Source organism: Alnus glutinosa, chromosome 1 (assembly GCF_958979055.1).
Source record: "Alnus glutinosa chromosome 1, dhAlnGlut1.1, whole genome shotgun sequence".
NCBI classification, from domain to species: Eukaryota; Viridiplantae; Streptophyta; class Magnoliopsida; order Fagales; family Betulaceae; genus Alnus; species Alnus glutinosa.
This window is the reverse complement of record NC_084886.1, coordinates 31,300,103-31,372,191: the sequence shown is the minus strand read 5'-3', so window position 1 is coordinate 31,372,191 and position 72,089 is coordinate 31,300,103. Positions and strand designations below refer to the sequence as shown.

General features: G+C 36.8%; 1 protein-coding gene and 4 long non-coding RNA genes across 5 annotated transcripts; 3 read left to right on the top strand and 2 right to left on the bottom strand.

The window, feature by feature from the left end:
- Window positions 1–9,971: 9,971 nt before the first annotated feature.
- On the bottom strand, window positions 9,972–12,394 carry LOC133858840 (uncharacterized). Its single transcript, XR_009898613.1, has 3 exons — window positions 12,242–12,394; window positions 12,100–12,164; window positions 9,972–10,348 (listed from the first exon to the last, which is right to left on the bottom strand). It is a non-coding gene; the product is annotated as an uncharacterized LOC133858840 (long non-coding RNA).
- A 16,469-nt stretch (window positions 12,395–28,863) lies between these two features.
- Window positions 28,864–29,881, top strand: LOC133858773 (uncharacterized). Its single transcript, XR_009898587.1, has 2 exons — window positions 28,864–28,897; window positions 29,690–29,881. It is a non-coding gene; the product is annotated as an uncharacterized LOC133858773 (long non-coding RNA).
- Window positions 29,882–44,438: 14,557 nt separating this feature from the next.
- LOC133878494 (uncharacterized) lies at window positions 44,439–48,445 on the top strand. The gene is made up of 2 exons (XR_009901919.1): window positions 44,439–44,761; window positions 48,149–48,445. It is a non-coding gene; the product is annotated as an uncharacterized LOC133878494 (long non-coding RNA).
- A 9,113-nt stretch (window positions 48,446–57,558) lies between these two features.
- LOC133878487 (uncharacterized) lies at window positions 57,559–62,454 on the top strand. The gene is made up of 4 exons (XR_009901916.1): window positions 57,559–57,734; window positions 57,908–58,015; window positions 59,588–59,660; window positions 62,016–62,454. It is a non-coding gene; the product is annotated as an uncharacterized LOC133878487 (long non-coding RNA).
- A 468-nt stretch (window positions 62,455–62,922) lies between these two features.
- LOC133858881 (uncharacterized) lies at window positions 62,923–64,725 on the bottom strand. The gene is made up of 2 exons (XM_062294337.1): window positions 64,126–64,725; window positions 62,923–62,967 (listed from the first exon to the last, which is right to left on the bottom strand). The coding sequence occupies exons 1-2, from the start codon at window positions 64,723–64,725 to the stop codon at window positions 62,923–62,925; spliced, it is 645 nt and encodes a 214-aa protein (XP_062150321.1).
- Between the last annotated feature and the right edge of the window lie 7,364 nt (window positions 64,726–72,089).

Here is a 72,089-nt window from a genome sequence, read left to right as displayed (position 1 = left end):
TGATCTTTTAATTTTTTCGAAACAACTTTAGGTTTTCTTGTAAAAACATGTGGATATTGTTTCCTCAACAATATCAATGATTTCTTAAGTACTTGAAATTACTGGGCGTTACATTCAAGGACTCCTAGTCGGTATGTATGATAAGTCTTGAATTATTCGATTCAAGACCCCTTAATTTGCATTTTGTTAGACCTAGTTTGTGTTGTATATATAACATTTTGTTGTAGTTTTGTGTTTTGTCTTATTTTCAAGTCTTAGTTGAAATCTAGTTCAAAACACTTGAATTAGACCTGAAAATACATCAAGGGCAATTTGGTCATTTCTAGAGTTCGAGGCTGATCCTGAAAGGATGAAAAGTTGACCAAGGCAAATCGATCGATCGATTATTTCTTCAGTAAAGAAATCGATCGATCGCATCATCAGTCGAAGAAAATTGATCGATCCATAGTCAATCGATCGATTATTTATGCAGTCGCGAAGTCTATCGATCGAACCTGGATATTTTTTGAGAAAATCTTAGGATGTTGACATGCTTTGTGTGGATGAAATTAATCCAATTTGGGTGGTTCACAGAGGATGTCGACACTATTTTGTGCGGCCAAAAATTGATCTTTGATGTCACCCTTGTAAATTAAATCTCTATATATATGAGATTAGGGTTTTAGGTTAGTTTATGCATCTTTTGGGGGTTTCGGATTTTCTCAGGTGTATCACTTCATTTCTTAAGTAATTTCTAGTGCTTTTCATTTCCTTTAATGCACGTTTTCTGGGCTTAGTTCCAGAGAGCAACTGCTTCTTCTTTTCCCTCTTTGTTCTTCAAGTTTTAGTTTAGTTTTTATTTTCTTTTGTAATCCGAATTATATGATTTTAATATAGTTGTTTTTAGTTCATTTTCTTCTTGTTCCTTTACTGTTTTCCTTAGATTTCATGCATAATTTAGTTTATTTCTGTCTAGCTAAATTAGTTCTTAGGGTTTGATCAAAATCTCTCCAAAAACAAAATTAGCTAAATTAGTTTATTCCTTTACTGTTCTTGAAGTTCTTAGGATTTTCTTGAGATGTTTGATGATTGTTAAGGGCTAGAGGATATCAACACTCATGAAAGGTTTTGTTATCAATATTCCAATCTAATTATTCATGAAAAAGGGATTTGCTTGTCTATAAGTTTTCTTGGATTCTTGAGTAAAACCAACGTTCTTGGAAACAAGAACGATGTCTTTTGCAATGGTTCTAATTTGACATGATATATGTTTACCTATTAGAGTCACCTTATAGGGTATACTAGGGAATATCGGTCGTTTCACACCTTTGGTAGTTTAAACCGTTTTTTCAATTATAGTGTAACTTTTACGTGATGCGATCGGTGTGAAACTAGATACCTTATCATTGTGGCCTAATTAGGGTTTTCATATATTGTGTATGCTTATTAGGATGTGTTATAGAGTAGTAAGCTAGGGAGCATTAATCACTCCACACCTTTGGTAGAGTAAAAGTTTTTCAATTGTAGTTTAAATCTTTACGTGGAGTTGTTTAATGTAAAACTAGGTGCTTTATGATCACGTCTTAACTAAAGTATTTTCATGTCGAGGTCGTCGTAATGGTTGACGTCCATTATGCTCTCATATAATGCATGTTAGGAAGATCCATATAGACTTTAAGCATTTTATCAGTTGAGGAGTGGATAAGATCAATACCCTAAGTTTTCTTTTAAGTTTGTTTTCATTTCCTGCTTTTCTTATTTTACTCGTTGTAGCTTCAATTCTACAACTTTACTTTTGTGTTTATTCTTAAATTAAGTTAGATACGTTCCTTTAAATATTATGTTACGCAAAACAACCCCCAATCTCTGTGGTTCGATAACCCTTACTATAGTACAATTGATTCGTACTATTGCGAAGTGGTTCAATATATAAATTTAAAATCCACGTAGTCGAGTCGACTACCAATTTTTGGCGTTGTTGCCGGGGATTGTAACGGTTGTTTATGGGATATTTAGGATTGTATTTAGTTTGATTTAGTACATATTGTAGATTCTGTCCATAAGCTGTTTTTGATTCTGTATAAAAACTGTTTTTAGTGTTTTTAGTGTTTTAATTCGGTTCTGTCTATTTTCTGCAGAAAATTCGATCGATCTATTTTGTGAGCTAGAATTTTCGATCGATCGACATAAAATCCGATCGATCGACTTCTGTTTTGAGCAGCACTGCTTTTCTGCTGTCTCTAGACCGAACCTACATTTAATTTTTTACTGCCCTATGCATATTTAGACTTTGATTTTGTTTAGATTTATTTTTTCTGCATTTCTGTTACATTTTCCTTTCTGCAGAGAATCGATCGATCTAATTTTATTTCGATCGATCTAAAATTCGATCGATCTATTTTAAAGTCGATCGATCTACTTTTCCTGCAGCAGCACTTCAGTTGCTGCTGCACTGCCTCACTGCAGAACCGGTTAGTTTTTCTTCCTTTTTCATTTTATTTCTTTTCTGTAACTTGTATATATAGATTAATTTTTGTTGGTGCATGTTTGGTTGTCGTTCATTATCATTGCCTATTTTTCCATACGACCCAAACTTAGAGCGGATTTCTATACGAAGTAGATCCAAACGGAACTCACGTCTAAGAGCCCATTCTAAAGACCAAATGGCTGAAAAACCAAAGCCTGTACTGTTGAGGGATCACTATGTTCCCTCGACATACACACCTACTTCAAGCCTTCAGTTGCCGGACATTACGGTAGCTCATTTTGAAATTAAGTCCGGATTCATTCAAATGCTTCCATTGTTTTACGGACTTAGTATCGAGGACCCTTACAAGCATTTAGATGAATTTATTGAAATCTGCTCTACCATAAGGTTGCAGAATTTTTCAGAGGATGCTTTAAGGATGCGCCTATTCCCGTTCTCCTTAAAAGATAAAGCGAAGTATTGGTTAAATTCTCTAGCGACTAACTCTATTACTTCTTGGGCTCAGATGCAACACGAGTTCCTTAAGAAGTACTTTACCATATGGAAAACAAATCAAATACGAAAAGCCATAACTGGTTTTTCGCAAATATAGGGAGAACCTTTTCATGAGACTTTGGAGAGGATGAAAGACCTTTTACGAAGGTGTCCACATCATGCTGTTCCCAAGTGGCAGCTTGTACAGTGCTTCTATGATGGCTTGACTGAGCCTCATAGACAGATGGTAGATGCCTCATGTGGGGGTACGTTTATGTTAAAGAGTGAGGATGATGTGTGGACACTTTTTGAAAATCTGTCTGAAAACTCTTTACACCACTCATCATCCGATCGTAGGACAAACGCTAAGAGCCAAACTCTCTATGAGGTATCCTAACCTTTGGACTTGAATGCTAAAGTGGATGCTTTATCTAGAAAGTTAGATCAATTACTTGCATCTGGCTTTGTTCCTGCGACCGTATCTTATATACATACTCCACATGATGCATGTTCATTTTGCTCTGACTACTCACATCAGACTGAAAATTGTCCTATTGTTGGACAATCTTCTGAGCCTCCTATTGAGCATATGAACGCAGTTTTCTCTAGACCGGGTGGTGATCATTTTAATAATTCTTATAACCCAGGTTTGAGAAACAATAGTAACATAAGCAGTCCTGCTAGCAACCATCTACAGGAAGGCAGGCATGGGTTAAAGAAGGACAGTCACCCCATGAGGGGGAACAGACACACCTAGCAGGATCGGGTGTTCATGCCTAAGATTTGGTTCCTAATCCTACGACATCAGGTTTGATTGCTTATCTTACTTGTTATATCTTGTATGCAATCTAGGAACCAGTTGTGTTTTGCCCCTTATTTCTCTTAAGAAAATTTTGCAGGTACTTTGTGGGGAAGACAGAAAAAGCAGGTCAAGCGACTGCCTTTTTGTATTGGCATCATCAGGTTTGATCTTGCCTTGCATATGATGTTTTTCCATATTTCATTTTTTTTAATAAAAGAAAAAAAATTGGGGAGAATTTGCAGGATTTTTTTTTCTTTTCTCTTGGCATAACAGATAATTGCATGTATTTTCTCCTGATATCTCAATTCTTTGGGTATTAATTTACTTTGCTTAGATATAATTGAGAGTCTCTGACTATAATTTGCTAAGTGTTTTCCTGTATATGCAAAAGTAGGATAGCTTCTTTTCTTATGCGATGAAAAATGTGCATTATCCATGACTCCCCTAAAAGGTACATCCTTCCTTCTCTGACTTTGTGTTTCTAGAAATTTTGGATAAGAGAAGAGGTCTTTGATAAGATGGCCAAATTGACCACATGCTAGTTGAACCTAGAACCTAAAAACTCTGGCATTCCCTCTAGATTACAGCATCATAAGAATCAAGCAGTAAATCATATGAATTCTGTGCTTTAATTATTCACTGCTTATGTGCTGAATTTGATTTATGCCTTGCCCTCTACGTGCAAGTAAAACATTTACTTTGTCCTATTGTTTTTCTCTCATTTTCTTCTCTCTCTCTTTTCTTTTCGCTCTCTTTTTTCTTTTCACTCTTTTTTTTCCTTTCACTCTCTTTTTCATCATCTTTTTTTGAGCTCTTGGTCTCACAATTTTTTTTCAACTCATTCTCTCTTTTCAATTTCATTTGATCTTCATACACTTTGTCTTTGTGTCAACGGTACAAGATTAACAGTTTTATTGTCTTTTACAAAAGAATGCCCATTCTTAAACTCGTCATGAGTGACCTTCCTGTCAAATTGCCATGGCCTACCCAATAATATGTGACCCACTTGCATTGGAACAACTTCACAAAGTACTTCATCTTTGTACTTCCCAATTGAAAAAGAAATTAGCACTTGCTTTTTTAGCTTAACCTCCCCACAGTCATTCAACCACTACAACTTATACGGTCTAGGGTGTTTCAAGGTAGGTAAATTCAGTTTTTCAACTAAGTAGTGCTAGCCACATTAGTACAACTTCCCCCATCAATGATCATACTGCATACCTTGTTGTTGATGTGGCATCTAGTATGAAAAATGTTATCACTTTGTTGTTCCATATCATATTCTTTGTCTTGGGCACTTAAAGAACGCCTAGCCACAAGTGACTCACCCTCCAGTGGATACTCCACATCATCGTCATGTTGTGCAAATATCTACCTATATAAATAGATAAATATTTGTACGTTTTACTCGCAAGTGCACAAGATCAAAACGATAGCATAGTAGTCAAATACGAGATCATTCCCCACGAGGATTGATAAATTATGCTTAAAAAGATTTCCTAAATAATTGAGACGAGTGAAAAGAAATAAAAAAGATTAATAAGATCTAATAAGAGAAGAGACAAAATATTGAGGAAATATAATAGGAGATAAGATAGGACTTCGATATCCACCACTAATCATACTCAATTAAGATTCACAATGCCAATGCTGCAATTCATAATTTGATACTTAACGTTTACCGGCTACAAGGGCATGGTATCTACTCTTAAAGCCATTGATTTCCCTAAGCCACGAGTTAGGCATGGTATCTACTCTAACTATTTTCTTCCTTTTTAGCATGGTATTCACTAAGTTGTTCTTCAAGAAAGCATAAATCTATGGAAATCGGTAAACACACTTAGGTTGGAACATGGTATCTATTTCAGTTGTTTTCATGTTGATTAATCTAAGAACCTGTGATGGGGTTCTTTTGTTGCTTTATTATGCCCAGAACTCGGTCATCCAAATTGACATAAATAACAAATCCATACTATATGCATATGACGATCAAGTAAAAACATGAGAGGAATTCAAGAAAATAGGAAATAATCAAGTTAAGCATCAATATATGAATTGTAGGAAAGGCGCCAATTGAAAACCTTAATGAGACATAATTATGGCTTCAATCGAGCTCTAACTAAAGTATTAGTTACAATTAATATAGACTAAAATTATACACATACAGAAAATAAATAAAGGAAGAATGAAAAACCAAAATTCTTCTTGAAGTAGCCTCCAATTATTCTTCCCAAAGCTTGTGTGTTTTTTCTTCAAAGGTTAGAGGCCTATTTATAGAAATTAGAGCTCTAGAGGCCCTAGGAATCCTAGAAAAATTGTAAATAGGTCTCCTAGTCCAAATAGAATAAGTACAAGTCTTTTCCTTTTCTGAAATTTCAATCTAAGTAGGAAAATGATTTCAAATTCGTACAAATTTGCGGTCCTTTTCTATGGGGCAATTTTGCCATGGTAAACTTTCAAATTAGGAAAAACCTATTTCTGACATATTTTTTTTTTCAATTTTTTATTATCTTTCCAACGCCATCAATTTCGTCACAATCCGATACTTGAGCTGAAAGTTATGATTAAATTACAGAAACGTGCTCATTTTGGATTCTTTCCAAAAATAATAAATTTTTGTCGACTTCTCTTTTCTTAAATTCAAAATTAATTTGGAGTTGAATATTTCCAAAAGTGAGTTTGCCGACTTCGTTATAATCTTGAAATTTGATGGATTTTCTTTTAAAACCTGTAAAATACAAGAAACACAAAAGCAATACAAAACATCAAATTATAACAAAACTAAGAGCTTAACATATGTAAATTAAGGGGCTTGAATATGTAACATTCAGCCGTTATCACACCCCCAAACTTACATATTGCTAGTCCCTTAGCAATACAAAATTGACAATAAAAGGAAAACTAAAACAATAACTACTCTACCTCTTCTGTTGTGGGAAACACGATTGCATTTAGCGTATGCAATAAGCCTTTTAAACCCCTAGGACTCCCTAGTGGACGAGTGAAGTCTCGTGAGGGTTTGCCAGGAATAATACCCACAAACATTATGCAAAAATTCATATTTATTCCAAAGAGTTAAGTGTCACCAAAATTATGATTCTCATTCATTAGCAAGCTTAGAAAGATAAACTCCATCTTCAATATAAAATAGAATTCCAAAGTCTAACCACTTACAAACGACAAGCTGAGGCATTACAAGTTCAATTCAGTGTAAGGTGAACTAACACATAATCATGAGGCTTCAAGTTAATTCCAATGTGCAATGACTCAATATCTCAAAATTCATTGGGATCCCCATCAAATTGAATAACAAGGCATAATAGTAAGAGTTTTACTCTCTTATTTTATTTTATTCTTTTCTTTTTCTTTTTGATCAGCTGTGCAATACTTAGTTCTCTTAAGCTTTCTAATTGACCCATCACTACAAAAAAAAAAGGTATTTAGAGCCGTTTTTTTTTGAACCGTTTTGAGAACGGGTCAACACATCAAGTATTAAAGACCCGAATTGAGCCGTTTTTACCTAAAATGGCTCTAAATTGAGCCGCTTTTATAAAAACGGCTCAAACTGATTTAAGCCGCTTTTTAAAATGCCTCAAATCGGTTGGAGTCGTTTTGGCAAAAAGGGCTCAAACCGGTTTGAGTCGCTTTGGTAAAAACGGTTCAAACCGATTTGAGCTGTTTTTGACCAAAATAACTCTAACTAATTAGAGTTGTTTTAAGAACCATAAAACGGCTCTAAATTTTTTTTTTTTTTTAAAAAAAAACCATTTATTTTTTTAGAGCCGTTTTAGGGTCCTTAAAACGACTCTAAATAAAAAATTTTACAAAAAAAAAAAAAAAAAAAATTGGAGTCGTTTTAGGACTCTAAATTTACTCTAAATAAAAAGAAATTAAAAAAATATATATATATCAAAACCCCTTTTGACCTTTTCAGTACACCATATACATTCGATCAAAAATAAACCCAAATCAAAATACCCATCAACAAAAGTCACAAACCAAACCCAAAGAAGATCAACTCCAGCGTCTTCTTATTAGGCAATGGAACCCCAGACGGATCATTCGATGGCGTACCTGATCAAAACAAAAGCCAAATTCAACAGCCCCACATCAAATAAAAACCTTATTTCACAAAACAATCGAAACCCATAAACTAAATCCTCACATAATACAAGAAAATCAAACCACACCCATTACACAAAATCAAGAACTTGTAAAACCAAAACGAACCTGGAGCAAAATCGAGCCCCTTGGAGTCCACCTTTCTCCCCTTTTCTTGTTAAAACATCGTAGACCACAAAAACCACACAAGTACCGTAGACCCATATCAAACCCATGGCTAGGTCTCTTGAGCACCAAAGATCGGGCGGTGTCTGAGAGAGAGAGAGAGAGAGAGAGAGAGAGAGAGAGAGAGTAAAGAAAGAGAGAGAGATAGGATCGATTTTATGGGTAAGAAAAAAAAAATCAAAAATCAAAAACACATGAAATTTTTTTGGGGGGGTGGGGGGGGGGGGGGGGGGAGGGGCAGTTTAAAAACACATGAAATATTTTTTTCGTCTCCAGCGCCCCTCCCCTCAAAAGATGTTTGAGCCGTTTTATGGCAAAAATGATTCTAATTAGAGCTGTTTTGGCAAAAAATGGCTTCAATCACTAATTTTAATTTTTTGATAATTTATATATATATATATATATACACTAAATAAGCATATAGTATACTAGCTAATTAAATATAGTATATGGCTCAAATAGTTTTTTAATTTTTAATAAATTTATTAATACATTTTTTACTCAATTTATTAATATATGTTACATATGTTACTTAATATTTATAAGTATGTGTGTATTAGTTAACATATATACTAACTACTTAGTGCTGAATCAAAAAAAAAAAAAATTAAAACCAGCTTTTATTTATTTACTTTTTTTCTATAATTTTTTGTTATTTTATATATATATATATATATATATATATATATATATTTTAATTTTAATAATTTTATGAAATGTATTTTTGTCATTAGGAGGAATATAGATCTTACCACGATCGATCATATTGATCGTACCACGATCGATCACACTTAGACCGAACCACGATCGATCACATAGATTGTACCACATAGATCGATCGTGGGAGGATCTAAGTGTGATCGATCGTGGTACGATCTAAGTGTGATCGATCATGATACGATCATGTGATCAATCGTGGTATGATCTAAGTGATCGATCGTGGTATGATCTATGATCGATCTGGTACGATCTAAGTTTGATCGATCGTGGTACGATCTATGTGATTGGTCGTGGTACGATCTATGTGATCGGTCGTGGTAGGATCTATGTGATTGATCTTGGTAGGATCTAAGTGTGATGGATCGTGGTACGATTTATGTGATGGATCGTGATACGATCTAAGTGTGATTGATCATGGTATACGATCTATGATCGATCGTGGTACAATTTATGTGATCGATCGTGGTAGGATCTAAGTATGATCAATTGTGCTACGATCTATATGATCGATTGTGGTACGATCTATGATCGATCGTGATACGATCTATGTGATCGATCGTGGTAGGATCTAAGTGTGATCGATCGAGGTACGATCTATGTGATCAGTCGTGGTAGGATCTATGTGATCGATCGTGGTAGGATCTACGTGTGATCGATCGTGGTACGATCTAAGTACGTGTGATCGATCGTGGTACGATCTAAGTGTGATCGATCATGGTACGATCAATGTGATCGATTGTGGTACGATCAGTGTGAGACCTTTTTTTTTTTTTTTTTTTGTTTAAACGGCTCTAATTTGAGACCTTTTTTTGTTTAAACGGCTGCAATTAGAGCCGTTTTTATCAAAACGACTCCATTTCGAACCGTTTTGTTAAAATGACTCAAATTTGAGTCATTTTGTTAAAACGGTTCTAACAAAAATGGCTTAAAAAGCCGTTTTTTTTGTAGTGCATGTAATGAGTGTTAGGCTAATGCTCCCAAATCGGATGGCTTTAGGGCACTAGTTATGGAAATACCTCTAAGAGCTTACTAACTCGAGTAAAAAAGGCTACAGAACTAAACTAGTCATGACTTTAACTGTGACGACCCTTTTTTTTTTTTTTGAAAACATACATAAATGGATCCTCACAGTGGCACGACTACTTGTCGCTCAACCAACATGACGTACACGTTCCATAACATGTACCTGATATTCAGAGTTACATCTAACACAGTGGAATATAAATATCAATGTGCAGCGGAACACATATCAATAGTAGAAATACATTTAATACATAACTGTTAATTACAGCAAGGGCCATTTACAAGTCTATCTATTTAAGGCTTATAAAACACATTACACTAACTAGAAACTAAAATATAGGCTCAACAAATACATATGCCACGTAAGACGCGAGCAATAAATAAAATACCCAAAATACGGACTACCCATGAGTCCGTGACTTATGATTGTCGCGATGTGCTCCAATCATAGCGTCCCATACGCTAGGTGGACGAGTCAATATCTATACCCGCAAAATATGCAACCATAGCATCAATGTCTGCACGGTTGCAGGGGTTGCTGCATCTGCATAGGTGGAATTATGAGCCCACAATATCTGTATAAAACATACCGAGACCTCAGTGATATTAAACTAACTGAGTTTTCGCAAAGAACCAACTTTTTCTCTTTAGTCTCGCGTACACTATAACAACTACCAATTCATAAACTTTGTTTGAAAACCCCTTTAGCTAATATAACGAACACCGACTATCAGAAAACATTTAAAACAACATACTATGTAGTTGGACCCATATGTAGAAGTTCCAATGGCTTGGAAGCAACTACATACACACCCATCTACAATAATACTTTTATGTTGGTAGCTCAAATGCACAGAGATCTAACGTTATTAACTGTGATATCACCATGCCTCAGGGCATTACAACTTCATGTCTATGGCACATAGTTGTCCATGCGGTTACTAGAGTAAAACTCTGATATCCAAGCACTTTTTACTGATGTACCACGACAATCCATCTACCTACTCCCAAAACACACTGATATCCCAACCAATAGCGTTACATCCAAGTACACCAAGCTTAAAACAGCCATCTTGCTCTTTAGTACGAGCTTACTATCATTTCTTGAATATAGTTAACATCGAATCCTAGGGCATTAACACTGTATTACTCATACCGAACAATGACAATACCCTTGTACATCCAAGCTCAATGTTCGTAAATCATGCAACTAGACAATAGCAATATATATAAGCTCTTTGCAATTAAAACTCTTAGGCATATTACTACGTCTAGCATAAAAACTACAATATTCTATATCATGAAAACATCACACAATTTAAATCATGCTATATATGCTATGGATGCTACTGTGCTACTGTTAAACTGCTGAATTGGCTGTTACTGGGCTGCTGCTGGGTTACTGCATGCTTTATGCTCTATGTTATATGCTTTATGCTTTGTGCTGTTGTTAAATCATACTTTGCTAAACAATTCAATACTTCATCCAAATCATGCAACACACAATACTAGATTCTGAAACTTTCATTGATATATTTGAACATACTCTAAAGTACTCAAATCAAGCAAAACAGATATATTCAACATACAGTTGGTTCGGATTTATAAAACAACATATATATATTTGCAATTCTATAATATATAAAAATAACAGTTTCTCAGTGAGTAAAATATCACCTGGCTGCGCGGATATTAAGCACTAGGTCTCATAGACATCACCTTGCAATGTATCATTGTGGAATAACACATTGCACTATTTTGCACATTAAATAATTAACACCCTAATTAGCACTTGAATCGCTCAAGGCTAAACCGTTGGAAAACCCATAATATTTTAAGGGTTCCAAACGTCTACCCATAAATCCTAGACACTAACTAAAATTCAAACAACACTAACCTAAAGTATTTACTAAGGGTTAGATATTAAAATCATTATTAATTATTTACTAACCCGCAATTAATTTCACTAACCCATAAATTATTTTCACTAACACTTATAATAATATTAGCCCTAAAATTATATTCACTAATCTCTAGATTATTTCTCACTAACATTTTCTTAATAATATTAACCCTCAAATTATATTCATTAACCTTTTACATAAAACACTACCGTATTTAAAATAACATTAACCCATAAGAAAAATGTTAGGGTTAACTTCACAAATACTATTTAAACTAACTACCCATAATTATTTTACTAACCCATAACATAATATTGCTATTTAAACACTAATAACACTAACCCATAATGTTTACTTAGGGTTAGACTCAAGAAATCCCAATTAAAATATATAACCCAAAAGTTAGGGTTTAGGGAACTTACTAAAATTCACCCAAATAATATGTGAAGTTTGGGGAACCACAAGCAAGCTCCAAGTAGCACAATACCTAAAGAAAAGCTAAGATTAAACTCATATTTTACAAGATTTAACTAAAAATCCCAAAATATGATTTTAACAATTTACCTCAAAACGAATGGTAGAAATGTAGATCCGAGTGTTAAGATCATGTTTCCGAAGACGGATCGAAGATTGAACATTGGATCTTCGTAAATCTCAGCTTTTCTATGAAAAACCCTCCCCTCTTTTTTTCTTTTTGTCTTATGGGTCTGACCCTTTTTTTTTTTTTTCCTGAATGAATGAAAGAGGCACGATGCCTCTTTTATTCAATGAAGGGCCAGCTGAATGTGGGGCGCAGGTCGCCCCACGTTACTATTTTTTTTTTTATTTTTTTTTTTACTTCTTTCTTTCTTTGACTTTTCTTTTCTCTTTTTTTTTTTTTTTCTTTTTTTCTTTTTTATTCTTCTTTTCTTTTCTCTTTTTTTTTTATTCTTTTTTTTTTCTCTTTTTTTTTATTCCTTTTTTTTTTTTATTTTATTTTCTAATTCTTTTTTCTTTTATATTTTTTTTTTTTTGCATTTTAAATACACCTAATTAAGTTTAATCAATTATTTACTCAGTTTTCATATTTTAATTACTAAAATTGTCTTGGACATTACATCCCTCCCTCCTTATAAAAATTTCGTCCTCGAAATTTGGACACTAATAATTTTGTGTACATATGAGCATGCATTCTATATTAGTAACACCCATGCAAGTATGAGTTTTACACGAGGTATTTACGCGAAAATGGTAAGATACAACAATCATACCCGGATTTATTCGCTAAAATGGGGGATCATTCCCACATTTAACGATTGAACACTCATGTGGCTTCCTCAACATCGTGATTTCACCATAGAGTTCTCACTTACGTAATGATTTTAGTGTTTTCTTATAAAACATCACTTGCTTTGCATCTCTTCGTAGGTCAATTTCCATTGAATATGAAGAAGCGCATTACAAGTAAAGGGTCGCAAACACGATCGCAACGGAGAGATACGGGAAAATGTCATGAATGGCAGCTAAAATTAGGAGACATCATGACCGATTATGTGATGGACATACTTTTTGCACCAAGGACAACACAATATATCCAAAATTGGGCACATCCATATTGCTCAAAGCGTTACATGTTTTACGTTGGTGACACCTTACATTTCACAAGATCACCAATTTGAATCACAAATTTGCGGCGATGTTTATCCACATAGCTTACTATCACTATGTAGTGAATATCCACTTTGAACGAGTGCAATCTTCCCTAGAATCATGCACCACTTCAAAGCTCGCTGATCGTTTCATACCAACTTCATGCCAAATGAAATGGCGTTCCATGTTCGCGTCCATATAAAGTTACGTGCGGTACTATGTCAATAGTCGTAAACTACCATAACTAATAGTCACAACCAATGGCAAGTATCATAACTGACTTTATAAATTACCACATGCACAACTTAGGTGTATCCTCGAGCGTCTAAATAGATCTCTTGGATTTATCGTCCGCTTGTGGAGGGTACGTTGAACTAACACTCACAATACACTCTGAGTCAATCTCGCCATCACGAGATTTCTACTTAGTGTTTTAGCCGTGACAGTGGCTTCAGTTGCCTGACAGGACATCTTGTCATCAAGATCTCCTAGCACTTCAAGCCATCATAGTTGCCTCATATGTTAGTCTCTCAATCACAAGAGTGCATTAAGACTTGGGTGATAAGTGTGAATTCTACACACTTCACCATATAGACATTGTCTACAAAATGGTAGAGCATAGATAATAGCTACCATCTGCGAACCATGAGGAGAATGACGCTTCTCCTGATCCACAATTGATAAGTAGCATAGGCTACATCCCTGTTATTACACAAGGGTGCATCCCCGCCCATCGTGATGTATCTGTGCAAGTCGCATACCCAACAATTTCCATGGGTAGTTTAAGCACAGGTGCAATTGTGTGTTCTTACTCAAGTGTGTTGACTACAAGTCCATTCTCGTTCATTACATAAACCAAGAATGACACTTCCTCAACCAAAGCTCACATCTCATGAGCTTGGAGAAGAATCTCTTTTACTAAGCACTTCCAACACTAATACCAAGTGTCTTCCATGCTCGACACGACTAGTCGAATAAACTAACATGTCAACGGTACACTCAGCTACTTAGATGTCAAGGTACCCATGGAACGCTTGATTCATCAAGTCTATAAATACCAATGGTGTATTTGTCAATCCAAATGACATCACCAAAAACTTGTAATGGTCATACCATATATTGATCGCTGACTTTGGTACATTTCCTTTTTTTTTTTGCACTTCGTGTGAATGGTATCTCGAAAGAAAGTTAATCTCCGAGAATACCAAAGCTCCCCAGAGTTGACTGAACAAGTTGTCAGTTTTCTTTATGGAACACACATCCTAGATTGTCGCTAGGTTTAGCACACGGTGATCTATGCACGACTACATATACTCGTGACCAAAGTGGAAACATCTGCACTATCCAGATGTTCCCAACTCGGACTCAATATAAGCTTGGCTTAGGCATAAGCCAAACACAAGTATACACTCTCAGACATTCATCATTGTTGAACATCGAAGAGGAATTACGGAGGAACTCGCCAACGAGACCCGCAAAGTTCGGACTCTTTATACCATAGGGTAGAAATACAATTACCCACTCGTGATTATCTACGTTCACTTATACTCTTTGATCGTCAATCCATTCCAAATTGACACTAAAGTCATAACGAGTTAATATCGTAGTTCAACATGGTAAGCTTTATTGTTTAGCATGTTGAACATCGAAATCCTATATGCATGGCATTAAAACTCAACATATTATATGTTGAGGCTAAATATGCCAGCATTGGAACTCTACACGCATAACACTGCTAGCTTTGCTGGTAGAGTCTTTTCTTTAATACCGATGGCACACTTGTCCAACACTCCCTACAAGTGAATGTGTCACCAACGTGAGTGGCCACACATGAGTTCTATTCTATGGGTTCGATGCTCAATTTGCATAACTTACAAATGCAAATGAGACAAAGGCGGACAACTTAACAATCCAAACTAATGAGTTAGACACTGTAGCTCATCACATCAAACACTAGAGCTAGCAATGTCACCACCCATATAGTGCTAAGGCAATAACCTCTATGTTTACTGTGGACAAATGCATCACCAATCTACAGTCACGCACGTTGATTTTAAAGGTTTAGTGCCCATTATGCATGTAACTATGCATAGTGAGACATACGAATGGATAACACTCAAATAAGCCAAATGCACACAATGCTACAACATAAAGGTATAATACCTGTGGCAGCATTGACAGCATTTGCGGTGGTTGGACGGATTTTAGCATTGCTCGGTGTAAGTAGGCACACCGTACATGAGCAAACTATCTCGGTTGGTAGTTGCCCGCTAAAGGTACTTGACTTTGGCAGCAACAAGTTGGCGACCACTTGTGAAATGGTCTCATCGATCATATTTACAACATGCCCTAGATCTACGACATATATCCGAGCATAGCTCCCACACTCTACACTGGCAACGCTAGAGCTACTTTGAGTCAAAACGGCTAACGAGGGACACAGCTTTACGAGGTAGCCAAGTCTATCACATCAAAAGCATACCCATGATTCAACACGACGCATACACCAAAGTGCGGCTTCCCATAATTGGTGCACCGTGTGACACCGAAGCGGCTCGCAAAGGCATCCTCTTCTCCAAGGTACTTAGAGCCACAACCAACAAGTTGCTTCTTCGGCGGTGAGGAAGCATGAGCTCCCAATGGCATTGACTATTTTCTACTCAAATGATTCGTGGTCGAAGGTCCATCAATGAGGAATACCTAAAACCACTACTAACGAACAATTTCCTCGACAAAGAAAAGAGGAGGTAGAGATGCCTAAAATCACATCCACCTCAATCACCCACAGAGGAATCCTCTTCCTCATTGCGTATCGACATTGCTTGTCTAGGCGGCATGACTTTGTTTGCACAATGAAATGCCACATAGACAACATTGCTCAAAGAAGATTACATGCATCACAATTTTCGGGTCAGCTTTGACTCTCCTGTGTGTACTTCCTGTGTACATAGGGGCGCCTTACGCTTTCATTTTTATAAAATTTTACTTATAAAAAAGAAGATTACATGCATCACAATACCCATGCAATGCACCTAAGAAGCTTATTCTAAATCGTTCCACATCTAAGCAATATACTCTACACAATCACATTGAAGTTAACCTATAATGTGAAAGTGAGAGGTAAACTAACTATACGTAAATCAAATGATATGCATCACAAAATCCATGTAATGCACATGAAGTATTACATTTTAATTTCTTATCTTTGTTGAAACTTTTAAGATTTCCTATGGCTCTTTTGTTATTTTTAGACTCCGACACAACCCTAAGTTTCCGCTTTCTGCTTTTCCTAACCAATCCTAGAGCTAACTGCTCTGATACCATTTGTTGTGACGACCCATTATTTATTTATTTTTGAATGAAAGAGGCAGGATGCCTCTTTTATTCAATGAAGGGCCTCTGGCCCTTCATTTGGAAATGTGGGGTGCAAGTCGCCCCACGTTACTTTTTTTTTTTTACTTCTTTCTTTCTTTGACTTTTCTTTTCTCTTTTTTTTTATTCTTCTTTTTCTTTTTTTTTTTCTTTCATTTTCTATTATTTTCTATTATTTTATTCATTTATTTATTTTATTTTCTAATTCTTTTCTAATTTTATTTTCTTTTATATTTTTTTTTGCATTTTAAATACACCTAATTAAGTTTAATCAATTATTTACTCAGTTTCATATTTTAATTACTAAAATTGTCTTAGACATTGCATTAACCAATCCGAATTTCTCACTTTTTGACGTGAACTATGCTTAATGAGGCAAGAAATCCAGTTACTCAGTGAAAGCTTCAAAAATAGTTTTATTTATTTATTTATTTATTATTATTATTATTATTATTATTATTATTTTTATTATATATACCAAGGTTTCTATTCAACAAGTAACCCAGCTCCACCCAAGACATTGAAAAATACACAATCAGGTTCATATATCATACCTCACTAATTATATGTTATTGTGTTTGTGCTAGTTTAGATTTAAACAAATGAATCCTTAGATGCCCAAAATAAGTAGTAGGACTTTTGAATCAATTTCAAATGATCATGTGTTCAACATTCTAAGTTTGAAAAATTGAAATGACTTCTAAAAGTAAAATGTGTGCAACAAGTGTCAACAAAAATTAAAGCACAGTGGAAAGTAAATGACACAAATATTTTTGTTGACGAAGTGGAAACTTAGTTAAGAGAAAAACCACTCCGGGGCAGCCAAACCAAGGAATTCCACTATTCAGAAGACAAAGCTAGATACAAGACAGTAACACTCACATGTACCGATGCAGTGGTCGTACCTTGATTTCTAACGTGTAACCCAACACGAACGCTTCCCAACCAGGTTCACCTACTTGAAGGGGTCTTCAATGGAACTCCTTACCTTAGAGCCGACCTCTAAGATAGACTTCGGTTTACAGCACAGCACACTTGAAAAACAGCTTCAAAGGAGATATCACGTCTCTGAGCACTAATGGAATTCACACCGAATTCTTGCAGCTCTAAGTGCCCAGGGGCCCCTATTTATAGGCTGGGGATCAGAATAGGTGTCAGGCAAAATATGCATGGGGGCCGTCTGGACGGTGAACCATGGCCGTCCGGAAGGACAACTGTGCGACAGGATTTTCTGAAATTTTCGTGGAGAAATCTTTCTTGTATAAGAACATCGTCCGGACGGGATGGCTCGATCGTCCGGACGGACGCATGTCCGCTACAAGTAATTTCCATAACAGGCTTCGCGCGTCCGGACTATGGGGCAGGAGCGTCTGGATGGCTAAACTTCAACACGCAATTTCCATATCTGATGCGCGTGCGTCCGGACCATGAGGGGTAGACGTCTGGACGGTTGAAGGCAAATCGGCAGTTACCATATATGATGCACCAGCGTCTGGACCACAGCTGTCAGATGTCCGGACGGTTCATTTTGAACTGCGATTCTTTCCTTACGGAGATACGCGTCTGGACGGGATACCACATCGTCCGAACGGTTGATTGATCTTCCCTTTCTTGAAACTTGGAAAGAATCAGTGAACCGGTCGAGAACTGATAGGCGTTCAGACGTGTTGCTGAAACGTCCGGACAGAGCAAGCTGGCACAGAAGCTTCTCGATACGATGTAGGTGTCCGGACGGAAGAAACACGTCGTCCGGACATATGATGCTTGTCTGTCTGATGTCCGGACGGAATGACACGTCGTCCGGATGGATGGAACAATAGACAGATGGGTGTCCAGACGAGATGACACATCGTCCGGACGGATGACAGGGAACTTGAAATTCTTCTGACTCGCAGGCAGAATCTTATGACATCACTCTGAAAGTGGAATCCCTGTTTACCGCATCATTACACATAAATGATTTTGTCCAAACACAGAATAAGGCCAAAATACTAACAAACTCCCCATTTGGCCATTCTGGGACAAAAATCACTTGACCGGTTTGGAAATACATTCCCGGTCCAAAATAAAAATTACTCCCCCCTTTTTGTCACAAAGGGACAAAGGGTAAACAGAGTAATACAACAACCAACTAAAATAAAAATTACTCCCCCTAATGGTCTCAGAAGGACCCGGGAAATAAAGTAATATAAATCCAAGAGTTATAATAAACAACAAATTGTCTCAAAATAACAAAAAAACAATAAAAAGTCAACAAAGAAACACGAGGGAATCAAACATCCTCTGCCAGAGGTGTAGCTCTGGGAGTCCGACGTCCAGCCTTTGGTGCAGCAGCCACATCATCATTGCTCTCTGGATGATGGACTTGGAGACACTCCTGAAGGTCCAAGTGGGTCTGCTCCACCCTCTTGCTGATGGACCGCATTTCCAGCTGCATGGAGGACACGGACTGCTGCATGGAGGACATCGACACCTACATATTGCTTATCCCCCCCTGAAGAGCAGCAAGAGCCTCCATAATCTGAGAAACATTGACCTCTGGTTCAGAAGGCGGGACAGTGTGAGAGGATGAAGCTACGTCTGGAAAAGCAACATGCATCGCAGCAGGCATATCCTCATCAGAATCCTCTCTCCGCAGCTGCGCATTTGACTTCAGCAAAGTCTGTTTGCTGAGGGGCTGTTTCATCTTCATCCTAGGCTCTCCATCTACATTGATACCGGACTGCAGGATGATCTGAGTAAGGAGGTAGCCAAAAGGAAGACCGGCAGTGCCCTCATCACAAGCCTCAAGCATGACTCCTAGAATATGCTTGCAGAGACAGAAAGGAAAGCGAAAGTGAACAGCATAAACAAACTGGGCCTTCTTCAATATCAGATTACTGGGCCTGGTAACCGGCCACAGATTGTGCAGAATAATTTTGGCCAACATACGATGAGCTGGACCTAGCACCAATCTTGATGGAGGTCTGATGCCCCTCACCCTGTGGAACAGCATGGAAAAACTCTCGGAGCTCATCCATAAAAGGAGGAAGCACCACCTCGTTGAATGGACTGGCAGGTAGATCGAGAACAGGTACCCCGATAAACTGGCTGATGATCTGGGGATCAACAGTGATTATGTGTCCGTCAACAATGGACTGCAGTACCGTCCCACGCTCATCATCCTGAGCAACCTCCAAGTTTGCATAGAAAAGTCGGACCAGCCTGGTGAGGACGACGCAGGCACAGGTATAGAGGTAGGTCCACTGATAATGCTGGATAGTCTCATGGATACTGTTCAGCGGAGGCACCATGATATCTACACGGACCATGTTCCATTCAGCAATGACAGTCCATTCCATAATCTTCGCTTGTATTTCATTTTTCTCTGCTTCTGTCCTCTGACGGACCTGGCGCTGGGAACTGATGGCAAACATGATTCTGCAAAAAGAAAACCAACAAGAAATATTCCAAAAAAAATAATCCCCCAAAAAAAATCTTGTTAGGTTAGCAAAAATTTTGGGCAGAATAACAGCAGAAAAAGGACTATTTAAAAAAAAATAGAAATTATCATAGTCCTACAAATAATCCCAACATGGTATAAGCATCTCAAACTCTCAATAACACTCCTAATCAAATATTGAAATTCTAACAGTGTAAGAACTGTAAAGAATAGGACAAGAAAAATACCTGAAGAGTGATTGAGAATGCACAGAGACACAAAGGGATGATATTACTACAAAAACACCAAAGAAAATTACTCACAAAAAGCCAAAAAGTAGATTTTGTGGGGTATGGAGAAAATGGTCGAAGTGGGCTATTTATAGCCTCTATGGGTCACCCGTCCGTACGGAGTTTTCAAGACGTCCGGACTCGTGGGCCTCGGGAACGTGTGTAACGGTCATGCTCGTCCGGACGAAATAAATTACCCGTCTGAACGATGGTGGCAGCGCACGTGAGTCCGAACGTACAACAAGTACTGTCCGGACGACGAGGCACTGCACATGTCCGGACTTCCAGAGAATACCGTCCAGACTACCATGCTACACCCGTCCGGACTCCAAGGAATACCGTCCGGACGCTCCACACTGAAACACCAGAAAAACTGAGAAGAATTTACAGAGATCAAATTTTCTCAAGTCAGTGTCAAAATACGCATACATAATCAACTGATAACACAATCAGAACGTATCTAAAAAATAAACAGAGATATAAAAGGAAGTTGAGATTTCAATTAGCACAAATAATTTTTCCTGATCATATAAAAATCAAATAGGCAACTCAACTCAAGCAATGCGTGTGTGTGTGGAGACTCTTTTCCCACCAGGTAAGACTTTCCAAGACATGACAATTAGCAACTAGATTTTCTAGACATGAGAGAAAATCAAAGACAAATTAGCCAAAAGTCAAACCTTATAACTTGCTAGGGCCTAGACACCCTCATCTGATACACTCCCCCTTAGATACAGCACATAGTTTGTTTTACTTGTACCATATAGGACAAGATAAAATTTTACTTGCTCATAGAGGGCAAGATGAATTTAAGCACATAAGCAGTGATTAAACAGATTTAAAGCACAAAACTTATTATGAAATACTGCTCGAATCTTATAGAACTGCAAACTGTAGGGAGTGCCAGAGTTTATAGATGCTAGGTTCAACTAGCCTGTGGTCAATTTGGCCATCTTATCAAGGACTTCTTCTCTTATCCAAAATTTCCAAAAGCAAATAGTCAGAGAAGGAAAGATGTACCTTTAGGGGGGCCCGGGATAGTGCATTTTTTCATCGCATGAGGAAAGAAGCTATCCTACTTTTGCATAAACAGGAAAAACACTTGGCCAATATTGTCAAAACTCTCAATTATATCTAAGCATATTTAATCAATGCACAACGAATTGAGATATCAGGTAAGAATACATGCAATATCTAATAAGCCAAGAGAAAAAAAAAATCCTACAAATTCTCCCCAAAATTTATTTATTTTATTTTTTTATTATTAAAAAAAACAAATTCAACAAGCAATATGGAAAAGACATCATATGCTAAGGCACGATCAAACCTGTGTACACTCAATGATGCTATTACAGAAAAACAGTCGCTCGACTTGCTTTTTCTGTCTTCCCCAAAAATACCTGCAAAGTTTTCTCAAGAAAACACAAGGGGGCAAACATAACTTGTTCCTAGATTGCATATAATATAACAAATACAATGAGCAATCAAACCTGATGCCATGGAACAGAATCCTAGGCATGAACACCCGAACCTGCTAGGTGCGTCGGTTCCCCCTCCTGGGGTAACTGTCCTTCTCAGCCCAAGTCTGCCTTCCAGTGGGTGGTTGCTAACAAGACTGCATCATCCACTCCATCATGTTTTGCATCCAAACAGGAGGCTCACCTGTGTATTGCTCTTGAGGCCTTCTCAATTGCTTGGGTTTGCTCTTGTAAGTGCCACTCTGATTGGCTGGTACAAACCGCTGTTGAGGCCGCTGACGCTGAGGGGCATGAAACCAAGGGGCTTGGAACTGATGTCTTGGTGCTTGTCCCCATGGTGCTTGATAGGATGCCTGATGCCAAGGAGTCTGATGCTGAGCTGCAGGTACAGTGCCATACTGAGCTTGTCTAGGCACTTCTTTCTTGGCTTTGGCCTTTTGTGCTTTCAAGAGGGAGCACTGAGGCCGTATATGCCCACTGAGACCGCAGTGATGGCAAATAGGGGTCTTCTGATGGAATGAGGCTGCTGAGTGCCTGGAACATCATCATTGACATTTTCCTTTTGTTTATCTTCAATAACTGGAGGAAGCTCTGGGACTGTAGGAGGCACAAATACAGTCTTTGAGGAAGAAGGAATATCAAAAGAGGAAGCTACATACCCGAGACTAGTCTTGTCATGTGGGCTCTTCTGGATGGATAGCATACGAGTCAACTTCTCATCAGTGACTCTCTCTAGCTGGAGCTGTGTCTCAAGTAGCTTTTCCTCGAGCTCCTGTATCTTGAGCAGCAATGAACTCTTCTCAGTATACAGACTGTTCAGATCATTAACTTGCTGCTTTCGGCCTTCCCTCAGCTTCTCAAACTCTTTGTAGAGAGTTTTGTATGCTTCCTTGAGCTCTACCTCATTCTCACTATGCTCCGAATAATATGAGTCTTCTTCTTCAATATAAGGGGCCACAAAAGCCAGAAATTTGTCAGACTCTGGAGCATCTTCTTCGAACTCATCACTGAGAGTCACATTGTAAGCCTTCCCCTTGCCCTTCTTGAGATTCCCGCAATCGGCCTGGATATGCCCATAGCCTGAGCATTCAAAACATCGGGGTCCTCTGGGATCTTTCTTCTCGTCATCCTCTGGTTCAGCTTCTCTGAGAGGTTTCTTAGCTTTTTCAGAAAACTTCTTCTTGAACCGATCATCTTTCATTAGTCTTCTGAAATTTTTGGCTAGCATCGCCACAGCCTTTTCTTCATCCTCAGATTCTTCTTCAGAGGAGGCTTCTACCTTCTTCTTGGAAGCCTTAAGAGCAATGGTCTTTAATTTCTTGATCGGGGGCAAAGACAGCTCGTATGTTTGAAGAGATCCAACCAGCTCTTCAATCTTCATCTCTTCAAGATCCTTGCTTTCCTCAATAGTTGTTACCTTGATCCTGAAACGCTCGGGCAAAGATATGAGAATTTTTCGGATGAGTTTTACATCCGAGATAGGTTTCCCAAGACTCACCATGGAGTTCCTCAGGTCACTTATTTTGGAGTAAAACTCTCCAAATGTCTCTTCCTCTAACATCTTAATTTCTTCAAATTTTGAAATCAATATCTGAAGTTTGGCAGATTTTACAAGTTTTGTGCCTTCATATGTTGTTTCCAAAATTTGCCATGCTGCTTTGGCTGATTCGCAATTTGAAATTTTGGCGAATTCAGATGGAGAAAGTCCTTGACATAGAGCATGGAGGGCTTTGACATTTGAAAGATGAGCATTCTTTTGAGGGACTAGTTCAAGTGTTGTATCCTCTGGTTTAGTCCAACCAGTCTCAACAATACCCCAACAGTCAATAGATTTCAAAAAGAAACGCATACGTGCCTTCCAATAGCCATAGTTCGAGCCATCATAGGCAGGAACAAAATTAAGAGTTTGAGACATAATAAAGACAGAAGTCAAATATAAAAACACTCAAGAAATTAATCTTCTCAGAGTGTACCAAGCTCTGATACCAATTGAAAAATTGAAATGACTTCTAAAAGTAAAGTGTGTGCAACAAGTGTCAACAAAAATTAAAGCACAGCGGAAAGTAAATGACACAGATTTTTGTTGATGAAGTGGAAACTCAGTTAAGAGAAAAACCACTCCGGGGCAGCCAAACCCAGGAATTCCACTATTCAGAAGACAAAGCTAGATACAAGACAGTAACACTCACATGTACCGATGCAGTGGCCGTACCTTGATCTCTGACGTGTAACCCAACACGAACGCTTCCCAACCAGGTTCACCTACCTGAAGGGGTCTTCAATGGAACTCCTTACCTTAGAGCCGACCTCTAAGATAGACTTCGGTTTACAGCACAGCACAATTGAAAAACGGCTTCAGAGGAGATATCACGTCTCTGAGCACTAATGGAATTCACACCGAATTCTTGCAGCTCTAAGTGCCCAGGGGCCCCTATTTATAGGCTGGGGGTCAGAATGGGCGTCAGGCAAAATATGCATGGGGGTCGTCCAGATGGTGAACCATATCCGTCCGGACGGACAACAGTGCAACAGGATTTTTTGAAATTTTCGCTGAGAAATCTTTCCTGTATAAGAACATCGTCCGGACGGGATGGCTCGATCGTCCGGACGAACGCACGTCCGCTGCAAGTAATTTCCATAACAGGCTTCGCGCGTCCAGACCATGGGGCAGGAGCGTCTGGACGGCTAAACTTCAACACGCAATTTCCATATCTGATGCGCGTGAGTCCGGACCATGAGGGGGAGACGTCCGGACGGTTGAAGTCGAATCGGCAATTACCATATACGATGCACCAGCGTTCGGACCACAGCTGTCAGATGTCCGGACGGTTCATTTTGAACTGCGATTCTTGCTTTACAGAGATACGCGTCCGGACGGGATACCACATCGTCCGGACGGTTGATTGATCTTCCCTTTCTTAAAACTTGGAAAGAATCAATGAGCCGTTCGAGAACTGATAGGCGTTTGGACGTGCTGCTGAAACGTCCGGACGGAGCAAGCTGGCACAGAAGCTTCTCGATACGATGTAGGTGTCCAGACGGAAGAAACACGTCGTCCGGACAGATGATGCTTGTCTGTCTGATGTCCAGACGGAATGACACGTCGTCCGGACGGATGGAACAGTAGACAGATAGGCATCCGGACGGGATGACACATCGTCCGGACGGCTGACAGGGAACTTGAAATTCTTCTGACTCGCAGGCAGAATCTTCTGACATCACTCTGAAAGTGGAATCCCTGTTTACCGCATCATTACACATAAGTGATTTTGTCCAAACACAGAATAAGGCCAAAATACTAACAAAGTTCACCAATGAAATTTAAATCACAATTTTTAGATCAACCAAAGTCTTAAAAATAACATGAACATGCAATTTCAAGTATTACTTTTTTCTTTTCTTTTTTTTAACAAAAAGTGTGTGTCCCATACCCCCAAACTTAAATTACACATTGTCCTCAATGTGTAGATAGAATGGAAAGATCATACTCGGGAGATGAGAAAATTGGTTGGACTAGGTATGGCTCGTAGTATACCCTCAAACTTGAATGCAGATACACTTTTCCAGAAAAACAAAACTAGAAAAACCAAGGAAAGGAAAACTAAAAAAAAAAAAATAGAAACTAAAATTAACCAAAATTAACCAAAATAAAATGAACAATAATTAAAAACAAACCCAAAATTCTTTAAAGGATATGGATTTTTAGTGCATGCAGTGGCCTCAGTACCACTAACTTGGGCAGATGTGCTTGAGCTCCTGGACTGCTCGAGACTTTTGGTAGTAGCTTTTGAGTTTAAACTTGAAATACCAATCTTTTCTTCTCTTGGACCACAGAGAATGAATTCTACCTATAGAAAGGTAGTTCCTACTGTTCATAGATCGGGGTAAATCACTTTGAGAATTCTCAAACAATTTCTCATCCAGAAGGGAATCATGAACGGGAATACTATGAGGAGAATACTTAGAGAGTTTTTCTACTTTGATGACCTCAGTTTGCTCGTCTAATAGCCCTAACAGACTATTCTTATGGCCCTTGGTAATTCTGGAATAGGAGTTGATGCTAAAGAAGTCGTAGTGCTCACTTCCTTGCCTTTTTCCCGATGTAGATCATGTGTGACCTAGATTTGCTCCTCCTTCCCTTCTTCCTCTTGATTTTCGACCACTTCTTCACTCCTCAATGTGGTGATAGCTTGCTCATGATAGGAAGAACTCCAATCCTTCACATAATATCCATTAGGATTAGCCACCAACTGACTTTGAAGCTCTTATTCTCTTTCTCTTTTGGGGCGGTTGATGATTTGTTCACAGTCAGCTTCCATTGGGAATTCGCCCATTTTTCTCTCACTTAACTCTTTGGCCAACTGCCCCAATTGTGTTTCCAATCTTTGGATAGCTTGACTTGTAGTGGCCTCCAATTTTTGAATAGCATGACTGGTCTGAGCATTGGTCTGCTGTTGTGCAGTCATAAATTGGAGTAGAGCACTTTTGAGGTCATTCTTCTTTGGCTCTGGATTGGGTTGGACTGCTTGTGGTGGGGCTTGATAGTTATTTCCCTGTTGGAAATTTCTTTGCTGCCCTTAGGGATTTTGTACATTCTAAGTGTTACTCCATGAAAAAATGGGGTGGGTTTGCCCCCCTGCATTGTAAGTGTTTGAGTATGGATTGTTCTTAGAAGGATAGTTATTCTGGCCCACATAGTTCGCTTGCTCCTGATCTGTAAATGAAGACATGGGACAAGTCTCAGTGGTGTGGTACGAATGAGAACATATGGCACATACCTCCGCTTGAGCAATCTGTTGAATGGGAGAGATGTTATGAGTAGTCATGACTTTCACTAGCATACCTAATTTCCTCTCCATGGTAGCCATCTGAGTTTGAACTCCATTATTGCCATTCACTTCATAGACGCCTTTTCCTTTGAGTCATTGCCTAGAGAAATTAGACTGTTGGCTCCATGCCAGGTTATAGGAATCACAGTAGAAGTCATTATCCGGTCTAGAGATCGGTGTATTCATATGCTCATAATGATAGTTAGAAAATTGTCTCATTTCAGGACAATCTCTGTAGCGCCCCAGATTTTTAGTAATACAATTAATGTCTTAAACTAGAATTTAAGATTAAATGAAATAGACTGACGGAATTATTCAGTAGACTAATTGGCATAATATTATTATAAATAATATTAATGTGTAATATGTACAATATATATATGGTTTATAAATTTATTATGTTTAAATATTATTGAGATAATAATATTACCGATGAAACAAACTAGACTCAAAACGGGTTTAAAATTACACTTTAATGAAATTATTATTGATAAAGACCTAGTGTAAAAATACCTAAATCTGCAATAATATCTGCAGGTGATTCGATGCATTTTCTGATAAAATGCTTACCGACACTCTCTCCCACCGACAGACGCACGTTTCATTCATTATTCAAAAGATATTCTTTATTTTATTAAATCAGCCACCCTCTCTGTATTCCATTAAAATTTTGCCGACACTCAGACCTTTATAACTGGCTTCCTCCTACTGCAAGAACATGCATCCTCCTTCTTCTTTTACTTCTTTTATTTTATTCTTTACTTTATTCTTTCATTTGTGCTCCTGTTGCCCGAATGAGAGATAGAAGCAGGCGAGAGCTAAGTGAAATTGAGAGAGAAATAGAGGCAGAGAGAAGGAGAGTGAGTTGAGAGTTATGAGTTGAGAGAAGGAGACAGGGAGAGTTGAGAGATGCCGAGACCACTGAACCCGTCAACAGCCGAACCCGTGAACCCAGAAACCACCGAACCAGCTGGATCCGTGAAGCCCGTGCAATCCCGGCAAGCCCGGAAACCATCCTACCCAGCCAAGCCCGAGATTCCGGCAACCCGCCAAGCACGAACCCGAAACCACGAGACCCATAAACCCGAGCGATCCAGCCCAGCTCGACGACCCAGCAGCAACCCGGAACCCACGAAACCGTGACCTGTGAGCCCAGACCCGTAAACCGGAACCCATCAACCCAGCTCGAATCCACAGCCCGTAGCCGACCTGAGCCAACCGTTGATCTGCGATCCAGAACCATGGACCCCGATCCAGCAACCTGTGCGATCCAGGAACCATGAGACCGGCGTGAGACTGATCGGAGATCCGAACCTCCATGGGTCTCCGGTGGGTCATCCAAAGGAGCGATTTCCGGGGGTCTAGAGACGAATTCCGGCAGATATTTCCATAGGTAATTAATTGCTATAATTGAGTCCTAAAATACTTTGGATTGAATGTTGTGTAAATGGATTTGGGTGTCATTTTGGAGGGTTTTGATGCTTATTGAAAACTTGTTTACTTCCCTCTATTATGAACCGATTGAGGTCTGAAGTAGGTTCATTTCTTTTGGTCTCTTATGATTTTGTTTTAGTAATAGCAGACTAGAGTGTTATTTGTGGTTTCCTACCCTCTGCTTGGTGCTCTAGTCGTGTGTGTGTATTTTAGTGTATTTCGGTTTTCTAACCTTTTTAACCAATTCAAGATTTGAGGATTATTATTGGATATTTTCTGTGTGTTGATTTTAGCCTTATATTGATTTGTGAAGTTACTGAGTTTTGGCCGTGTGTTACCTGTGATATTTTAGGTGTATGTGTTTCTTGATGACCGGTTATGTGATGTTCTAGAACTATGGTTGTTTTCAAAAGTAATAAAATATGATTCCCTAGTAATCATGAATGACCGAGAAGTTTTGAAAGGGTATTGAGTTTGGTTGTAAGTATAGGTCATTGTTGAACCCATTGATTGTACGTCCTATTTTTGGGGTTTTGTCATCATGGCTAAACAAGCTATTTTGGAGTAATTGTGGTATTCTTTCGATAAACAATGTTGGATATTATGTATAATGAATTCTATAATGATAATTAATATAAATCTTTAAAAGATAATGGTACCTAATTATTTAAATAGAAATTAAGATTTATGAGTAAAGATATTAACATTCTATGCGTATATATATATTTACTGCAGATGAAGAACTGAGAGATTATACAAAAAGGACTGTGAGTATTCCTTACTCACTCAGAATGATCAAGTGGAGCTTTCCATAATGTTTTGATATCTGTTTTATTTAATAGTATGCAACTTGTTTGGAGCATATTGGTTGTAATATGACATGTTTTAGTATTAAGGCATAGAGACAGATAGGAAGCCCTGAGAGGGATAGACAACCCAGTTGGTGGGTTTGAAGCTCTGAGGGATAGACATTCTTAGATTTAGGAGCGATAGACATCCTCGGCTTTGAAGCTCTGAGAGAGATAGACAACCCAGTTGGTGGGTTTGAGGCTCTGAGAGAGATAGACATCCATGGATATAGGAAAGATACACATCCTCGGTTTTGAAGCTCTGAGAGAGATAGACAACCCAGTTGGTGGGTTTGAGGCTCTGAGAGAGATAGACATCCATGGATATAGGAAAGATACACATCCTCGGTTTTGAAGCTCTGAGAGAGATAGACAACCCAGTTGGTGGGTTTGAGGCTCTGAGAGAGATAGACATCCATGGAATTTTGTGGGATTTGAGGCCCTGTGAGAGATAGACAATCCTAGTATGTGGGTTTGGTACTCTGAGAGGGATAGACAACCCAGGACTGAGGCCTTAAGAAAGGACCCTCAGTGAAAAGCCCGTAGAAAGAATAGAGATTTCGGAGTTTGAGTCATTGGCATAAGTGTGTATAATTGTTCTCATATTGTTGCACTACACATTGTTGCATCGCATACTTTTAATTAAATCAGTAATCTTATCATTATTGAAAGCAGTTGACTGACCCATGTATTTATATATGGGCGGTATAGCCCATGTTGCAGGTACGAAAGTGTATAAAGCTCAAGGATAGGAGTTTGTTAACATTACAGGAATTAGAACTGTTCGATAATGTAGTTGATGATTGTAGTGAATTCTTGTATCAATTTGAAATGTAATACTTTAATTACGTTTATCACTCAATAAAGCTTTGATGTGTTATTAATTCAAGCCTGTTGGATAAATTATATCTTCCGCTGCGAGAGTTTATCTCTGAGGTAGTAACGTCACGTGGAAACCGGAGGTTTCTGCTTACGAATTTGCTGGTTCAAATTTGGGGCGTTACAATCTCTAACATGATGATAATGATTAAAGTAATATGAACATGGTCCAGGGGGTGTGGGAATATCTCCCCACATGAATAAAATAACAAAAAGAAATTAAAATAACAAAAGAAACACAAAAATTAAAAATTAAAATTAAAGGAAAAAAAAATCTTCTTTTGTTTTTTAGATTATCATAAACAAAAATAACTAAAATAAAAGGAAAAACTTTAAAAACACAATTTAACACAATCTCCGGCAACGGCACCAAAAACTTGTTGTGTAAATATCTACCTAAATACATGGATAAATATTTGTACGTTTTACTTGTAAGTGCACAAAATCAAAATGATAGTATAGTAGGCAAATACGAGATCATTTCCACGAGGATTGATAAATTATGCTTAAAAAGATTTCCTAAATAATTGAGACGAGTGAAAAGAAATAAAAAAAGATTAATAAGATCTAATAAGAGAAGAGACAAAATATAGAGGAAATATAATAGGAGATAACATAGGGCGTCAATATCCACCGCTAATCATCCTCAATTAAGATTCACAATACCAATGCTGCAATTCATAACTTGATATTTAATGTTTACCGGCCACAAGGGCATGATATTTACTCCTAAAGCCATTGATTTCCCTAAATCACGAGTTAGGTATGATATCTACTTTAATTCTTTTCTTCTTTGAAGGATTTAGCATGGTATCTACTAAGTTGTTCTTCACGAAAGCATAAATCTATGAAAATCGGTATACACACTCAAGTTAGAACATGGTATCTATTCCAGTTGTCTCCATGTTGATTAATTCAAGAACCTGTGATGGAGTTCTTTTGTTACTTTATTATGCTCAGGACTCGGTCATCCAAATTGACATAAATAACAAATTCATACCACATGCATATGATGATCAAGTGTAAACATGAGAGGAATTCAAGAAAATAGGAAATAATCAAGTTAAGCATCAATATATGAATTGTAGCAAAGGCGCCAATTGAAAACCTTAACGAGACATAATTAAGGCTTCAATCGAGCCCTAACTAAAGTAGTAGTTACAACTAATATAAACTAAAATTATATACGTACATAAAATAAATAAAGAAAGAAAGAAAAACCAAAATTCTTCTTGAAGTAGCCTCCAATTCTTCTTCCCAAAGCTTGTGTATTTTTTCTTCAAAGGTTAGAGGTCTATTTATAGGCATTAGAGAAGCTCTAGAAGACCTAGGAATCCTAGAAAAATTGTAAATAGGTCTCCTAGTCCAAATAGAATAAGTACAAGTCTTTTTCATTTTCTGAAATTTCAATCCAAGTAGGAAAATGATTCCAAATTCGTACAGATTTGTGGTCCTTTATTGCGGGGCAATTTTGGCATGGTAAACTTCCGAATTAGGAAAAACTTATTTCTGACATATGTTTTTTTATTTTTTATTAGCTTTCCAACGCCACCAATTTTGTTGCAATCCAATACTTGAACCAAAAGTTATGATTAAATTACAGAAATGTGCTCATTCTGGATTCTTTCCAAAAATAACGAATTTTTGCCGACATCTCTTTTCTTAAACTCAAATTGATTTGGAGTTGAATCTTTCCAAAAATGAGTTTGCCGACTTCGTTACAATCTTGGAATTTGATGGATTTTCTTTCAAAACCTGTAAAATACAAGAAAACACAAAATTGAAAAACAATACAAACATCAAACTATAACAAAACTAAGAGCTTACCATATGTAAATTAAGGGGCTTGAATGTGTAACATTCAACACTTATTACGTCACAAGCGTCCTTAGGCAGCGACATTTGGTCATCATTGCCCTCGCTTTCGGTTTTCACCTCTCTATCAACACGTGCGATCATGGTCCTCTTATTTGGGCATTGTGAAGCTATGTGACCTACTCCCAAACAACGAAAACACTTAATATCACGATTACGAGTTTGGGATTCGGTTTTACCTTTGTTGACACTGGGAACTTCATCTCTCTTTTTTTGTGGTTCGGTTTTGGACTTTAAAACAGCTCCTTCGTCCTTCCTCCAATTCGACTTCCATGAAATAGAGGAGCCCGGATTTTGAAATGACCGAATTCCTTTCGTTTTAAGTTTCCGTTCCACCTTTATTGCCATGTGCACCATGTCCTCGAACTCCATGTAGTGTTGCAACTCCACCACGTTGGCAATGTCCCGATTCCACCCATTCAAAAACCTTGCCATGGTAGCTTCCCTATCCTCCTCTATATTAGCCTGAATCATGGCGATCTCCATCTCTTTGTAGTAATCATCCACGCTCCTATAGCCTTGAGTAAGACTTTGTAATTTCTAATACAAGTGCATATAGTAGTGACTTGGGAAAAACCGCCTCCTGATGATGGCCTTCACTTCCTCCCACGTCAAAATAGGCCTCTCATGGTTTCTCCTCCTATTCATGACAAGTTGATCCCACCATATAATAGCATAGTCAATAAACTCAATGACAACAAGTTTTACCTTTTTCTCCTCGGAGTAGTTGTGGCACTCAAAAATCAACTCCACCTTCTTCTCCCATTCCAAGTACGCTTTGGGATTGTTTTTTTCTTGGAACGAGGATATCTTCATTTTGATGTTTCCTAGGTTTTTGTCAATCCCATCTCGCCATCTCGGATCTTTTCGGAAACCTCTACCATCCCTTTCTCCCCTTGATACGAACCTGCCCTCACTGTTCAATGACGCTTGATCCTCTTGATATTCGAACTCTTTGGAGACACTCCTTTCTTGCTTTCTAGCATTAGGGACTTTTTGGGGAGACTCCTCACGCCAAGCAGCAATAACAGCGTCTTGCCTATCCTTCCGATCCCAATTTCATTAAACACCACGTTCATGCGTGCAAATTGTTCTTGCATAGCCTGCAACACAAAGGACGACTCCTCCCTTCCTTCTTGGCTCGATGTGTCACCCATATTTTTGAAACTGTAGAAAAATGTTAGAAATAATTCCTCACGACACTCCCTCATATGTTTGCACTCAAATTATGTCACTCACACTCATGTTTCACTCTTAAATTGGCTTTTTCCCGATATTAGTCTCACACTCTCTTGCCTTTTTCCACTCGTAGTTTCCCATTTTTAGTTCTTTATTAAACTAATAAACTTGATCAAGAAATTCAACTTGTAGCATTTAAACCAATACCGATAGCAAAATATTATAGAAACAAAGAATCAGAAGAGGACAAAAATCAGAATTTTTTTTGGGAGAAACTAAAACTACAAAAGTCACGATTCAAGAAAAAAATTTACACTGATACGCACGGCGAATGATAGTATTTGGTGCTTTAGTAACACCCTTTTTTTCTTTTTCTTTTTTTTTTTTAACTTGGTGCATGAAACAAAACAAAAATAAAGAACAATGAATACAAGCAGAACAAGATAAGATGATAACAAGAACAAGGAGTAATGAACACAGACGGAACAAGATAAGATGATAACAAGAAACAAAAGATAAAATGATAGTAAACTTGATTTTAGAACCTTGGCTTTGATACCAAATGATGCAAACCTCAACCGACACCCTTTGAGACCCAACAAACAATATTGGAATATTTGCCCCAAGAAAGCTAAACTTCAGATTTTTGATAGAAAACCCCGACCCAACGTTTATAAATGAAACGCGAACCGAAGGTATAAAGTAACAAATCCCGAGCCAATGATTATAATTGAATCACGAACCAAAGGTATAAAATTTGAACGTCACAAGGAAGAATCTTTGATAAGTTTACAAGTTTTCTGAAGAACTAATAGAGGAAACAAACCCCACGTTTTCTTTTATTTCCATTCCATGATCTTCATTACAATGAGTGCAGACTATTTATAACATTTTCAGCCCTACATGCTCACTATAAGGAAAAAGAAATTAATGTATTTCGAAAATAAGAAAATAGATTAAAAAAAAAAAAGAGACTAAAAACATAGGAGCCTAAAATTTAGCACTAATAATAGGTAAGTCAATCAGCCAATTAATTGGTATAGAATTAGCAAGTCAAATAGCCAATTAATTGGTATAAAATTGGTAAGTCAACCAACCAATTAATTTGTATGGAATTGGCAAGTCAATCAGCCAATTAATTGGTCTAAAAGTGGAAAGTCAATTAGTCATTAATCCACGCCATTGCTAAGGAAATTACACCCATCAATAGCTTGGATTAAATTTATCACGCCTTCATCTTCCTTTGGGCCAAGCTTGGAATGCCTCATTTTAGAATCACCCCTAATCTCTTGAATCAGCTCATTAAGTGTTTCTTTGATCTTCTGGGATCTTGCTCTAGTAATAGGCCTAACTGAAACATGCAATGGATCCTTTAATAGTGCTTGTTGATTCTCATCACATGTGCATGATGAAATCCCTAAAAGTGAAGTCTTTGATTTAAATGTTAACGAAGTTGATTTCCTTGGGGTAGAAAATATTTTATCAAATTCTCTTGATGTTAATTGCTCATTTTGATTTTTATGCGAAGAAAAATTTTATGTTTAAAAGTGAAGAGATCGTTGATCCTTTTTGGAAGATATTAAAGGCTCATAAACGGGAGAAGATGTGTGACAATTGTGTGAAGCTAGAGTTCTTTGAATCTAGAACGAAAAGTTTTCAAATTGATCATCGCAGTCTTGTGGTGATTAGTGAAGAATTATTTCTTGTGTGATGTTACATTGTTTTGCTTTTGAAGAGAAAGGGATGGAATGTATTGATTGGGCATCTGAAGGATCGGGGCAAGAATCATCTGAATTCGAGGATGAATTCTTTCCAACCCAGTGAGAATGATATTTGTTGTGAGTTTTAATTGTACTCGCAAGCGCACGGGTCGTTTGCAATATAATGTGTGCAAGTGCGAGGTCGAATCTATAGGAAATTGCGTTGCAAAAATCAAGCAAAATAATAAACTAAATTAAAACTGAATAAGAACAATTAAAAAAAAGGAACTAAGGTTTTAGAATCCATCTCGCCATATCAAACAACACATTTTTGTATTTTATTCATATACCCGATAAACAATTATGCCTTATTGATTGTTCAAAGTTCCATAAAAATGCATATTAAATCATTCAATGAATCCAACCATTAAATAAATCACAACGAATACCTAATTGAAATTAAATTATCCAATGTATTCATTTTGACAAACAAATCACAATGGATATCCTCTTTCAATCGAATGATTCGATGTATCAATCGATTCAAACGCATCGAATATCCAACTTTAAATAAGTAATTATTCAATCAAAAGACATGCATCAATTAATTGAATTTGGACTTGAACAATATTTTGATAAAAAAAAAAATGGATTATATAAATAAAATAACTAGAACGTGCGTTATCAATCACGAGGTTTCATCTTCAACCTTACTTGAAGATTTTAGCTTCTCATGCCTAAAAACAACACGCTAGCTTCAATTGAAAACATAAAAATTGAAAGACAAAAAGAAAATTATGCAATGAAAAAATAATGTAAAGAGACTTAAAAAAAGAGAAATTGCAGGAGAATAAACGCTGAACCCCGATGTACAAAAAGAGGCTCACGCCTCAGCCCCCCCCCCCCCCCCCCCCCTCTTCTACATGAAAAGAAAAGAAGCATATATATATATATAGCCACAAATCCTTAGGGTTTTGGTTCTGTATAATACACGTGTCTCGCTCTTTTCTTTTGGTTTTAAAAACTGCAATCACAAGTTAAACGGCGCCTCACCACTTTCCTAAAGAAAAACATATAAACAAAAGACACAAGACCCTGCGCCTCTTCAGTAAAAACTAAAAAGCATGTCTCGGTCAGATATGGAAAGTTCAGCTACTCTTTTCTGGGAAATAAATCAACTCGTGCATGTCTTGATTCTTTGGAGACCCGTGTGCATGGAAAGAAATTACTATACGTCCGTGCTGCTTCGTCTTGCACTGCCCGGTCAAGTGCATGCTAGGTATGCAAAGAAGATTGCTTGTCTAACTTGGGGAAATTCGCATGGCTCGCTGCTCTGTCATGGAAATAATCACGTCCACTTGCTGCCTGTTTAGAAAATAACGTGTATCATGGTTTGATGCTGGATTTTAGGAGATTCACGTGATTTCTGTTGGGGAATTATTATTCCCCACTCGGGTTATGCGCTCGGGAAGGTACGTTTGGTCGGGATTATGTGGTCTGTCGATAATGACCACTCGGATTATATGGTTGTTCGGGAATGACCAAGGTCTCGAGGTTATATGGTTGGTTGGAAATCACCAGGATCCTTAGCATTTATTAGGATCTTAGTACTTGTCAAATCAGGTCAAAAATCAGCATGTAGCACCATGCCTAATATCTTCACACCTTACTAGTCACTGTTCACACTGTACAATAACAAGACTTTTGCTATGCATCAACAGTAAAATGGAGTCTATATATATACCTATCATCTAAGAGGTATGGATCTATCTAATATATGAGCATCCCTCTCCCTCTCTTTCACTCTCTCAACTGACTTGGGCGTCGGAGGAGGTTCCGCTAGCCAACCCCCGGCGGGCCTTTGCTTTGTTGCAGGTTACAGGCGGAGAGACGAATCAAAAGCTGCCACGTCATCAAGCAAAAATAGCATCAACAGTTTGGCGCCGTCTGTGGGAACGATTTAATTGTTCTTGCAAAAAGAAAAATCTAGAAGTGCTGACCGGCAGAACACGTCCTTCATCAATGGTGGATTTTCGCAGATTTGAGTTTATGGGCAGTGGATCTGGGCTTACTTATTGCGAATTTATGGTTATCATTTTTGGTTTACATTTGGAAATACTGAATCGGTGTTTACTGATGTCAGATCCGTGTTTGTCTTCATCAAAAACCTTATGTATAGGTTCTTTTCGGCTACAAAAATCAAGGACTCAAGATGGGGGTTTCCGAATTGCCTCTGCCTTTCTGCCATTGCTGAGTTTGTTGGAGATACATGGGAAACTTCGAAATTTGTTTGCACTTGGTTGCGGGGGTCCAGGCAAGTCGGTGTTGGAAAGAAGAAGAAGAAAGTAAAAAAAAAAAAAAAGGGTGAAGAACTGGGCCCACCTTATCTCAGCAAGTAGGGAGATACCTGGCAGCGACAGCGACAAGTCTCATGCAGCTATCAGTTCTTCTCAAATCAAAGCTGTCATGTTTTCTTTATAAAAACAAAAAGGAAGAGAAAGCTGTCATGCATATGGACAAGTGTTGCATCAAGACTCCTACAGTACTGGTGATTGACCCATGACAGCACCCAATTCAAGCTACAGAGGAACGGGTTCTCGGTGCAAACTACGGATTTAGTGCCGAACCCGCGTAGACAAAAACTTCCCGATATTCGGCTAGCAGTGTCTCCATCTCGGTCCTTTGGTAAAAAAAAAAAAAAAAAAGAAAAGAAAAAAAGAGTGGGAATGCAGGAACATGAAAGGCTCCTGGAACTCCGACAAGAAGGAAAAGCTTACATTCCAAGCTCAATCCCGAGCTTGTACGCCAAGCTTGCATTCCTGACTCAATCTCGGTGCTTCTCAACAAACCCGACCAGTGGATCGAACACGCGACCTTCAGAGATGATGCCCGAGGAATGCATCCGCTGTGGTGACAAGCCGCCGACTCCACCGCCCTCTGACTGGTGATTAACAGACTCGTCACATTCGGTCCTCGTCTCTATGGGTTGTAAGAGAAGCACCATGTGATCCCGAGAAAGTGAGTGCATGCTCCCTGAGATGGAGTTCGGGAATCTATCGGAGTTCGGGATTCAACAAGGCTGAATCGCGATCATCGGCCAGCCCATGCTATTTTGGTAAACCGGCCTTCTCGGTGAGCACAAGTTTCGGGTTGTTGAGAAATTCAGTAAAGAAATCCTGAGAGGAGCAAGCAATGTAAAAAAAAAAAAAAAAAAGGAGGCAAAGAGAGAGATTAAAACTAGGATGAACTTTTTCCCTTTTGAAAAGTCAAAGGGATAATATATGATATATACGATCTTCCCATTATTGGGAGGAAAAATAAAGCCAAAGGAGAAACTTTCCCCCTTTGAAAAGTTAAAGGGCGTAACATGATCTTTTCACCTTTGTTAAAAAGGAAGCCACTGATCGGTGGGCCACATATCAGGAAAAGAAATGCAAAACTCTGTATACCGAGTTTGCTATATGCCAAGTTTGTTACATTCCGAGCAAGCATCCCCAAGCGTACATACCGAGTATTGCTCTGCATACCAAGTTTGCTACATACCGAGTTTTGCTCTGCGTACTGAGTTCAGTCTGCATACAGAGTTTTGCTCTACATACCGAGGTTAGTCTACATACTGAATTTGCTATATACCGAGTTTGCAAGCATCCCGAGCAAAGCATTCCGAGCAAGCATCCCGAGGAAAGCATTCCGAGCAAAGCATCCCGAGCAAAGCATTCCGAGCAAGCATCCCGAGCAAAGTATGCAAAGTATTCCGAGCAAGCATCCCGAGCAAAGCATTCCGAGCAAGCATCCTGAGCAAAGCATTCCGAGCAAGCATCCCGAGCAAAGTATTCCGAGCAAGCATTCTTAGCAAGCATCCCGAGCAAGCATTCCTAGCAAGCAATGAGATAAGTCTATTTTTCGCATTTTATTTCATGGTTAGCCTATTCACAATACATAGTAATTTATGGAAAATGACTTTTCGCAATGCTTGAATTCTTTAACAAACTCTACATTGAAGAATTGTCAAATTTCAAAACGGTTAAATATGTCTCATGTTTCAACTATTAAATTTAGAGGTTGGCTGCTCGCCACCACACACATAGGAAATGACGATGCATTACTACTTGATAAAATTTAGGTTATCCTCCTTTGGAGAAGGGGGGTAACTCGGTTTTACATTTAAGTTATCCTCCTTCGGATAAGGGGGGTAACTCGGTTTTTACAATTTTAGTTATTCTCCTTCGGATAAGGGGGGTAACTCGGTTTTACATTTAAGTTATCCTCCTTCGGATAAGGGGGGTAACTCGGTTTTTAAATTTTAGTTATCCTCCTTCGGATAAGGGGGGTAACTCGGTTTTTAAATTTTATTTATCCTCCTTCGGATAAGGGGGGTAACTCGGGTTTACATTTAAGTTATCCTCCTTCGGATAAGGGGGGTAACTCGGTTTTACATTTAGGTTATCCTCCTTCGGATAAGGGGAGTAACTCGATTTTTAAATTTTAGTTATCCTCCTTCGGATAAGGGGGCTAACTCGGTTTTACATTTAGGTTATCCTCCTTCGGATAAGGGGGGTAACTCGGTTTTTAAATTTTAGTTATCCTCCTTCGGATAAGGGGGTAACTCGGTTTTACATTTAGGTTATCCTCCTTCGGATAAGGGGGGTAACTCGGGTTTACATTTAAGTTATCCTCCTTCGGATAAGGAGGGTAACTCGGTTTTACATTTAGGTTATCCTCCTTCGGATAAGGGGGGTAACTCGGTTTTTAAATTTTAGTTATCCTCCTTCGGATAAGGGGGGTAACTCGGTTTTTACAATTTTAGTTATCCTCCTTCGGATAAGGGGGGTAACTCGGTTTTACATTTAGGTTATCCTCCTTCGGATAAGGGGGGTAACTTGGTTTTTAAATTTTAGTTATCCTCCTTCGGATAAGGGGGGTAACTCGATTTTACATTTAGGTTATCCTCCTTCAGATAAGGGGGGTAACTCGGTTTTTACAATTTTAGTTATCCTCCTTCGGATAAGGGGGGTAACTCGGTTTTACATTTAGGTTATCCTCCTTCGGATAAGGGGGGTAACTCGGTTTTTACAATTTTAGTTATCCTCCTTCGGATAAGGGGGGTAACTCGGTTTTACATTTAGGTTATCCTCCTTCGAATAAGGGGGGTAACTCAGTTTTTAAATTTTAGTTATCCTCCTTTGGATAAGAGGGGTAACTCGGTTTTACATTTAGGTTATCCTCCTTCGAATAAGGGAAAGACTTTCTTATCTCATTCCAACTTGTTATTTCCCCTTTTGGAAAGAGAACACATCTATATGTGCATTATTAGCAATATGCAGATTCTATTTGCAGGAAACCTTATTCGCAAGGCATAAAAAATCAATGAGGAGCATCACCTCGGTAAAAAATCAATGAGGAGCATAACCTCGGTAAAAAATCAATGAGGAGCATCACCTTGGTAAAAAATCAATGAGGAGCATCACCTCTGTAAAAAATCACAATGAGGAGCATCACCTCGGTAAAAAATCACAATGAGGAGCATCACCTCGGTAAAAAATCAATGAGGAGCATAACCTCGGTAAAAAATCAATGAGGAGCATCACCTCAATAAAAAATCAATGAGGAGCATCACCTCGGTAAAAAATCATTGAGGAGCTTAACCTCAGTAAAAAATCAATGAGGAGCATCACCTCGGTAAAAAATCATTGAGGAGCTTAACCTCAGTAAAAAATCAATGAGGAGCATAACCTCGGTAAAAAATCAATGAGGAGCATCACCTCAGTAAAAAATCAATGAGGAGCATCACCTCGGTAAAAAATCAATGATGAGCATCACCTCGGTAAAAAATCAATGAGGAGCATCACCTCGGTAAAAAATCAATGAGGAACATCACCTCGGTAAAAAATCAATGAGGAGCATCACCTTGGTAAAAAATCAATGAGGAGCATAACCTCGGTAAAAAATCAATGAGGAGCATCACCTCGGTAAAAAATCAATGAGGAGCATCACTTCGGTAAAAAATCAATGAGGAGCATCACCTCGGTAAAAAATCATTGAGGAGCTTAACCTCAGTAAAAAATCAATGATGAGCTTAACCTCGGTAAAAAATCACAATGAGGAGCACAACCTCTATGTCAAATCATCATGGGAAGATGTCCCCTACGGTAAAATTTGAAGACAAGGCACCATTGACATTCAGGCTTTTGTTGTGGAAAAAGCGGCAAAAGGGAATCTCCCTTAGATAAGGAGGCAGAAAACTTCTCCTCGAGTGAGGAGATCTTTGTTGGATAAGAAAATTGACATGGTCTCCAAGAGACGCTTCATGAGGTGATTAATGGACTTGTTCGTCCTTGAGAATCTATCACCTCAATTTGGTGCTACGGATTTTTCTCCCTCAGATATGGAGGGTAGAAAGGAGATCCACATGACATTTCGAGAGCTCAACAACACTTCGGATTTCTAGCGGCACAGATGACAGGCTGCCCTTGACCTAAACTAGTGCAGATGGAATCAGCTTTGCTTGATTGTCTCCTTCGGATAAGGGACGGCTGGGATAGGCTAGTCAGCCTTTCCCTCAAATCTCAACTCGCCGAAACCTTTGTTGATGACACATCACGATTCTCGGCAAATGAAGCAAATCTTTTATTAAACAACAATTTCTATTGCAGGAAGTCTAAAAGACGCAAACATTCTCGGAATAAGCAACTTTGGTGTCGGTCGAAAATCCACAAGATGAGAGACGTGAAGGAGGACGCACCTTTCCTAATGATAGGAAAACTCTGCGTACTCCCTTAATCATATCAGGACCAAGGGCTGGAGATCACATGTACATTGGATCCCCAACGCACTAGAGGATCGCATTAGCACACGCCATTAAGGCGGCTCCTTGAACCTGGCTTTCCCGAGAGGTCCTCTTTACCCGAGGTTATAGGAGAGGTTGAGAGCAATCGAGTAGGGTTGTCGGCCAGGAAACACTCCCCTTGTCTAAGGGGAGATAGTTAACATAAATTTTTCAAGTTTTCATGAAGACTACAATAAGTTCTATGCGTTCAGCACCCATGAATCGGTGGAATTATCATGAGAGATCTTGAGGAGTTTGCAGAAACTAGGAAGACCCGACCAAAGTTCAAGAAAAGTCACTTTATCACAAGAGGTTCAAGAAGCGTGAAAGTTTGAAACTCTAGAATTTCGAAGCATCGATTTCCATAATTTCCTTGCTTAATTCTCTTTATCTCAAATAAGAGATAAAAGAATTGGGGGGTAACTGTTGGGGAATTATTATTCCCCACTCGGGTTATGCGCTCGGGAAGGTACGTTTGGTCGGGATTATGTGGTCTGTCGGTAATGACCACTCGGATTATATGGTTGGTCGGGAATGACCAAGGTCTCGGTGTTATATGGTTGGTTGGGAATCACCAGGATCCTTAGCATTTATTAGGATCTTAGTACTTGTCAAATCAAGTCAGAAATCAGCATGTAGCACCATGCCTAATATCTTCACACCTTACTAGTCACTCACTGTACAATAACAAGACTTTTGCTATGCATCAACAGTAAAATGGAGTCTATATATATACCTATCATCTAAGAGGTATGGATTTATCTAATATATGAGCATCCCTCTCCCTCTCTTTCACTCTCTCAACTGACTTGGGCGTCGGAGGAGGTTCCGCCGGCCAACCCCCGGCGGGCCTTTGCTTTGTTGCAGGTTACAGGCGGAGAGACGAATCAAAAGCTGCCACGTCATCAAGCAAAAATAGCATCAACAATTTCAACTCTTGGTGCTGCCATGAAGAAAAATCTGCGCTGTTTGGTCCTCCTTTTGCGCCGCACGTCATGCATGTGTCTTAGGTACGCGCCGCATGACTTCCTCTCTCCGTTATTTCTTTCCTTTCGGTCCTAGGATTCGGTTCTACAGAGTGTGTCTTTCGGTCCTCCAGGAATACATGTGTTTCAGTCACAACAAAGATTTTTCTATATTTGTAAGGCGCCGTAGACCTGTCCACGTGTATTTGATGCTGCCACTTCCTAGTTTATTAAACAATGATGCATGGCTACAGGTGTGGTTATCTAAAGAAAACATGTAAAGCTCTCCTAAAGAAGTCTGACTTGCTGCTTCCCACACGCCCAAACAAGAAAAACCTTTCCTTATTTTTGCTTTTGTTTTGCGCTTTTCTTTTTCACTTAAAGTCCCTTGCAAGCCTGAAGATGTCTTCCATTAGACAAAATATATAGAGCTCATGCACATGTCTTCCATTAGACAAAATATTATTCTCTATAAATTTGCAATTTCACGTATAAATTGCTATTTTTTCTCAATAATCCGCAAAACACTAAAACACTAAAACTAACAAAAAACATTAGAAAATAACAAAGCTAAATGTTTAACAAATGCAAATTAAAGGGTCCAAATATACAATATTTGGCACTCATCAATATTGATGCGGGCCAGGTGACATGGGTATACCCAATAAGGATGATTTAACAAAGGCATATGCTTCAGCCCAATTAAGTCTACGGGCTCAACAGAATGTAAATGCCCAAATTGAAGAAATCCTGATGCAGTCTAGAGAGTTCTAAAAACCCTTGTGGCCGTCCCATTATCTATCATTTCCAAGACATTCCTAGGTCTAGTTTGAAGTTTAGAATCTTATCTTTCCAACGAAAAAACCCTTGTACGCCGAACGTTATGACCATTTTAAGTACAGTAGTCAGGCTTCTCAAGAATATGTATTAAGATGGCAGTTTGTCCCCTTGTCTGCTACACTAATTGATGATTGTTTTCTGTCATTATTACTTGTTTTAACTACATTAGGTGCTTATCCTATGCCTAGAGGGTTGTTCTAAGCTTATATAATACTTGTGTGTGTAAGTGTAAGGTAGATTAGAGTTTTGTGTTAAACACTAGCCTTTGGCTTGTAAGAGGAGAGTTCTCATTGTATCTCTATATTTTTTTGGTGTGATCCTTAGAGTGGTGAGTTTCTAAAATTCTGTATCCCTTGTTGTAATCCTTTAGGTGGTGATATTCTATATCCCTTTGGTGTTATCTCTTGGGTGATGAACTTTTATCTTTCATTTTGAGTGTGAGTTTGTGTAGTTGTTTCCATCTCCATTTTTGTCCGGTATCAGAAACAAGGAGTAATCGAGAGAGAATGATAGCTTGAGGTGTGCGATGAACGTGAAGGGCTACCTTTCTTTATAAACAGATTTGGATGGCCCATAACAATCCTTTTTGATCGCATCAAACGGCTGAAAATCAGCTTGGGCAGCAAGTCTCTAGGTGAAGATATTTTGTGCAAAACAAATCAATTAAGGGGAAGGGAGAAGAAGCTAAGTGTGGATGAGGCTTCACTTGGGCCGGGTTCATGGACAGCAATAGGAATGGGCATCAACGTGAAGGATGGGTTGGTTCCACGGGCTGACTGAGTTTATGTAGGTGTAAAGACCAAGAAAATAAATAGGACATTTAGCAATTAATAAATTATATTTATTAGTTAGATGGGACCAATAATTAAGTTTTAAGTGACAATATTTATGTTATGGAAATAAAATGTGTTTAAAGTAAATAATGGAATAATGAATAATGAATAATCGTAATAATGAGTTCTAGAGTAATAAATAATTAATTGTATGGATAGAGTGTAATTAAATTAAATGTGGGGTTAGATGTCAATTAATAAATGATAGAAATAAAATAACATGAGGTCCTACTATAATTATAAATGGTTAAGGGCTTTAAATAAAGTGAAATCCAACTTTGCCACATGTCACCACTGGATTGGTTAGGGAAGATTACATTATCCTCTCTCAACCAATCATGAAGTGACACATGGCCACCTTATCCATTCTTTTCCTTTTTCTCTTTTTTCTTCCCCTATCCGGTTGGACCTCTCTCTCTCACGCTCCCCATTTCTTTTCTTCTTTTCTCTGTTCTCTTCCCCCACTCGATTCCCTTCTCTTCTTCTTCCTCTCTTCCTCTCGGTTCCAGCCCGTGGCAGAGCACCCGATCCCTCTCTCCATTTCCTTCCCTCTCTTCTTCCTCCCCACACACAGCTCTCCTTCTCCCTCTTCTCCTTGGCACACACCCACCGACCCGAGAGATTGAGCTGCCGAGAGTGAGAGATTTTCCTGCAAAAACTGAGACCGAAAGATGCAGGAATTCAAGGTAAAATTCCTCTTCGTCCTTGTCTTTGATTTTGCTTGGATTTCTTTGATATCCTGTTTGAATCGGATGGGTTCTCTTTGGGTTAGATTTAGGTCGAAATTTTGGGACTTTTTAGTGCGATTTTGGGGGTTGGCCGGGTGATGTTTTCCCCTTATATGGTTTCGGTTTTGGTAGCCTTAGTTGATGTTCTTGTGGTTAAATGCTTGATTTTTGGTCCTTTGGTGGGTGTTAGTGCAGAAACCGAATGGGTCCCTATGAGTATGATTTCTTAAGTTTGTTTCTCTTGATTTTCTTGTGGGATTTTCGGTGATAGCAGATTTGGGCATTAACTGATTTGGGTTTTGTTTAGAAGAAAATCTAGGGTTTATGATGATTTTTAGGTAATACCGAATGGGTGATTTTGGTTGTTTCCGATTGGGTTTTTCTTGTGGGTTGGGCATGTAGATTAATTTTATGGGTATTTTAGTTTCTAGATAATTTATGTTGATTGGGTTGTTGGTTTGATGAAAGATGATATTGGTGTTGAATTATTGTTCTCTTAAAGCCTTTGGGTTAATTTTCTGTTGTGGTTGGTTGATTAGCATCTTAATGTTGATTCTAGGTAGCTCTTGTTGGTTATGGTCGTTTAATATTTGTATGGAATTTCTGTCCTCTTGGAGTGTTGGTGATTGATGTTTGGATTTTGTAGAGCTTAGTTAGCCTTTTGGTATGGCCGTGTAGGGAGAGTGAAGTTTGATTTTATTTATTGAAACTTTGATTTAGAGTAACTTTAAAGGTGCATGTTGTGGAATCTGAATTTAGGTTGTGATTTGGGGCTTTGACTATGTTGTTGGATTGATATTTGAATTTAGGATTTAAAATGGAATTGGGTTTGTTTTGATTAAGGGTATTGTTGTTTTAGAATGGGTTTCGGTTTTGTGAAGATTATAGTTAGTTTTGAGTGGTTTACTAAGGGATTTAATCCATGGAAACTAGAAGGGTAAGGTTGAAGCTTTTCTTTGTAAATTTCGGTATGCCCATTAGATTTATAATTTGAAATCATATCAATTTGTAGGATTTCTAATTGGGTCCGAAGTTAGAATTTATGTATGGAAATTTTTGGGGTTTCCATGATGTGCTAGCCAAATGGGTATGTGCATGAAGCTTGGGTATTTGATTTGCTATGATGAAGGAGAGTTAGAAAATGTATTTTTGGTTATGTTGGTTTGTTATGGATTGTTGGTTAATATGTAGATGAGGATTTCGAAGTATTTATCGGAAATAGTTGATTTGATCTTTAGTATGGGTTTTGATGGGTAATTGGTTAATGAGGGCTAATATGTGTTCTATGATATACTTATGATGTTGGATATCCTAGGTGATGATGAGGTCGAGTTAATGTGGAATGGGTTGTTAATTAATGGTTAAATTCCTTATTATGGTGTTATAGGTATTTTAACTATGAAATTGTATAAGGTCCTAATCTTTGTGCTAATTGAGAAATGAGACAAAGTAGCTAAGTAAAGGGCTTAAGATGGATAGTAAGTGAACGATTAGATGAAAAAGAAATACAAGAATCAATAAATGTAATATGAATCCAATAGGGGGTAACTTAGTAACTAATTCACCTATCCATGCACACTTGATATTTATGGGCATCAATGGATTAGGCTTAAGTGTTGTATGTGTATATGTATATATGTATACATATACATGTATATGGCTTAAGTTAAACATATATGTTAACTTAGTAAATGAATAACAAGTTATAAAAATGATTAACAATGATAATATAACTTGATAATAGTAAGTAGACAAATAAAATATTTAACATAACTTAAAGATACTAAGAGGAATAAAATATGAACCTAGACCCAAGTGTTAACCTAATAATAGTTTAGAATACTTAGCCAGTCCTAGAAGCGTGAGCACATGGGTAGTATATATGTGTTATAGAGTATAGGTTCGATAGTGTGGTATAACGATACCAATGTTTGTAAGATCGTGTCCGGATTTGAGACTATAATTGGTTCTCCAATGTTGAGTTCAAGTAACTAGAACACGGTGGAATATTCAGGTCATGAGTCCTATACAGCCAAGGTGATATTTTACTCACTGAGAAACTATTATTTTCATGTATTATAGAATTACAAAATATATATAGTGTTTTGTAAATGTGAACCAATTGTATGTTAAATATATCTGTTTTGGTTGATTTGAGTACTTTAGAGTATGTTCAAATATATCAAGGATAGTTTCAGAGTATAGTATAGTATATAGTGTGTTGCATGTTTTGGGATGAAATATTAAAATATTTAGAAAAGTATGATTTATCAGCATGATACAGTAAGGCAATATTTACTGGTTAAGCAAAGAGCATAAAGCATGTAGTATAAAGCATAAAGTATGCAGTAACCCAGCAGCAGCCTAGTAACAGCTCAGTTCAGCAGTTTAACAGCAGCACAGTAGCATGCATAGCATATATAGCATGATTTAAATTGTGTGATGTTTTCATGATATAGAATTTTGTAGTTTTTATGCTAGACGTATTAGTATGCCTAAGAGTCTTAATGGCAAAGAGTTTATGTATATTGTTATCGTCTAGTTGCATGATTTAAGAACATTAAGTTTGAACGTACAAGGGTATTGTCATTGTTCGGTATGAGTAATACAGAGTCCTGGGAGTAGGTAGATGAATTGTCGTGGTACATCAATAAGAAGTGCTTGGATATCAGAGTTTTACTCTAGTAACTGCATGGACAACTATGTGCCTTCGACATGAAGTTGTAATGCCCTAGGATTCGGTGTTAACCATATTCGGAAAATGATAGTACGCTCGTACTAAAGAGCGAGATGACATGTTTTAAGCTTGGTGTACTTGGATGTGACGTTATTGGTTGGGATATCAGTGTGACTTGGGAGCAGGTAGATAGATTGTCGTGGTACATCAGTAAGAAGTGCTTGGATATCAGAGGTTTACTCTAGTAACCGCATGGACAACTATGTGCCATAGACATGAAGTTGTAATGCCCTGAGGCACGGTGATATCACAGTTAATAATGTTAGATCTTTGTGCATTTGAGCTACCAACATAAAAGTATTATTGTAAATGGGTGCGTACGTAGTTGCTTCCAAGCCAATGGAACTTTTACGTATGGGTCCAACTACATAGTATGTTTTAAATGTTTTCTGATGGTCGGTGTTTGCTATATCAGTTATGGGGGTTTTCAAACAAAATTTTATAAATTGATAGCTGTTATAGTGTAGGCGAGACTAAAAAAGAAAAAAAGTTGATTCATTGCGAAAACTCAGTTAGTTTAATATCATTGAGGTCTCGGTATTATGTACTGAGATGGTAAACTCACTCTTTCACCTATACGGATGTGGCAAACCCCCACAACCGTATAGATGATGTTCATTTGGTTGCAGGTACTCCAGTCGTAGTTGATGGGGTTGTAGATGTGCATTTGAGATATTATGACCGAAGCTCGCCGCGATTGTCGTAATTGCGGGACCATGGGTGTTCTCAGTTTTATAGGTCATTTTTATGGCTTGTGACGTCTGAGTCACTTGTTATTGTATAAAGTCATCTCTGTTATATAATTATTGAGGAAAGACTTAAACAAATAGATGTTAAATGACTCTTGTTGTAACTAATTTGTGATAGATGTTTAAGATGTAATTTCAGCTATTAGATTTATGTTTTCCACTGCATAGTTAGATAGATGTCATACTTTGATTTACCAGGTACATATTATAGGGTATGTACCATATGTTGGCTTTACGATATGTCGTCGTGCCACTGTGAAGATTCATTTGTATTTTAAGAGATTAATGTTTATAAAATGTTTTGTATTAAAAAAAAAAAAGAAAAAAAAAAAAAGAAGAAAAGGGGTCATTACAGTAGGAATAAAATGGGCTCATTAATTTCATTAATGTTAAATTTTCGTCTAAATTAGGGGTAGTATTTTTCACGAGTGTTTTCGCACCCTAAATGAAGAACAAAAATTATGAAATTCAGAGGGTAGTTAGAAGACTTTGTATAGAGTTTTCTAGTTTTTGAATCAACTAAAACGAAGTTCATTTGACCATATTTTCGTTATTTCAAAGTTTATGGTTCGTTAAACTTTTTTATCAAATTGGAATTATATATATGCTTCAATTAATTAATGAATATTTATTTTCATAAATATTCATATATTATATATTCTTTTGTCTTATCAATATGTCATAAATTATTAAATTTTATGTCTTAAATTTCATTTCTTGGGAGCATCTGCTTATTTCAAGGTCTTTAGGATTTCAATAGATAAGAATTTGATCTAATATAACTAACAATCCTACAATGATGACATGTAGGAACAAACTTGGCTTGAGGTTGTTTTCCTAAATGATCATTGGATTTAGGCTTCTCATAGTTATTCAAGTAAGAATTTTCACAATTATCCAAACAAGCAATATTGACTTCTTCAACTTTCACAGGCTTAACAAATGGAGACTTAATTTCAGAATTAGAAGCATGTGAAGTAGAAGCACTCGAGTCATCAACAATCACACTAGGCTTGTTAGAAACATCTTTTTGAACACAAAGAATGCTTTTCAAATTATCACTAGAGAGTTCATTTAATAATTTCCTAGATTCGTTCAACTCATTCTCAAGTGATTTAATAGTTTCAACAAGCATGATTATTCCGACAATTGACTAACCAAAGACTATTTTTCTTGTTTCACATCATCAAGCTCTTTAAGGTATTTTTTTAGAGAGTTTACCAAATTCAATATAGTCCTTAAAGAATTCATCATCAAAATCATCCTTATCATCATATTCTTCATTAGAAGAATTCTTACCTTTAGTAGCCTTGAGAGCAATGGACATAGGCATTCTTAATAGGAAAGCAAAGAAAATTCATAAGTTAGAAGAGACCCAACAAGTTTTTCAATTTTCATGTTATCAAGATCTTTGCTTTCCTCAATAGAAGTCACCTTAATCTTGAACCGCTCAGGCAAAGATCTTAGAATCTTTTTAATGAGTTTTGCATCAGAGATTTTCTTACCAAGATTTATCATAGAATTTTTTAAATTACTGATCTTGGTGTAAAATTCATTAAAAGTTTCATCTTCCAACATCTTAATTCATTCAAAGCGAGAAACCAACATTTAAAGTTGGACAGATTTAAAAATTTTTGTGCCTTCATATGTGCTTTCTAATATTTCTCATGCTTCCTTAGAAGTTTTACAATTAAAAATTCTTGAGAATTCTGATGGTGAAAGTACTTGGTAGATGGCATTTAAGGCTTTATCATTCATAATACGAGAATGAGTTTGAGGAATAGTCAATTCAGCAATTTGAGCTTCTGGTAAGATCCATCTAGATTCAACAATGTGCCAAACGTCTATAGATTTTAGAAAAAATCTCATTTTCACTTTTCAATAGCCATAATTCGTACCATCAAAGACCGAGACAGAATTAAAATTTAGAGCCATTGATGCGAACCTCAACCGACACGCTATAAGACCCAACAAACAATATTGAAATATTTGCCCAAGAAAGCTAAAATTCAGATTTCTGATAGAAAACCCTGACCCAATGCTTATAAATGAAACGCAAACCGAAGGTATAAAGTAACAAACCCCGACCCGATGATTACAATTGAATCACGAACCGAATGTATAAAATAACAAACACCGACCCAATGATTATAATTTAATCATTAACACAAGGTATAAAATTTGAAAGCCACAATGAAGAATCCTTAATAAGTTCACAAGTTCTCTGAAGAGCCAATAAAGAAAACAAACCTTACAGTTTCGATTCAATAATCTTCATACACTTGTCTTGGAGTCAATGGTACAAAAGTAACGGTTTTATTATCTTTTACAAAAACCCGTCATGAGTGACCTTCCTATCAAATTGCTATGGCTTGCCCAATAATGTCACCCACTTGCATTGGAACAACATCACAAAGTACTTCATCTTTGTACTTCCCAATTGAAAAAGAAATTAGCACTAGCTTATTTACCTTAACCTCCCCACAATCATTCAACAACTCCAACTTATATGGTTTAGGGTGTTTCAAGGTAGGTAAACTCAGTTTTGCAACTAAAGTAGTGCTAACCACATTAGTACAACTTCCCCCATCAATGATCATAATACATACCTTCTTGTTGATGTGGCATCTAGTATGAAAAATGTTATTCCTTTGTTGTTCCATGTCATCTTCTTTGACTTGAGCACTTAAAGCACGCTTAGCCACAAGTGACTCACCCTCCACCGGATACTCCACATCATCGTCACAAACATCCTCAAGCGGTGGCCTTTGGTCATCATCGCCCTCGCTTTCGATTTTCACCTCTCCATCAACACGTGCGATCATGGTCCTCTTATTTGGGCATTGTGAAGCTATGTGACGTACTCCCAAACAACGAAAACACTTAATATCACGATTACGAGTTTGGAATTCGGTTTCACCTTTGTTGACACTGGGAACTTCATCTCTCCTTTTTGGTGGTTCGGTTTTGGACTTTAAAACAGCCCATTCGTCCTTCCTTCAATTCGACCTCCATGAAGTAGAGTAGCCTGGATTTTGAAATGACCGAGTTCCTTTCCTTTTAAGCTGTCGTTCCACCTTTATTGTCATGTGCACCATGTCCTCCAACTCCACATAGTGTTGCAACTCCACCACGTTGGCAATGGGTTTAGCCTATTCAAAAACCTTGCAATGGTAGCTTCTCTATCCTCCTCTATATTAGCCTGTATCATAGCGATCTCCATCTCCTTGCAGCAGTCATCCACGCTCCTATAGCCTTGAGTAAGACTTTGTAATTTTTGATACAAGTCCCTATAGTAGTGATTAGGAACAAACCGCCTCCTCATGATGGCCTTCATAAGCGTGTCGGTTGAGGTTCGCATCAGCCATAAAGAAAAACTAATAATAGGGGTGAAGAATAACACTCAGGAAATTAATCCAAATATGAGTGAACCCGCTCTGATACTAATTGAAAAATAAAGACTCCTAAATAATCAACTGTAAAACATGCAACCAAAATATAAGGCATAAAAGTAAAGAACACAAATATTTTGGTTATGAAATGGAAACTATTTGTACCAAAGAGAAAAATCACTCCAAAGCAGCCAAACCCACACAATCCACTATGCAGAAGAAAAAGCTGGTTACATGTAACGTCCCGCCTTTTACAAAAAGGCATAAGTAAAAATTTTGATTTCCACGTGACATTACGACATCATCAGAGTTGAAATTTGACAGCGAAATATATTTTTTACTTAAAGACTTGAGACTCATAATATAACACATTGAGCTGACTGAAACATCTCTAGACATTTATTATAAGTTATTTAATTTTTCTTTATACAATTGCATCGAAACATGTGTCGCCAGAGACACACAAGCATACACAGTAAAATCTACTAAATACAAGCAAATCTCTAAAAATATTACATAAAAGAATGTAAACACAAATAATTACAAATAAATTCATTAGCTACAAAACATTAGCTTTAACATCTTCTAAGCTAGTAGATAATCGATTTTATTACCTTCAGAACCTGCACCAATGAATATGTGATTGCGGATACTTCCACGATCCCATATTGTATTTGTGTGAGTCAGCTGATTCAGTAATATGATGCTTATATATTTATTTAAATGAACATAATGCGATGATGACAGTTTTATATGCAGAGAATTATGTATTTACTTTTGCTCACTCGTTCCAGGGCCAATAAATCCCTGTTCATCTTAGCGTGTTAACATAGAAGTCTTGTGCTTCCTCACATATAAAGCTTACTATTTTCTTTTTGAGGCATTGTGTTTTCCGGTGAGCCTTGTGCTCGCCAAGTTTGTATTTATTATATTCTTTTTAGAACCTTCTGCATCCACTGTGAGCCTTATGCCCATCAAAATCACCCCAAATCTTTTGGTTAAAACGGAGATACACTCACAAGACCCAAATCAACCAAGACTCGGCCAACCGCAGTGAACACACCACAAATAACCGAAACACTACATATAACCGTAAAACACTGTCAACTAGTCGAACCTACAAAGCCCAACCTCATTTAACACAATTGGCCAAAGAACCATCAACAAACCAACATCAATTGAACACAATCCAAACCCATCAGAACAGAACAGTATCCGGTCGTCTAAAACCCCACACCACTGACCGATCAGCAACCCAAAACTCCAAGAAAACTACAAAGAAAACACCCACCACCAAGTCATCACAGTAACCAGCCACGGCAGAACACAAGAAAATCCCATATCAATTCCACTCCCAATCATACACACACACACACAATCGGGTCCAACAAGAAAATACCTAAAATCCACAAAATCATAAACACAACTCCATACGCATGATCAGCCGAAACAGGGGAGATCACACCCCACACCTAGCAACCGGCCGAACACAAGCAATCGGCCGATCGAAACTCATATAGTTCTAGAAATTCCCTCCTCAAAATACTTAGCATAAATTAACAATAATTACAAGTAAAATCACAAGAATTTACAGGAAATTATTTACATAGGGGATTTTCGTTCTACACAGAAAATTCCACCGGAAATCCCTAGAAATCACACCTTTGGCTTCGCCGGTGTCGACCCATCAACAACCCACAGGAAATCGCTGGAAGATCGGACCTCCGACGTCCCACCGAAGGATCGGGTCTCTCTCTGTTGGTTTCGGGTTCATCGGGTCATGAGTCTCCACGGAAATCTCTCGGGTTTCCAGCTCTCCCTCTCTGATTTGGGTCTCTCTCTCTCTCTTTCTCTGTGTATATCTCTTTTCTCGATCTCTCTCTCTCTCTCTGAAGGGAGGGGGTTAAGTTATACAGGAAAATATGATATTTTTATAAATTATGGTTAATTCTTATCTCATTTAGATTAATCCGAGTTAAATGTAAAATATCTGCAAATATTTTGATTAACAACATAAGTTCGATCTTCGTTAATTTATTTTAAGTTAATCTGTAGATATATTTATTCATAGATATTATTAAATCGGATCTTTTCCATTTTAATCTAACTCATTAGAGTTATAACTCAATCCCGTTTTGAGTCTAGTTCATTTCACAATTAATATTACTAGCATGTAACCCGCGTCATGCACGAGTTTTTATTAATTAAAACTGCGTCATATGCTTATGAGTCTTAAAAGTAATACATAATGTACAAAGTAATTTAAAAAATTTCATAACATATTAAGTTTGTAGGCCTGTTTTTATGTAATCCATAGAACCTCAATTGACATACTTGTTGATTACAAATTACAAATAAAAATAAAAATTTAAAATTAAAATATAGGAATAAGAACGAAAGTCTGAAAATCACACATTCACCGTTATCAAATAATAAATAATTTATAATTTATAATTAAACTATCAAACATGAAGCCAAATATAATATTGTCAATATTATAAATATTGTAGATTACAAATTACAAATAAAAAGATAAACAAGAATTTATTTTAAAACATTATTGGACCAAATCAATCAATGATAGTCTTGTGTTTTCCATTTTTTTTCCTATTGTGAATTTTTGTAGGGAAAAAAAATTTAGCCACATTTTTTTACAGAATATCAATTACTTCATAAAATTCATGTAGAACATATAATATTATTTAGTACTTAAGAGAATAATTAAAAAATGCAATGGTAAAGAGTATAAGTATTTAACAATTAAATTTATGAATTACAATTTTAATGTAGCAAAAAATATATATTGGGAACATACATCTGTGTATATTGCAATTTATTTATGAAGTTAAAGTAATGCTACAAAACAAATTGAGAGAACTTACTTTAATTTGATTAAGGAGAATGCGAACAGCTTCATGTTACTTGCAAACTATTTTCAGAGAGAATTCGAGAGATCACCTATATTCAATAATTTAAAAGTCATTATACATAATATGATGATTTGTCCAAAAATGAATCACAGGAGAAATGAAAAATAACAGCTAAGTGAAAATTTGAAAATGAATGCTACAAATCAAAGTAATGGAACTTAAACTAACAATATAGTAACATTTTTGTGCTATTTACTTTCAGTAAGATACATTTTGCAAACATATTAAAGATGCCATTTATTGTAATCTCAATATATATATATATATATATATATATATATATATATATATATATATATATTTCTTCCTCTGTTTTCCTTTTCTCTCTAACGCACGTTGGTTCCTTTTTTTTTTTTTGGAAAAACAAAAAGCAGAACAAAACGCAAAAATGGTATGCCTAAACAAAACAAAAGCAAAAACAAACATAGAAATAGAACGCACGTCTAGATTCTTCTTTAATTTGCCATGATGTCAAACAAAATAAAAGAAAATAAATACAAAAGCAAAGACAAAGAAAGTAATAGAATGTAGCGAACGGATGTAGTCAAAACACCGTATGAGATGCCCAAAGAACCACTTTTCTATCAATTGATTTAAAGATGTATTGTATATATCACAAATTCGTTCTTTCAATTTTGGAAATATGTTATGCTTTAAACTCATGTGTGTTTTAACTAATATTCAATCACAGAACAATACTATTTAACCATATGAGTATTATTACAACAAAACATAATAAACATAATCAGAGTTAATTAAAAAAAAAAAACTATTCAGAATTATAATAAATGCACTACAAAACGAATTTTAAAATGAAATCTTAAGCATGCACAGAAAACTTACTTGATCAGCATAAAGGGTTGGGAGTTTGATAAGGTGGTAAGTTCTTTGGAGCATGAGAAATAGTGAGGAAGAAGTCTTGTCTTTTTTAATGTTATAGCGTTTTCCTTCAAACAATTTTTCAGATACAGTTATTTAGTAGAAAAAAAAAAAATTGATTGCATCTTTTCCTTTGTATTTGATGTCAGATACAATTATTTTGTTTTAAAAAATAAAACTGAATGCATGATGCGGTGGGTTAACGTTTAAAGAGTTTTGCCTTGTATTTAATTTCATTTTCGGTATTTTGTTGGGAAAAGAACCTGCACACATGATGAGGTGGCTTAGCGTTAAAGAACCCACAGAGAGGAAAAATAACTGTTTTTCTCTCTAGAGCCCTCCCCTGTGAGCATGGTTTTCACCGGGCACGCCTCCCCCTCCTGGTGGTGTTTTCTCTCTGGTTCCCCTGGGTTGGTCCAGTGGGGTTTAGTTTTTCTCCTACCCTCTAGGGTTGTGGAGCTTCTGTTCCACCTGGTTAGATCCGGTGGTGGCTGATTTCCCCTAGCCTTTTTGGACTATGGTGGCTTGTTATTTCTTTCGTTTTGGCAGGAACTTTCATCTCAAGGTGTCTTCTTTAGAGGAGTGGCGTGTGATTGTGTTGTCGGTGGGGAGTTTTTTGGCCGGTTTCTTCACTTTTTCCTTTGATTTTGAAAGCCAGATCTACACTTCTCTGTTGTTTTTTGACTACCACGCGCCCCCCAGCCATGTTCCCCAGCGTCTTCCGCCCCTGCCGCTGCAAGCTCCGGTCGTGACGGTTGTCGGTGATCGGCACGTGGCACCCACGCGCCTGGAAGCTCTCTGCTTTGTGGTGCGCGTGAGAGCCACGCTCCGCCTTTTTCTGGCCGTGCTCGGCGGCTTCGGGTTTTATGGCGTCGGTTCTCTACCTGGGTGACGGCGCGAGACCTTCACGCGCCGCCGTCCGACATGTCGGCAGTTTCCTTTACTGATTCTCCTATTATATATATATATATGATTACACTGATAATATTATTATATCAAATAATGTTATGCCAATAATAAATATTATAATATATACATATATATCAAATAATCTTATACATAGTATAATTTACACAATAATATTATATCAATTAGCTCACTGAGTCTGTCTAGGAATATTATTAGAGTCTAATAATAATATATTTATTTATAAAATCATGGTTTATAAAATAATAAGACTAATGAATATTTATTTTCATAAATATTCATGCAATCTTATTAATTTCTTGGGGATAAATATTGTGTCTGAAGGCACATAATGTTATTAATTGTTGGACGTGAATACTATTTTCTACAGTATTAAGCCGCTTGAGCGTCAAATCTTGTGGATCGAGCGCCAACTCTAGACTTGTCTATTTTACTCAGTCTTAAATTCTAGTTTAAGACGTTCTATTTTAGGGTTTAAAATATAGGGCGCTACATTTCAAGACAGTCGTACCTATACCTGAACGTCTTTCAATTAGATCTCCTGTCTGAAGAGTTTTTCAATAGATTCCTTTAACTTAGAGCTCCTCTCTAAGTTAGACTTCAAACGGTTGATTAAACACTCTTTCTTAGCACACCAGAATTCTACACTGAATTCCTTCATACACTGGAGTTCAACACTAAATATTCCTTACAATAACACAGCCTAGAAGCCCCTTTAAATAGGCTTAAAAAATCCTAAATCTACATAGACAAGGTGTAATGTCCAAGAAATTATTTAATGAGTTTATTAGGAAGTAAATTAATGTAAGCCCACTTAGTGTGGTAAAATCACACTTGAGAATTCAATTTAGAAAAGTGAAGAGAAAATGTAGAATATTAATAATGGATTTTTAGGATTAAATAAAAATAAGTTTATTTAGTGTGGTAAAATGAATCAAAGTGTTTTATTTTTATCCTATGGGCTCTTAGATGATAGCCTAAGAAAAGAAAATAAGAATGATGTTTTTGGAGGTCCAAATCTGAAATTTCCACAAATGCCCACAAAGGTCACTTAAGTGGGAGGGCATTTTCGGAATTTATGCATAACCATTATCCTCTCTATGTGGCTCACGACACCCCCTCTCTCAAAATCAGATTTTCACTCTTCTTCTCCCTAAAAACGCAGCAGCACTTGGTCTCTCTTCCTCTCCACCAACCCGTGAGCTCCTCTCCCTCTCAACTCTCATCTCTTCTTCACACAAGCTCAGATTAGCATGGGAATGGGCTGAGCTCGTGTGAAGGACAGAGAGCAAGGGTTTCAAGGGCTGAAAACAGTAGGTAATTTCTCAAACCCTCTTGCTCTATCATTCTCTTTCACATGGGTTAAGGTTTGAGCAATGAATCACACACCTTAAATTAGCTAAAGCAGCACGTATGAGTGATTATGGGGGGCTGATTTGGTGGATTTAAATTCTGGAATCTCTCACTTTTCTTTCCCCATTCACGTGAAGCTTGAGCTTGGATCATGGGTCTTGCTTCCAAGTGAAAGTTCCATCATCTACAAGACTAAAGTAGTGATTATCAACTTCAAAGGAGTTCAATATACCGATTATTCTAAGGTAAATTCATAATCCCTAATTTTGCCTAAGTTAAGTCATTTTTAGGTGTTAGACGGAATCCCTAAAATTAGCTTGAGGCTTTTATATTTATAGTGAATTCCTATACATTATTATAGCCATGGGTTGTTGAATTAAGGGATTAAGACTCCAATTTTGTTAATTTTGGAAGTATGGGCATAAACCCTAAATTTGATGGATTGTTATTTTGGTTGGTTTAACCGATTGAGATTTGTAAATTGGGTGATGATGTTGGTTTATGCTTATAGTTAGAGATTGAGTTTTAGTTGATTGAGTTATTTCAATTGGTGTAATTCATTGGTTGGATTCCCTATTGCTTGAGATTGTTATAGTCAAAAGTGAGTTATGATTAATGGTTGGATTTCTTGTCATGGTATGGGTATGTTGATTATAAAATTGTTGTTGGCTTAGATTATATTTTATGAGTTTAGATTTAGTGTAGGAGTTGATTTGTTGTCTAAAGATGAATTGTTAATGGCTAGGTTGATTTGTTAGAATTGTTGGAGTTTTAGATGGTTTATGTTATGATTCTTTGATGATGCTTTCTTGAGGTTTGTTGATGGAATTTGGATGGGCTGATTTGGAGGGACTTTGATGGAGTTTATGGCTATGGGCTTTGATCGAGTTGAAGGGTGATTTTGATGGGTATTTTGATGAAAATCCAATTATGTTAGTTTATGACTATTTGTTAGGGATTAAGTTTATTTATGTTCTAGGATTGATGTTAACTTGATTGGAGATGAACTTTGAGGGTTTGGTGTGGAGATACCGAATTGGTATTCTTGGAAGTTTGGTTTTAGGCTTTTGATAATTGATGATGTCTTGGCCATTGATTAAGGTTGGTTTTAGAATTCTTGTATGTGGTGGCCTTGTATGTGAGTTGAAATGAGAGATGTGTGGTGTTGTATTGGACTTAATGTGGTGGAGGAGTCTCGGAGAAGGTAGTTTTGGTTATGTGATGGAGTTTTGGATTATGCCCTAAAAATAGTTGAGTTAGTTATTATTTTGTAAGTGGTTAAATGAACAGGATAATGATTAATATAAATTAAGGAGTAAAGGCAACATAGAGTAAGTGAGCAAATAAAATATATTAACATAAAGAAAGAATAAACCCATGAATACGTAAAGTGATTATATAAATGGATTATAGATTTAGGCTAATATAATTGAAGACATTAAGATAACCTTTAAGTATAAGTCACTAAAGTTCTAGGCTGGAAAGACTTAATGGATTAGCCTAAAGTGTTGTATGTGTATATGTATATATGTATACATGTACATGTATATGACTAAAATATATATATTGTTAACTTAGAGAATGAATTACAAACTATAGAAAATGGTTAACAATAATAGGGTGATACAACAATAATATGTAAACCAACAAAAATAGTAAACACACCTTTGTACATAATATGCATGATATATTATGAACCTATAAACAATGATCCACATAATAGTAAGCGAGTGATGCGACGTGTGAGCACGCGGGTAGTTAGGATGTCATAGAGTATGAGATTCAATAGTGTAGTCTAACGATACTAATGTTTGCAGGATCGTGTCTGGATTGGAGACTTTAATTGATTCTCCAATGTAGAGTTCAAGTCAAGAGTCTAATGCAGCCAAGGTGTGTATTCCACTCACTGAGAAAATATATATTTTTATATGTATTGGATTGATAAAAATATATATATTGTTTATGAAACCGAACCAACCATATGATGAAATGTATGTTTTGAGATGATTTGATTAGTTTCGATTATGTTTAAATTATATCAATGATGTTTAAGAATTGATAAATGAGTGAAAGGTGTTAATGGATTTAAAGTGTTTGAGTATGTTCTGCGTTTGAGATTTAAATTATGCAAATTGTTTGAGAACATGCCATGTTGAAATTGTTTACGTTTTATGAAACTATGTTTTGAGTTTGAGAACATGTCATGTTGAAACTGTTTATGTCTTATGAAGAAACTAAATTTTGAATGATTTCAAAGTGTTAGATAAAATGTTGGATTTGTTTAGTTTTAAGAAAACGTGATTTAGCAACTGCATGATTTCAGCATGATACAGTAGTGAAATATATACTGGTCAAGCACAGAACATAGAGCATGTAGTATAGAGCATACATACCAGCAGTATCAGTATAACAGTATCAACAGCATATCAGTATCAGCAGCTTAACAGTATCAGCAGCATATCAGTATTAGCAGCATAACAGTATCAGCAGCATTATTAGCCCCAGTTCATGCATGTCATATATAACATTGTTTTATGAGTGATGTTTTTATGTTATGAGTAGCTTTTACTAGATGTGTTGATATGCATAAGTGTCTTAAATGAAAAGCGCTTATGTATATTTCTATCGGATGGTCGCATGTGTTAAGATCATACATTGAACTTGAAAGTACATGGATACATGACTATCCAGGTGCGAGTAATGACATGTCTATGAGTAAGAAGGTTGACTGTTCTTTTTCTTCAGGAAAGACATGTTAGCATGATTGAGTTTAACTCTAGTGCTCTCATGATCTATTGACGTTTGATGTGGTCCTTTTTGTACTTCAATAATAATAATACCACTCGCAATAGCACAAGTCACTGCAGGATAGTGTCTATATTGAGGGTGTCGATTCACAGGGATTGTATTGGTTGCGTATATCAAGCTTTAATAAAATCAATCCTAATTTATCCCTTAGAAAAATGTTGTTTTTGTGATTTTTAATTTATAAAATAACAACGGAAACAAAATGCTGAGAAAATAAATTAAAATTGAACTTAATGAGATTGAAAACTAGGGAATTGATTTTACCGCTATCCTTGTAACAATGGCTATCATAATAATATGGGATATTCATTCTAGGCTTGATATTATTTGTGTGTGGTTGTCAAGCACACAACAAATTGTCAATAAAATACCATCATTAATAAATAAGTGTAATCCATCTTTGTAAAGCATAGACTATCAAATTCATTAACTTGGTTACAAACAAACAAGGATTAAGTGTAGTTCATATTTGGATTAGCACAAATCATCTATAAATTACACTAGTCTAGAGTGTAGCATGACTTGTCTATCTTAGGCATGAACTATCAAAATCTCTTGTTGCATGTTCAAATAATACCATTGCATAACCATTACATTTATCATTGTTTGAACAATAAATATAATTTGAGCACAATCAAAATAAAAGGCTTTCTCATAGACAAGATAAACATTTCATCATGATTGCATTTAACATTAAAACCAATTACAAAATTGTAATTCTCATAGTTACACAATCATCAATGTCTAAAATAAATATTCTCAAAGAAAATATAATTAAGCCATTGATACTTGGATAGGGTTTATCAAAACCATAGGGAGAGCTTTTAGCCACACATAGAAGTCCTTGGATCACTTGGTGTTGATGAGCAATCCCCCATGATGCACTATCTACGAACACACTGAAAATACTCTCCCTTACGTTCAGATTTTTGCTCTATTCTTTTGGCTGAAAACTAACCTAAAGTCTAAAGAAATAACCAAGAAAAGAAACCGCCGCAAAGTGGGCGTTGGATCCCCCTTTTATAGAGGTGAGCTTTCTTCAACATAAGGAAATGGAAGGATTTTCTGCCCACGTGAAGTTCCAGCAGCATGTAATGATGACAAGATGTCATTCTTCAATTTCCAATGTAATCCTCATCCATCGCACAACTCATCCATTAATTTTGTTCTCATTCCCACCACTTTTTGTTGAATTCCAGCCACACAAAAATGTAATGATATCTGATTTTTAAAGCTCTAACGTAGTCTTATATATTTGAGAGAAAAGAGGTTTAAAATCTCAAGGACACCTCTTTTCAATAAAATGGGCTGAATCTTCAAGTGAACTGCTTTCCACGCATTGCTTCAGCCGCACAAAGCTCTTTAAAAATATCACAATGTAATCATTTTTTTTTACTTGATTATCTTTTGTATAACTGGAACGCATCTTTCCTAAAGTTGGTGTAGGTGAGCTCAAATATCTTCAAGTCGGTGCCGATAATAAATTTCAGTTCGGTGCTGCTGTCCAGGTGCATTTGTGAAAGCTGAAATGCTGCAGGTTGTGAACACATGTGCGTCCAGCTGGTTTGGTGCCTCAAGTGTGCTGCACTTGTCTAGGTTTTGAGGTAGTGTTGTCCAGGTTTTGACAATTCGGTGTTGGCCTCTTGGGAAGTGTGGATGTGCTGCCCTCCTTTGTCCCTTTCGGTGCTTGGGAGTGGAGCTGCTGTCCAGCAACTTTGAAGTTGCATAAATGTGCTGGCCGGTTGGGTGGAAGATTTGGAGAAGAAAATGTGCATAATTGGTCTTCATTTACATGCTGTCCACGTGCTGCCCTTGAAAAGAATTGTCTTATGGCAATGAATTGCATGGCTACAAGTTCAACGTTAATGCACTTAATGTACTCCACGTCCATGTACAAGAAAAATATATATGTACAGCTGGTCCTTGAGTTTGGGCCTCTACCCATTTCTTTGCAATTCCACTTAAACACCATTTTCTTCCAATGACATGATAAACACTAAAACACTAAAATTCGCAAAAGACATTAGAAAATAACAAAACTAAAGGTTTAACTAATGTAAATTAAAGGGTCCAAATATACAATATTTGTGATTCATCAAATACCCCCAAACTTACAAATGCTAGTCCCTTAGCAAAACAAAATGAAAAACAAAATCAAAGCATGAAACATAAATCCTCTTTCGTAGGAGAGACGATTACATTTAGCGTATGCAACAAGCCTTTTAAACCCTAGGCATCCCTAGTGGACGAGTGAAGTCTCGTGAGGGTTTAACAGAAGTGATACCCAAAAACACTTTATCAAAATAATTTTACCAAGAATGCAGTGTCATAGAAATCATGGTTCTTATTCATGGGCAAGTTTAAAATCACAAACTCCATCTTCAAGATTCTAGAGACAGCCAGAATCAATACACTCATAACTGAACAGTTGAAATATCACACATTCCTTTGGTGTAAAGTGAACTTAACACATAACTATGAGGTATCAATGTAGTAATTCCTATATACATGATTCAATGCTCAAACTCTATTGGAATCCCCATTGGATGACAACCAAGGCAATAGATAATTTACACTCTAAGAACAACTTCTTCTCTCTTTTATTTATTTATTTATTTTTTTTTTTTTTATGTGGACTGTGCAATGTCCAGCTTCTTTAAGCTTTCTAATTGACTCATATAACGAGTTTTAGACCAATGACTCCCAAACCAGATGGCTTTAGGGCATTAGGTGTAGAAGCACCTTTAAATGTTTACTAACTCGAGTCAAAAAGGCTACGAAGCTAAACTAATCCTCAACACTACATTAACCATCCCAAACTTTTTGTCTTTTGACTCGAACACTCACTGCTTAATGAGGCAAGATGCCCGGTTACTCAACAAAAGGCTTAGAATAGTTACTACACTAACACTTTTATTTATTTATTTATTTTTATTATTAAAAGTAAGACAGAGTATATACAGATGCCAAGGTATTCACCCAACATGTCAACCAATTTGAAATCTAAAACATCAAACACAAGCATATTTGGTTTCACTCTTCATGCCTCATAACTACATGCTAGTGTGCTCAGTGTAAGGTGAAACATGTGATATCATCACCATTCAAAAACAAGTAACCAATTCAGCTTTTCTAGTCAAATGATCATGCGTTCATAAGTTTTAAACTCGCCAATGAAATGCAAATCACAATTAAAATTTCACACATTCTCAGAAAAATCTATGCCCTTTTTTTTTTTTTTTTTTTAAACAACAATACAGAGTATATAAACAGAATACAAATAAAATAAAAGGACATTCCTTATCCCCAAACTTGAATGACACATTGTCCGCAATGTGTGAATAGCGATACATTACCGAGAGAAAAGGAAAAGATGGGGCAAAACGAACTCCCCCAAACTTGGATATAAGCACATCTGTCCTGAAAAACAAAACACTACTCCAGCCGTGTAATGAAAATAGGCATCATGAAATACATGGAAGGAGTGTTAGTAAATAAAAACAACTAAAGAATAAAGAAAATGAATTGAATATAAACAAATACAAACAACTGGATGGATGGGTTGCCTCCCACCAAGCGCTAAGTTTAACGTCTTTAGCCAGACCGCCCCAAAATTAGTCTTCATAAATGTGTCATTCAGTAGCATTTCCTCTACTTCTGGATTTTTCAATTCTAAGAACGGTTTCAACCTTTGGCCATTCACTTTGAATGCACTACTGTTCTTGGGATCCTCAATCTCAATGGCCCTGTGGGTCGAAATGGTGCGAACGATAAACGGTCCGGTCCATCGAGACTTAAGTTTTCCCGGGAATAGATGCAAACGAGAATTATAAAGAAGAACTTTTTGACCAATTTCAAAAGATTTTCTCAAAATGTGTTGATCATGAATCTTCTTCATTTTATCCTTATAAAGCTTCGCACAGTCGTACGCATCATTTTGAATTTCCTCCAACTCATCAAGTTGGAGCTTCCTCTGAGTACCCGCCTCGTGGAGATCAAAATTAAGCCGTTTTATGGCCCAATATGCATTATGTTGCAGCTCCATTGGGAGGTGGCAGGCTTTTCCAAAAATAAGGCGGTAGGGGGACATACCAATGGGAGTCTTGAAAGCAGTCCGGTATGCCCACAGTGCATCATTTAATCTCATCGACTAGTCTTTCCTTGTGGGGTTCACCGTCTTTTCCAGAATACGCTTGATCTCCCGATTAGATATTTCCACTTGACCGCTTGTTTGTGGATGGTAGGCAGTGGAAACTTGGTATGCCGTACTTCTTCATGAGATGATCAAAAACCTTATTGCAAAAATGCTTGCCTTCATCACTGATAATAGCACGTGGAGTACCGAAGCGAGCAAAAATATTATCTTTCAAGAATTGAAACACAACCTTGTGGTCATTTGTTTTGCAAGCCTTGGCTTCAACCCACTTTGACACGTAATCAACAGTGACAAGAATAAAAAGATTACCATAGGAACTTGGGAAAGGTCCCATGAAATAAATGCCCCAAACATCAAAGATTTCAATTATAAGAATTGGGTTAAGAGGCATCATATTCCATCGAGAAATGCGCCCTAACTTTTGACAGCGATCACAAGCTGCACAATAAGTGTGGGCGTCACGAAAAATTGAGGGCCAATAAAATCCACACTGCAAAATTTTTGCAGCTGTCTTTCGAGTACTAAAATGGCCTCCGCAGGCATGGTCATGACAGAAGGAGATGACATTGTATTGGTCATTTTCTGGAATACATCTCCTAATGATTTGATCGGGACAATACTTAAACAAGTATGGATTGTCCCAGAAGAAATGTTTCACCTTGGCCAATAATTTAAGTCTATCTTGCTTTGTCCAATGCAAAGGCATTTGGCCAATGACAAGATAATTTACAATATCTGCAAACCAAGGTACAGAGATTTGAGCAACATGCATCAGCTGCTCATCAGGGAATGTCTCAACAATGGGTAAGGCAACGGCGCCAAAAATTGATGTGGTCCATGATCAGCCGAGACAAATGGTCAGCTACCAAATTCTTAGAACTCTTTTTGTCCCGAATTTCGATGTCAAACTCTTGTAATAGCAAAATCCATCGGATAAGACGAGATTTAGCATCTTTTAGACAAAAGATACTTCAAAGCAGCATGATCCGAATAGACTATGACCTTTGAGCCCAACAAGTAAGATCTGAACTTGTCTAGAGCAAATACAACCGCCAACAACTCTTTTTCAGTGGTAGAATAATTGAGTTGTGCATCATTTAGAGTTCTGTTGGAGTAATAGATGACATGGAGACGTTTGTCAATACGCTGCCCCAAAACAGCACCAATAGCATAATCTGATGCATCACACATTATCTCGAAAAGCACATTCCAGTTTGGTGGCAGGATGATTGGTGTGGATGTCAGAGCCTTTTTCAAAGTTTGGAATGCTTGACAACATTTATCATCAAAGACGAATGGGGCATCTTTGGCAAGTAAGCTATACAAAGGCCTAGAAATTTTGCTAAAGTCCTTAATGAATCTCCTATAGAATCCGGCATGTCCTAAAAAAGATTGAATTTCTTTCACCGTCCGTGGAGGCAGAAGGTTAGAAATCAAGTCAATCTTGGCTTTATCAACTTCAATGCCACGTGGGGAGATAACATGCCCCAAGACAACTCCTTGTTTAACCATGAAGTGGCATTTCTCCCAGTTAAGAATCAAATTCTTCTCTCTACATCGTATCAGCACGAGATTTAGATGGTGCAAACATTCTTTGAATGAACAACCGAAAACCGAAAAATCATCCATAAAAACCTCAAGATAATGCTCAACCATATCAGAGAAAATGCTAATCATGCACAGTTGAAAAGTAGCAGGTGCATTACATAACCCAAAGGGCATGCGTCGGTAGGCGAACGTTCTGAAAGGACATGTAAAAGTGATCTTTTCTTGGTCTTCAGGGTCCATGGGAGCTTGGTTGTAGCCGGAATATCCATCAAGGAAACAATAGTACGCATGGCCAGCTAAACATTCCACCATTTGATCAATGAAGGGGAGAGGAAAATGGTCTTTCCTGGTCATTGAATTTAACTTACAGTAGTCAATGCAAACTCTCCATCCCGATTGTGTAATATTCCTTTTTTGTTGTGGCCTTTATATCACATTTACGGTGTTTGCTATGTTTATTATTTTTTAATAAACATATACGGTATTATGATTATTTCTATTAATTTAGATTACCGTAAATATGGAATCGGTTAATTGATTTTAAAAATCAATTAACAATATTGTTTCCTTGATGGAAGGAAACAATACGGTGTTTACCATTTGAGGGTCCCTAACCTAGCCTATAAATAGAGTGCCTGTGTACACCATCAGTACAGCCATCAAGCAATAGGCATAGGTTAGAAGACACCTCATAATTTTGTTCTTAGAAGTTTTGGAGGAGTGCTTGAGCAACAATGGCCGGAGGTATGCCTAAAACTGTTCTATTTAATTTTCTGCTGCGCATGTTAGGTTAAAGAAATAATTGTTATTTAATTATTTCTAACATGTGGTATCAGAGTCATCCTCTGTGCTATTTTGCTTAGCGTATAATTTTACTATGCTTTATCAATATTGAATCAAGTATTTTTATTTGTTATCAATATTGAATCAAGTATATTCTATTTGGTATTGTTCACTTCTGTTTGTCAATATTGTTTGAGCAATATTTCGTCTTTTGTGACATGATAGAAACGCATTAGCGATTATTTTGTGAATATTTGTTGTTCACGTACTGTTTGTGAAAACCCATAAATTTGATATAACTATTTTTTGTTTTATCACTATTCTATGTATTGTGATATACTGCCTAATTTTGAGTTGTTGTAATCTTGTTATGGGTATTTTCATAAAGGGGTGGCGGCTAGGGTTCTATTTTTAGGGTTTTCAACCCATCTGGAACATTACGGGTCGGGTTGGTTGGTGACTGGATAGGGTTTCGACCCATTAAAGTTTCTGGGTTGGATATATTTTCGGGTGGGGTTTTTTAAAACCCATGTAGTTTTGGGCCATTTAAGTAGGCTGACCTAGTTTGGGCCAGCACTATACATAGACCTAGAGGCCTGACCCGATTAAGTGGGTTGACCTAATTGCTCAATACAGTAGCCCATTTGGAATCTTGTGACCCAGAAACTCAACCTAATATAGTAGCCCATTACAGTAGCATTTAAATAAAATAAAAGATTTGGCTCATATGGGGTTCGAACTTGAGACCTTCATGTCCATAAAGTGGCAAGCTTCAAACTATTGAGCTAAGCCTGGTTTTATGCTTTCACATTAAGGTTTTATTCCCTTTATTATTTACAGTACTGTGTATTAAAATAATTGTTTATTTAATACATGAATTGAAGAATATATTTTTAATTGTTGAATTTATATTGTTTAAATATAAATTGCTTGATGCCTAGACCTAAGAATAATTAACAATACCATATATACTGGTGTGTTTACAGTAATATCTAAGAATGCAATGTCGGGGAAAGTTCTGGCAAGGAAAGTCTTGGGATTTAAGTGTGTCCGGTGTGACCCCCCTCACTTTCCTGGGAGCTCATCTGCTTGCACCTTGGAAAATGCTGTTTACCCCATTTAAGTATTGGTTTGTTATATTCCTGGGGCTATTAAGGGGGCATCTATAAAGTTGTTAGATGTTAATGAAGTAGCAATTATCATGATAATTTTGGGAGAGCCACAGCATCCCAATTTTGAATGACAATTGCATCAAGATTACACACACGTAATTATCATTATGATTTTGGAGAGCCACAGCATCCCAAATTTTAATGATAATTACATCAGGATTACACGCATGAACCTCATAAAGATTTATTAGATGTTCATGAATTACAGCATGATTATTATGATTTTGGGAGAGTCACAGTATTTCGATTTTATAATAATTGCATAAAGATCGTACACGTGAACTTCATATAGAAAAATTAACATCGTCTTGTAATTAATTCATAAATTTAATTACTTATCCCCACAGGGAAGTTTTTATTTTTATGACTTAATTAGAATAAGATGACAAATTTAGTATTGAAAGTAAAATTTTTCTCGGTTGCCCACAAGTACGGAGAATTTTATTTATTAATATTTAAATTTGCTTTAGTCTTATTAATAAAGAGTAAATTTCATGCGCGATGCAACCTTTGCCCACAGGTAGGTTGAAATTTACTATTTAAATTGGCATTGGCTAATTTAAAATAAAGTTAATTCATAACATTAAAGTATTTATTTTATTTTTGGGTTATTGCAGCTATTCATATTACTCTACCTTGGTAGTTTCATATTCCAATACATTATGGTAATATTTTTCTGACTGAAAAATATTAATATGCTTTTTCATTTGGGGTGTTAAAAATTTTGGTGCTCCATGTGGACAAACCAACTACTCCCGCGGAATTAAGTACGCCACGTGAGATTATTAAGCATGAACGGTGGGAGTGATTTAATCACTTAAGTTAGATGTTCATGAAATTTCATGTCACTAAAGTCATCAGGGATTTATTCCTGAATGTTTTAGAGCCAAAGTTTTATAAAGGTTGTTTATGAACATTTAGAAAGTTCAAACAAAACTTGGCCAGAACCCTAATAAAAAAAGCTTTAAAGACAAACCTTTTACAGTTTCTAAAGTGTTTATAATCTCATTATGGGAATGAAGGATATTATAGCTTAGCCTAAGTCCCTAAAGATTGAGATTTTTGAGTCATTGTTGGTCTATTTCATTTTTTGAATTCTCTCTTCTAAGTGTAGAATTTTACCTTTTAATACACATAAGGATAAATGGTTAGTAAGTGAACTTCTAACCATGTGTGTTCAAGAGAATCTATAAAGTGTTCACATGATTACTCATGTTAAGGGAAAGACCGATAAATGCAATCATGCCCAACACTTAAAGCATGAGAATAAGGTGCCAATAAAGTATTATGGCAATCAAGATACCTATTTATCATGCAATAAGGAAAATTAAGGGCATATAAAGAAAGATTGCGTGAAGTATGAGAAATGACTTAAAATAAAGATAATCTCATATATCTAGTATGTCGTGAATCTCTTTTAGTGACTCATTCAAATATGTTGTGGATTGATTATGGTTTAACAATCCACGTTGTCAACACAAATGCAGAGTTTTTTTTTTTTAAAATGAATAACACGTGTTTATAATTTGAGGTTATTGGGATCTATGGGTTAATTTTGAGATTCAGTTATATTTTTTACCTCAAAAATGATTTATATTCCATATATTTTAGAAATTTATTTTCTAGTTTGGTTTGTTAAAAATTTCAATTTTATTTTAAAACTTGAAATTTTTCTTATTTTTGGGTGGAATATTGGTTTAGGGTTTATTTAAAGTTTATTTAAAATTGACTTACATCCCAACTTTTGAAACAAAATTATTTGTTTGTTTCTGCATACTGATGTTGACGTAAAGTAGAGTCTTTGAGAATTTAAAAATGCTCTTGTTATGGCTTTGGAGATTGAAATATATCTCTATACAGAAAATAAAAGTCGGTAATTTACTGACTTTGGTACTTGTGTGGACTGCATAAGGGAAAGCATACCAACAAGACCATTAGAGGTGCCAAAGAGAGCCTTTTAAAATTCTTGAGATCATGTACATTGAAAGGTGTTAACCTTTCCATACTCATTGCCTAAATGGTCAGAGATATTTTTATCTCTTTTAGTGATGACCATATAAAGTTTATGTATCTCTATCTTCTAAATATTAAAGATGGGTTATTGAATGTTTTTAATACCTATAAGGAAGAAGAGGAGAAACAATTTGAAGATCATAAGATCTAATATAGGCATAGAGTATTAAGGTAGGTACACACAAAGGGAAATGATTAGTAATATTAATCTGCTATTACCCTTATAGAGTAAAGCTTTGAAGACCGTTGTGTATATGTTAAACAGTATTCCATCTAAGGTTGTCCATAAGACACCTTTTAAAGTATGAAATAGATGGAAGCTTAGTTTAAATTATTTACACATATGGGGTTGCCTTGCTAAAGAGAGGATTTATAATCCTCGCCTTAGGAAATTAGATTCAAGGACAACCAGCGGATCTTTTATAAGCTATCTAGTAAACTTTAAAGGGTTTTAATGTTTTATTATCCTTCATATAAGCCTAGAGTTGTTGATTGTAAAATTTCTAGAGGATACGGAACCTAGTGGGAGTGCTCATTCACATAAATTGGAATTTGAGGAAGCACTAGAGTTGGCCAAATCTCCTCCTCATAGAGGATGATTGATTGTATTCAGGAAAAATCAGATTGATTATCCTGAGCCACAATCACTTCTAGAACAACCAACTCATACAGAACAGGTTGAAAATCTATTCTACCATTGCAAAATGCAGAGGAAGTAGAATTAAGAAAATCTTATAGAATAAGTAGATCAACAATTCTTAGTGATCATGTTGTATATCTCCCAGAGTCTGATGTTGACATTGGACATAAAGATGATCCAAATTTGTTTTCACATGATATGAATGGAGAAAACTCCGCATTGAGATTCAGTGCCATGAAGTAAGAGATAAATCCACTGCTCAAAAGTCAAGCTAGACTCGTAGCCAATGTTTTTACTCATAAGGAAGGCATTGATTATCGTGAAACATTCTCTCCAGTGTCTAAGAATGGTTCATCAAGATAATCATAGCATTAGTAGCTCATTTTGATCTAGAGCTACATCAAATTGATGCGAAAACAACATTTATGAATGAGGATCTTAAAGATGAGGTTTACATGACACAACCTAAACGTTTTATAAAATAACAGTCAGAATACTTGCAAATTAAAGAATTCTATTTATGGGCTGTGATAGATCTCTCACCGGTGATATACTTTTTACAAGGTAATTGTTTTATTGTTTACTGAAAACCTTGTTAATTAGTATATATACATTAAGGTCAGTGGGAGTACAGTAATCTTTCTAGTCCTATATGTAGATATTGTTTTTGCAAGTGGTGATTTAGGTTTGCTACATAAGGTTCATTTCACAAAACTTTGAAATGAAGCATTTGGGTGAAACCTCTTATGTCTTTTGACATAGAGATTCACAGAGACATAAAGAATATTAACATTGTCTCGGAAGGCCTACATTGAAAAAAGTTTTCGGAAGATTTAGAATGAAGGATTATGTACCTTCAGTAGCAATTAAGAGGGACTAATTAAATACAGATTAATGTCCCAAAAGGTATTGGAATAAGGGCAGATGAAAAGTTTTTTAAAGCGTCTGCATTATGCATAACCATATGACTGACAATAAGAATATTGAGTCAATAAAGTGCTGTAAATAAAGTCTTGCGGTATATGCAAGGAACCAAGAAGTACAACTTAACCTAAGGATACACTTTCCATTTGAAGGTGGTTAGTTATTCAGATTTGAGTTTTGCTGATTGTGTAGATAGTAGAAAGTCTATTTAAGGTATATATATTTTTATTGAGAGATATATCTTAAAGATGCAGTATGCAGACTATGGTTGCTAC

Coding starts and splice junctions, on each gene's coding strand:
- LOC133858881 (XM_062294337.1), bottom strand. CDS start 64,725: ATGAGATTAAATGATGCACTGTGGGCATACCGGACTGCTTTCAAGACT. Junction 62,968..64,125: donor GGCAACCCATCCATCCAGTT/GTTTGTATTTGT, acceptor GGCTGTCTCTAG/AATCTTGAAGATGGAGTTTG.